The sequence below is a fragment of the Cyphomyrmex costatus genome, unplaced genomic scaffold (genome assembly GCF_001594065.2).
Source record: "Cyphomyrmex costatus isolate MS0001 unplaced genomic scaffold, Ccosl1.0 scaffold29, whole genome shotgun sequence".
In the NCBI taxonomy this organism is placed as follows: Eukaryota; Metazoa; Arthropoda; class Insecta; order Hymenoptera; family Formicidae; genus Cyphomyrmex; species Cyphomyrmex costatus.
Window position 1 is genome coordinate 861,384 of NW_017277017.1, and position 72,089 is coordinate 933,472.

At 33.2% G+C, this 72,089-nt stretch overlaps 3 protein-coding genes across 3 annotated transcripts in view; 1 reads left to right on the forward strand and 2 right to left on the reverse strand.

The window, feature by feature from the left end:
- Window positions 1–3,439: 3,439 nt before the first annotated feature.
- LOC108775232 (probable G-protein coupled receptor B0563.6) lies at window positions 3,440–34,974 on the reverse strand. Its single transcript, XM_018541537.1, has 5 exons — window positions 34,758–34,974; window positions 7,783–7,932; window positions 5,894–6,144; window positions 4,597–4,884; window positions 3,440–3,691 (listed from the first exon to the last, which is right to left on the reverse strand). Exons 1-5 carry the CDS (start codon window positions 34,972–34,974, stop codon window positions 3,440–3,442), a joined length of 1,158 nt encoding a protein of 385 aa, XP_018397039.1.
- Window positions 34,975–60,212: 25,238 nt separating this feature from the next.
- Window positions 60,213–62,182, reverse strand: LOC108775242 (odorant receptor Or2). The gene is made up of 4 exons (XM_018541548.1): window positions 61,652–62,182; window positions 61,088–61,189; window positions 60,863–61,015; window positions 60,213–60,275 (listed from the first exon to the last, which is right to left on the reverse strand). The coding sequence occupies exons 1-4, from the start codon at window positions 62,180–62,182 to the stop codon at window positions 60,213–60,215; spliced, it is 849 nt and encodes a 282-aa protein (XP_018397050.1).
- An 8,736-nt stretch (window positions 62,183–70,918) lies between these two features.
- Window positions 70,919–72,089, forward strand: part of LOC108775260 (uncharacterized) — a 38,286-nt gene continuing 37,115 nt past the window's right edge. Inside the window, exons 1-2 of the mRNA XM_018541570.1 lie at window positions 70,919–71,123; window positions 71,919–72,066. Of these exons, the coding sequence (XP_018397072.1) occupies window position 71,123; window positions 71,919–72,066 (149 nt within the window). The 5' untranslated portion in view covers window positions 70,919–71,122. The remainder of the gene's footprint in view (window positions 71,124–71,918; window positions 72,067–72,089) is intronic.

Here is a 72,089-nt window from a genome sequence, read left to right on the forward strand (position 1 = left end):
TATAGTCGAAACGAACCCCTGGTGCACCACTGGTCTAAATTATTTCCAAATAGCGGTCCACCAATGAACCCACCCTGACATATTTATAGTAGTCGAAACGAACCCCTGGTGCACCACTGGTCTAAATTATTTCCAAATAGCGGTCCACCAATGATGGAGGAGTTTTTGTTACCGCCCTTCACTTAACTCTGGCGAAAATCCCGCTCTTTCCTGTTCTCCCGTTTCATTTAGTTCCGCTTGCGTCGGGAACGGTTTTCCTCGCAAAGGAAAGGAAACCATCCGCCGGAGATTCTCCCCGTCGCGCTTCCGCCTCCTGTCGCGCTTAATCAGTGCTCTATATTGCAGGAACGCTCGTGTTATATTCTCACACGCGAGGAGGGCACCATCGATCCGCGCGGTAAATATCAAAATTTCACGGACTGACGCATGACGCAAAAATCGATCGAAAGGAGAACTAATGGATGCGGCCTGTTTGCACGAGTTCTTTTCGCAAGGCTAGGTACACCGAGCGCTCGTCATGCACTCATCATCTAGTTCGACAGCGAGCTGCTGCTGTCGCATTCGACGTGATGAGCGTTGGTTGAAGCACATCTCATAGATATTTTTATTGGTTATCGAAAAAGAAAACGGTAAATTACTGGAAGAAAATAATAATTCAAGAAACTCGGAGAAAAACTCCTAGAATCTAGAAATTATGTGAAACATAATTTCCTCAGAGAATAAAGTAATTTGCTAGAAATGATTATTTAAATCGCCGATTGTTAAATGCTCGAATATTGTTTTAATATTTCTGTCATTTTTTGATCTCGGAAAAATTGTTTCTATATTGATTCAGTAACTGTAAACATTTCTATAAAATTTATATTATTTTTCAGCCAAATCTAAATGATATTGATGCACAGTTCTCTAGTTTCTCTCACAATTTATCGGAGTAAAATATTAGCCCAATATGTCCCCATGCGTGCCAATCTTTAACCAATATGTCTCACCAGTGAATTGTGCTCCTCATCCGGAAACGGAAAGTTTACTGAAATATATAAAAATTTACAGCTACATGTACTGTTTAATTTCTTTGGAGTTTGATTGTAAAAAATAAAAATTAATCGACTAGTATCGATAAAAATATAACTCAAATTTTAATTTGAAGAATGAGATTTTGCATTTTAAAGAATGAGATTTATTCTAAAAATTTTAAAAGTTTAGCAAATTCGTTTTTTCTGTGTATTTGACATAAATTGACTGAGAGACAATAAAAATCTCATACAAATATTCACAATTAATTAATTAACATAATTGTTATAAGATTGAAGACGGTAAAAATATTAAACAATATTTATTAGATCTTTGCATCAATATATATCGACTAATCACTAATCCATTAATCTTTTCTGGGTGGATAGATAAAAACAGAGGATTTAAAAACAAGTACGGCTCAAGGTATCCCCATCACATGTTTCTGAATTTTCAAATAAATTACGTACACACTCTACAAGTTTTACATTTCGTTTGCATAATAAGGATGGGGAGGACGCAGGGATTCTGAAAACAGAATAGACGTTTCTCTGAATTTATTTCTTCGCTCACACGCGCGCTTCACCAAAATTACTGAACGAGACGCGTCGCGTCCACCGAGAAGGGAGGTACACATCGCGAAATATTTCTCGTTGGGATTTACGTATGCAAATAAAGCGAAATAATATCACCATCGAACTACGAACGCGGACGGACCCGTTACGACGAATTTAATTATCGATTTTCCGGAGAAATGAGAATAATCTCTCTGGAGTGCAGCATCTATTTTCGAAAGGCGATGCAATCAGGAGGTTGCGGTTTATTTCGGAGAGAGTTCGATGGAATATTATTATCGTAGCCGGCAGCGGTCCTTTCGTTAGATCCGAAAGGCGAGACCAGTAGTTCGTATCGCTCGTTCGCTCGCGCATCACGATACGCTCTTTTCGCTCTTTCAATACGCGGAACCTCCTTGAAATTCAATTCCCGTCTCGCGGAACGAGGAATGGGAAGCGTTATCGAGCGCTATACATAAATTGCTTAGGTCTAATCGAACGTAGCTTATCGACATCGAAGATACATCGCGGTGTGTAAAAGATTAATGCCGATAACGCGGCGAAGACGAGACGTAATTCTCACTGGCGCTCGACGGCGCTTAATTATACAGCACTCACACGGAAATAAATTACGATGATTCATCGAAGCGGCGATAAAATATTTCTCGACGTTACTCGTTATTTTAAATGTCCGTAGGAGCTGCGGTATGCCTTTCGTGCGTCTCCCGTCTTCCGTTTCTGGTGATCCCGAAGTCTCTCACTTGACGCGGTCTCTTCCACCTCGATTTCGCCCCGGTTATTCCTGTGATTTCTCGCGGGAAAAATTCCCTTGTACAATCAGGTACTTGACACATTTCGGATTTTTCCTTTTTATCTGTCCTCTCTTTTTCAGTCTCGCCTCTCTCGTCCGAGCGTTCTCGTTTAATTTTTAACGACCGATCACTCGTGACTCCGGTGCACAAGTCTTATTGTCGCATTTTCGCTCGAATTCTGATAAATTCTTCGCGTTACACGGACGCAATGCGGCGTACGTGGCTCTCACTTCTCTTCCGCTCTCTCTTTCTCTTTCTCTCTCGCTCTCTTTGCTCTCTCCTTCGCATAAACTTAGTCGGCGACGTTAGAAACTTTTCCAGCTTGTACTTTGGAGCACGAAACAGTCCTGTGGGACACTCGGCGCGATACATAAAATTCCTCGTCCTTTTATACTCTCGTCGTTATTTCATGAAATCGAGTATTTCGACATTCACGTATGCGATCACCGCGCGAGCGTATCGTTCGACGGAGGGAGAGATAATCGGATATCGGCTATTTAATCAAGTTGGTCGATTTGATTCCTAGAGTGGTCAAACGTTGAAATTTTGCAGCAGCAGAACCATGCGCACGATAGACACGCCCGGCTTTAAGCGCTAGTATGCAGGAATGTTTCGTAAATACGGCCGTGCCTCTGCAACTATTTCAGAGTTCACCGGTATACAGAGAATATGCATAGTTGGAATACTTCCTCGTAAATCGACTTGTAAGAATGAAAAGATTCGTAGGAAACGCCCAGCAGAAGATAAATGTCTTTTCGCCGACGCGGACGTTTTATCGGTCGAAGAAACGATAAACGGCTGTTTAATCGCCCCGTGAGAAACTTTCATTAATTACTATTATCACCATCATACCTATACACGTAAACGAGACTGTCCCACGTAATTGTGCACGAACGTGTTCGAATATCGGACTATTTAACAGAGTTTTTTTTACTCTTACAATAAAACCCAACGTTTACAGTTGCATGGTGCGTCAATCCTGCGCTAGATTCGAATTCTTTTTGTTCCATCGCGCTTGGCGACCGAGCGGTTGACGCCAGAATCGATGGCAAAAAATCCGTGTTAAACGCTGGCACGAGCCAGATGTCCGGGGGTCGCGACTGTGGTAGTTGGCGGGGTTGTCGTCGTAGTCGTCGGTCTCGGTATCGGGGAACGTTTCATGGGCAAGCTCCTACTGCCTTGTTCGTTCTTGACCCACGGCCACTGCAGAGTACGAATTAGAGTGTTTCGGAAGTCTTCCGAAAAGAGGCAATAAATGTAAAATGTGATCGAGTAATTGATCACTTCCAGCAGATTGGCTAGTGCACGGAACACCTGCAACCGAATACGGTGAATTAATGGATGGATTCATAATTGATGAAATCGTCTATTAGACGCGAGAATGTATTTAAAATCGATTACTGAGAAAGAGCATAGGCGGGGAAAAGTAAATCCTGATCGAACATTTTTATATATAGCAATAAAATAATGAGAATAAAAATTAGATTGGTAGAAGAGTGGAGTTGTTTTCGTATAAAATTAATTTTTAATTTGGAATTCAATTCTATTGTATGTATTATTAATTTACATTAAATTGTAAGCAAAAATGAATATGTGTTTTGTCGATAATTGCACTGAAAAATAAATTTTGATTAACATTTTATTCCTCAACAAATAATAAACGTTTCATATAGGAATTTTCACGCTAACAGAGAAATATGATTTTCAACAAATTCTATCTCTTCAATTTTGAAAAATTCCATTTTGAGGATTTCTTGTATAATAACGCAAATTCGTTAATAGCTACAAAAATGTTTTAATTAATTTTTTACAATATATATAAATAAATGTAATAACACAAAGCTCCTTTTATTATTTATATAAATTTATTGGCAATGAAAAATGACACTGATTTACAAGATTTCTGTTTCTCAACACCTAGCTGAATGAGAATTTAATGAGATATTGAGAAATTTTTGTATTTTTATATTTTGTAAAGAGTAAAAGATAAAAGTTGTGAACTATTTAAGTTTGTAGAACTCTTTAGAAATAAAGTCCTCTTTTAAATCCATAATTGATGGAATCTTTTAACTTATTGCTTTTTAGAGCAGTTAATAATATATAATATTAATCACCATTCAGTTGAGAAACAGAAACTTGTAAAAATTGTAAATCAGTATTAAATCATTTGGAATTGTGAGGTTATATGCAATGAAAATATTTGGAATGAATCTCCTTACCTGGTAAGCATAATTGTTGAGATTGCTCTCACTGAGCGTAACGTTTAAGATAACCATCGGACTGACGCAGACTAAAAAAAGGATACTAGTGCTACCTAAGAGCAGCATGAGCCTTCGTTCTTCGGCGAAAGTTCTAGGGTCCTCGTCGCTGCTGACAGTTCTCGATAGGGTCATTCTTCGGCGTCGCTCGCAGGATCTTCTGTACACTATCATTATTCTTAGATTGAAACCGGCGAGAAAGATCGTTGGCGCCACTTTATAAACAACTTCTAGCACCACCTTATACACCTGAAACACATATTTGCGTCATACGAAGAGAGAAGAGTTTCCAAAATTTAAAGTTGACACAATGTAGACCATTTTAATTTCGCACGTACAAACAGAATCTAACTAAATACCATACACTAAATATTCTAGGAATTCTGACTTTAATTTTAAAGATTAGATCTCTTTTTTGACGTTAGATATTTCTATGAATTTAGACTACTAAAAGGATATTTTATATATGTGTATATAATTAGCATTATAATGATATTATAAGTAATTAATTCTATAGAATACTATCGATATGTAAATTTTGTATACCTATAAGTGAGTGAGATTATTCAATATACAAAGCTATGCCTTCAAAATGATCATTAAGAGGCTCAATTTGCCACGTTAAAGGCTGGGACAAGTAAAGACAAGATATTTATAATTTGTCTATTATATATTAGTTTAGATCTCCTTGTCAATAGTATAATAGAGAATGTAATAAATGATTTTAATTTTTATAAGTAGTTGTGTCGAAGGTTTTGTTACTATTTTGTGTTATTATATTATATATTTTATTTAAGTATTATAAGGGAACATGCACACACAATTGGATTACAAACTCCGTATAATTTTTAAATTGAATTTAATAGTGTGCTCATTCAGTTCCTTTTTCTTTTCAGTTAATAATTATGTTATTTGTATTTATTATATATACACATTTAAAAAAATCTTTTATAATCTAGATTACAAATATTTTTATAATCTTTTGTTATTACTTTACATAAATATTTTTTCATAAAAAATATAAATGTATGAAGTATAACTTGTGTTACGTTAATTATGAATGCTTTATCTCTTTGTACGTATAATTTACGTATCAATGGAGCAATACTGTGTCACTCTTAAGAGCATTCTAGAATTAAGGAACAAATAGACGAATTGACAACGTTACATTTAGTTATTGTCGGCTTTAAAATACCATTTCAAAGTTGTTGCTAGAAATAAAAAGCAACTTTACCAGCAAGAAAAAGACATGAGTTACCTGATAGTACCACGAGTTGAGAAACGTCTGATTGTCTCTCCTCTGGTAGATTAGAGGACCGTCGGGTCCAAGCAGGCAAGTCGTAATTTCACCTCGAAATACACTCGGCAGATAAACGAGAAATGTAGCCAGAGGGATGAGTACCACTGTTAGGTGAGGTGGTCCGCAGAGTGGCTGCGTGTGTTGCCCGGGATGACAGACGCTTACGTAACGCTCCACTGTCAATGCCAGAAGCATCATTACTCCAACCCCTATGCATACAATTAACCCCTATATCTCTCGAATATAATGCTATGTCGAGTCGGCCTTAAAAGCCCTCTCCGTCACGTAGGCACCTGTGCGTTTCTACACGCAATATACACGTTAATCGAAAAATTTTTGCAACACGTTTCGTCGCCTCTGCAGATGGTTTAACGTTCTTTTCTCCTCGCGTTCCATTTTCTCTAATTCTCTTTCTTTGAACCACGCCAGAGCAAACTTTTAATCGCCATAATCGTTGTAACTTACAAGAGCTGCAAGATACGGAAAAGCAAAAGTTTTCCGTCGCGAGCGAGAAGTTCTGCAACGAGCGATCTTCTATTTCTTTCGGTGCGCGGTGTGGAGAACAGATAACGTAGATAAATTTATTCCTTCTATCCGTTATGAGGATCATATCAGTCGTTTTCGCAAGAATGACATTAACGTGAGATGGAAAATGCAAAAGGAAGAGAGATAGATGAACATATAGAGCGTTTGTTAATGTTCTAGAACAAGTCCTCTAAAAACATACATATAATAGAGTAATAGTAAAAAAATAAAATAAAATAACCGATGATAAGTAAGGAAAATAAATACGAGGAAAGAAATAGTACTATATATAAATTAAATTAAATTATAATAAATTAAATTAAATTAAATTAAAATTTGTGGAGATATATATAAATGAAAAGATACAGCATGCGAGCAAGGAGAAGCAGAACTCGCTAAAGTTCGAAACTAACAAGGGAACACAATCACGTCCCCTTCCGATTTAAATGAACTTTTAGTTCTATGGACAAAAAAAAGATATTTTTTTATATTTGCTGGGTTAAAGGGATAAAAACTTCTTTTGAAAAAATACCGATTTTTTTCAGAGTGAATATCGCCGAAACTATATAGAAACTACAAGTGTATAAAGAGAAATAGAGAGAAAAAAATGTTCCACAATGAAAATTGAATGGCTTCAAGAGTACTATAATAAATCTTTTTTTAATAATTTGTTTTTTATTTTAAACAAATAATAATTAAAATAGTTTTATTATAATTATAAAGTACTCATAAAATCATTCAATTTTCATTCTGGAAATGTTTTTTCTATATGTATTATAGTTTTAATGATATTCACTCTGACAGAAAAAATCGATTTTTTAAAAGGAAGGTTTTCATCTCTTTAACATGCGACTCAGCAGATATAAAAAGATACATATTTCTTATTTTTGCTCATAGGACAACGTGCTAAAAGCTCGTTTAAATCGCAAGGGACCGTTGATTATGTTCTCTTATAAAAGAGATAGATAAATATCGCTATTTTTTAAAGCGCTCTAGAAATAGCATTCTTTTAAGAGCTAAAATTAAATACAATGGAAAACTTATTACAATAAATAGAAACCGAATTAATAGTAAAAGTAATAAACAATTATATAAAATAAAGAAAAAACACGGGTATTGCAAAAAAATAAAATATAAAAATTTAAACGCATAACGGAGTAAATGTGGGTAATACGCAAGTGTAAGTGTAAGTACGAGAGAGACAGAGGGGGAGAGAAGAAAGGAAAGGAAAGGGAGAGAAAGAACAAGGTGATAATTTGTAGGCGAAATTTTTGCAGTACGTTTCGCGGAATTCTCGTCAAGTCGATAACAATTTATCGTACCTAAACAGCCATTCCCAAGAAAGAGCTCGAGGTGAGCATGATAGAAGGCCTGGACCCAGCTACTCCATCCCCCGGTCTCCTTGTGGATGAGCACCCTCAGCGCGAAAGGGATGCAGAAAAGAATCGCGAGAAGCGCCGCCGCGGAGTAACCTGTAACAAAAAGAGGAGCAAAGCTCGTGGTTAAGGAGAATAGTCGGACGGGGAAAAATAAGAACGAGAGAGCCCCGAGACTGAGAGTTAACTTGATTTCATAAACCCGGAACAGCGGGCGAACGTTGCGTCACGATTCACTTAATCATTCTCACAACTTTCCTAGAATATTCTGTCACCGCGGTGAAATTTTTCATTCCGCCTCCACGGGGCCGTCGCGTAGAACGACGAAAATAGGATTAAATCACTCTTCAGGATCTATTACGGGATCCCTGTGTTCTTAGCCGTTTCCACCGTTTTATACTCGTCGCGCATTTCATACCTACCAGTTCTCGATCGTTACACTGATGCGTTTCTAGACGCACTAAAATGTTAACGTTCCCATGGTAATTCTCCTTTCTTTTAGCCAAGTGTCACTTCTAAATTTGCATATACTTCGTTCAATCGTTGGTCGACGGTCAGTAGTTCTTTTTTTTTTTTTTGCGTGTTTCAATTTCAAATTAAAACTTCATCGAAACCCGCAAATTTAGACAATCGAAACGTGGATACGCGTTTTTTTGCCAATTTCCATTGATTTCCTGTTTTCATACGGTCTCATCGGTCGTGTAGCTCGTTGCTCCTCGTCTCTTGTTACGGGCTTTTACCGTCCATTGAAACCAATTAACGCCCGTATTTACCGTTTCGTTTCACGGAATTTCCTGATGCAATTAGATGTCGACGCTTTTTTTACTTTGTGGATAGAAATTACTTACTTACTTCGGGATAAATGCGACGAAAAGAAACTTTTTCGAGCACACTGATAAAGATTTCTTTGCTCAAAACAATTATTCTTACTTTATATCAAATTGACAAAATTCTTTGTAAATTATTTAGCATTAATATATTTATTGATAGTTATATAACTATTTATGAATAAAAGATGCGCATTCAGATTTGATGTGGGAACGTCCAATTATTGTGATTAATCATAGTCATATTCACAGCGACCGGTGCTTATATTAAAAAAAAACATTGGTGTGAATTTAACACCATGTGTATATAATTCTCACTGCGTTAGTCTTAATATTAACATCAATATGATATAGATTTAACACCATAGGTTTTAAATTTACATCTATTGGCGATAAATATTAACATCAACATATTGAAAGTTATATAAACTGGTGTTAATTCATACTAATATTTTGTAATGCAGCCAATTTTTTCATTGGATGAGCTTTGTGAGTTGGCTTGTGGTCAATCGCATTATGGTCAAACGACTCCCACCCTTTGATACAGCTCGGTAATCGGTTCTGGATTACCTTCAACCAATGTACGACGAATGAACTTCAGTAGGTTAACGAGGTTTTTCAGCTCCTGTACCGACCAAGAGCTTTCAACCGCCGATAAGCTCGATGAGTTTGCTGGTAACGCAAGCTTCTTCGGTCGATGATAACCGAGTGTTGGGTGGGAAGTTCAACTATCCACCAGCAGACTCTGTTACCAACCGACCTAGATTGCGCGTTCTGCCGCCACTTCGTACAGCTTTCTCTAAGTGCCTGTGGAACGGCAGTCACTTTAATTGCGAAGGAAAAGTTCTCCCTCGGTTCTTTCTTTCCCTAAAGTTTATTAAAGCGCGCGGTATGTACACGCTCGTTGAAGTATGAAAGTCGCGAGAATCGTCCAGAAATTGGTTAATGCCGCGCGAATGAAAGTCGACTTTTCCGTCCGGCTACGCGACGCGTCATGGAAGCTCGTAAAACTTTTACGTTGGAGCCGTCACATTAAGACGAAATTACGTCTTTCCATTTAAATTACGATTTCTCGTCTTTCGTCCGTCAGTAACAGTCAAGAGAGAACCAACTAAGTTTCTCGATTGGGTCTCTCGATTTCCTCGCGAAACGGTGAATGAGAGTGTATAAGGGTTTAGCACTTCGATCTACTCCCCTCGCGCTTTTATCGTTTTCTTGAAATTACTCTTTTGATGCGTGCTTACGTGCACAAGTTGCACGACATCGCAAGCATTTTGACAAAACAAAAACGGAGTAAGATTATGCAATCAGATAACGTTAGAATATTGTTTGTTCGTGTAATATTAATATTGGTTTATTGAGAAACTAAATTTGTCGAAAGTGATATATATATATATACATATATATAAATTGCTGTATTTTATCGTGATTAAAATTAAAGTAACAGAATTCTGAAGTCAAGAAATTATGCAATAATAATTGCCTAGCAGTTTATATGTACTGGATCTTTCACATGCATGAGGCTTTCTTTCTTCATCGCGTTAATGTAATAATGCGATGTAATCTAGTGTAAAATAAGCCATCCTAATAAGCCTTAACACCATCGTTATTTTTCTTTTGTTACGTGCGAAGAATAGAGTTACGAAATTGAACTTGTGCAAAAACTGGTATATAAGTTGCATTATTCTCTCTTAGTTAAAATTGAAGTAACAGAAACACTTTTCAAATTGCGAGACATGACGCAATAATTATTGTCTCGTAGTTTATATATCTACTCTTTTACGTGATTTTTTACTATAATTCTATATTTTATAATTACAATAACTATAAAATAATTTATTTAACTTTATGTACATTAATTGTATATAGTTGCTACCATTATGTCGTTTTCTCTAAGTGTATGCGAAGATTCGTTGATCCATCGAGACGTCCGTTTTGACGAGTAACTGGGAATCTCGTAAGACGAGAAGAACGGTATCAAAGCGGCTGTCGCGCGTCAATTACCGGAAATTACCTCGGCTTATCCGCGTTTTCCACTTTTCTAGAAGACGACCGGGCGGACGTCAGTGGGTGTCGGTGCTTGTTAACGCACGCAGACACCGCGACTGGAATTAATGTGTCAGTGACCCGCTTTTGGGTCACGATTCGTTTACCAAACCCTATCACGTTGATTGGCCGATTCCCCAGTGTTTTCTTGTTCGCCCTCATCCATCGGTTCACTAACAAGGAAAAGACACGAGAGAAGTGACAAACCTATAAAACCCCGATTGTTAAAGAGCTGACTGACAGAAATAAATCTTACAGGACGTACAGATATTGTATTTAGTGTGGACATCTCTTGAATGTTACATCGAGGAACTTTTACGAGGTACGCTGATCTTTTTTTGCCCCTTCAACAGCTGTTTGATTTGTGATATAATAAACTCTCTTTCCTTTTTCTTTACATTTGATGGAAGTACCAACAACGGATTATAGTGACATCTTTTACGAGTATTGTGAGTGCCATCATAAAGATCATTTAATGTGATAATAACAGCTGTAATCGATTATTCAAGAAATCACAGTATTTAAACTTCACAAACAATACACGATTAATTCATTCGATTATAGGCTTTCTTATTATCATAGATTATAGATCTTTGATTGGAGGCTCTAAGTTTTGACAATATTTTAAGTTATGTTATGAAGTTAAGCCATTTGATGATTGTGTGTGACAGAATAATATTTACTTCACTGATTTATGAAAAGAATTTTTTAAATTATGTTTTTTGAGCCGTGTAACTCTTGAAGTAAGGGAGCAATATTACGTTCAAGTTACGTGCTGAAATTCTCACAACTGATAAATACTATGGCACTCTAAGATGCTGAATCATTGTCACGCCTGAAGTTAATATCTTGCCTCCACCCTGCGTTCTGAGCAAGTGGATGTGTATGTCAACAAATACAGGAATAGTGAAGAAAAATGTCTCGATGTCTCACCGGGTGACATTGTCGCCCGGCATCCCACGGCGACATTTTACAAATCGCGTCTTCCCGGCATGTTTAATTTATCGAAATCCTGAGGGAGAAGCCAGCTGTAGCGTCCATTTGTCAACATCCCCGCGTAACTACGCTGCGCCGTCGCGCACCTGAACGGTTACTTTAACTCTATATAAAAGCGGCTGTTTTCGCGCAGATCGTTAAATGCGTCGTTTATCATGTCACGAGAGGTACACACGCGTTTGAATGATTCGCGGCCGACCGAGACGGGCAAATTTCAAAAATAGGAAATGGTCTACCTATTGGTATTGGTGCCTGTCGATGTCATCATCGAGCGTTATCTATGGAATGCCAATGTGTCCTACATTCAAAATGATATAAGAAAAAAAAAAACATTTTCTAAGACAAACGACAACGACATGACATGTATCCAGATGTTATTCCCGAATGAAAGCTAAGGCGATAGAAGAGATCTACATCGAATTGATCGAAGCCTAAACACAATTGCTTAATGTAAAGTAAAATTTAACAGTGTATGAGATTTAACTTTTTGGAGCTGATGCCAAAATTTTTAAAAGTTACTGTTGGGTTTGTAATACTCGTTTGATGTTAATTTTAAAATAATTTTAAAGAACTAAAATAATATAATTCATATAATAAAGAATAAATAATATATAAGTATACTATACGTAAGAATAATTCGAATTTGCAGACGTATAACAGAAAAAAATGAATTGATTGATATTTTTTGACAGAAACATTTATAATTGAAGTACTCTCATAATAAATTCATAATATCAAGTTATACCTAATTATGATACGTTAATATGAACATTGTTTACTTTTAAACTAACGACAGAAATAGATTGATTTACATTTTGACACATAGGAAGTTAAAACAAAATGTTATTTAACTCGAGGGATTGAGTTACCATTGCTCCTTTGATATCTAAGTTTCTTCCAATAGAGCCACCGTCAACTTCGGAAGGTTAATGTAGAGATATTTAGTTTCACCGCGTTAAAATTATATACTATATCTATAGATATTTGATCCGAGAAAGCGAGGCGGAAGTCAAATGTTGAATTTAGTACAGCATTTTTTCCTACAGTTCGCGATACGTCTCGTCATACTCACAGCGCTCCTGCGCCGGTATTCACACCACCTGTTGAAAAACGCACGTAATACGAAGTTTCCATTACTTCTGCAGACGCCTGATGCGTTCTATGTCTTATTCGTACCTCCGTCGAGTACAGCCGCTGCATTCATTCTCAAGTTAATAAACTGCTCTAGGTAGATATCTTTGAACAACAGTTATTAGACGCTCCGGGATCTCTGCTAATCTTATCTCGGAATTAATATTTCGTTACAGTACGTTATATATAATACGTTGTAATAACTGTGATTTGTTGTAGACAGAGTCGAACTAATGATAATGACAGATAAGATTGATAAGTTGAACGTTAAAAGAATCTGTAGTATCAATACGTAAAATACTATTATTTTAATAGATCGAGTAGATAGTAGAAATGTGTAAATAAAGGTTTCCTGACGTTGAATCGAATCGAATTTAATTTTTGTTTGAATCCAATTTGAATTAAATTAAATCGAATCGGATCATTAAAGCATAACTTTTAATTAATCATCGTTAAATTGAATTTAAATTTGTAATAAAAAAGTTTCTCTATATAAGAAATATAGTAATGATTATATGATATAAAATAATTTTATTTTATTTTTGAATGTACATGTAATTAAATATATAATAGATTGATAAAATATATTTACTCACAATTTGACAGTAAGGCCACGATAGAAAAATTATAAAAATATAATTACACATCGTTATGAATTGTAGTTTTGTACGCGTGACTTGAATTAATTGGTGGACTCACCAAAAGTCAACTGAACAGTAACTATGTAAATAGAAATCGAAGCTGGTTTTGAAATTCACAACTGTATAATTGAATTTAAATTAAATAATTTATACCTCTCTTACACACAAATTGATTAGTTTTAATAAAATAATACAATTATGTAATGTAAAAGGACAAGTAAGAGTCAGATAAATACACAGGCAACGCTTTATTACATATATTCACATAAATAAATGTACTGAGAGACAATAATAAAGTTATAAAATTTACTATAGCAAATCGACAAAAATTTACATGCATTACGTGTTCCGGCTGTATGATTCAGCCCTCTTCAGATGTACAACTAAAATTATATACAAAAATGTATCTTATTACATTAAAAACACAACGCGATATAAAGATAAGAATCGCTATGTTGTAGAAAAATTGCGATGGACATTCTGGACAGAATAAAACCGACATTGTTCACTAAACAATTGATTGATCGATTGAAATTGTGTTTCACCATGTTCAAAATGTTCAAAACATGTCAATGATGAATTGATCGTCAAAGAGTCACATCTTGCAACGCAATCGAAGTCAAGAGAATAAAAAGTGGTCACATAATTGCACGATGTTAAAAAATTAAAATTTAAGAAACTCGATTACCATTACGCGCGCGACGGACGACACAATATTGATAAAATAACAATATGAATAAAATATCTTTTATTTCAACAACATATAACTATTTTTATTATTCTATAATTTTACTTACTATTAGGAAGTAAATATGATTGTCAATATATATTATTTATGTTTAAACTTCTTAAATTTAGAATTTTCGAATAGTTCAAATTCGAATAATGAAGATTTAGATTCAAATTGAATCGAATCTTAATTTTTACTTTGATTTGTACCCGAATAATTTTCACATCTTTAATATAATAGATACAAAGACCTGTTGAAACGAGAAAGGGATCAACGTTGAAACCGGGACAGTGAACAGTCCTTGGGAATTCATAACGACTGGAAATGGTAGCGGGGGAAACGAGGATGAGTACTGTAATATTGCACACCCGGTAATAAACCATTTCACGGTAATATCGTACAGCAAGGACAACGGAAAAGAGCCGTCAGAACACATTACCGATGTTCGCGTCGAAATTTCTCAAGTTTCCATCTTTTTAATCGCTATTTATGCGTCAGACAATATAGACAAAGTTAAAGGATTAAAGAACGCACGTTTGTTTAAGATTCTTTTTTTACATGCAGATAAATCGTATACATCTCGCGCAACAAACGAATCGCTATTTCGCGATGCAAAGATTCGCTTGGGGACGACAGAAACCGCATCCTGCACGAAACACAAATCAATCAGCGAATTGATCTGGATCGAAAGGTTGACTGTTTGGAGCAGTGATGCGCAACCTTTGTAAACTTCCGAAACTGACCAAACCCTGTAGCACAGTTACTGACATTACAGATCTGATGCCAAAATAATCTGTAACACAATTACTGACATTTCACATTTTTATTTAATTATAAGCCGGCAAGCCGCAAAGAATTCAAATACATGCGAGCCGCAAGTTGCGCATCACTGATTTGGAGATTCCAACTCATCGATCTCGGAAGTTGCAAGTGACGGCACGCGAAAAGGTCGAACGCGTCGATACCTATATATACATACGTTGATACACGACTCTCGCATCGTATCGAACGTATGTACATACATAAGTGTATGTCGGACACGCGACACGGGAAGATTTAATTTGCGCGTGTCCTCGACACGCATCTCCAAAGAAATGACGTTCGAATATTGCCGCATATATCGCATTCGATGTTCCAACTATCCGAAGAAATTGTCCTTAGACAGACACGCGTGGGATTACAATAACTCTCTTTTCTTTCTTATCGCACGTCTGCAGAAATGACATTTCTGCCATGCAGCGATTCGTATCCGTTCGATTAAGGCGTATCGGAGAATCGAGAAGACAATAGAAAGCTTCAAGATAGATTTTCCCATAAAAATAGAGACAAAAAGAAATTTTGAGTAAAAGCATTCGGTAGAAATCAGTTTTGTATACTTTACCCTAAAAGTTTTTAACTCTACACACTATGTAATTTTTTCCAAGTATTTGATACCATATTGTTATTCTAGAATTCAGTTCTGCATTCATCCAAAAGATTTCTGTGTAAATACGCTGTTAAAAAAAGAATTTATTTCCGTTACATGTAAACATTTTAATATTATATTAAACTTCTTAATGATGAATATCAAGAGAAGTTAATTCTATATTTTTTTTCATGATTTTGATAAAAAGAAGCAATTATTTTACCATAAAATAATTGAATTTTTACTCGATTTTTACTCTAAAGTAAAAAAAAAGGTTTTTTTATGTCTAAGTTGGAATAATGCACACATAAAATTGCGAGAAGGTAATTTTCTTCTTATCTTTCCGTCGTTGACGTCGTGCACAAAGCTACATGATCGATTTGCCCCCTGACGATGAGAGAGAAAAGATCGTCGTTAACGAGTTCGCGCGTTCGTGCGAGCACTCATAGGATTTGAGCCGCGCTACTCGCTAGTCGATGGCTGGAGAGAAGTTTTAACTAGTCATTCGGCGTAACGAGGGGTTATCTAAGGAGACGAGCCGCTCGCTTCTCGGTTCGTTCGATGCTCGGGAATTAATGACCGTCCTCCGTGCGTTTGCATACAAAGTGCATTCTCCACGCGGCCGGCCCTCGTTATCCTTTTTACTGCGCGACGGCCCCGGGGAACTCTTCACGAATGCGAGGCCTTCCGCCGGGAATAGACTCCAGTGCGAAAGGAATTAAATCGTTATCCATATCCGGGATTCCGGGACGCCGCCGCTGACGCCGACGACGACGACGACGATGACGACACTCGCCACGTTTACAAGCGCTCAATTTACTCTGTTATTGGCGGTACACAGGTTTACAAACTTCGCACCGAGGTGGGATTCGTTTTATTGCGTGTTGCTACACAGAGGCGAAGTTTGATGAAATATCATGTAGCATCGTTTGTCCCTTATTACTCATAAGGCGGGACATGGCGCGAATAATGGTGCGACTGGACGATATAACGTTATAAGCTTGCGCTAGATGATGGATTTAACTTCGTGCCGACACTTTGTCTTTATCTCCAGCACTTCCGTTTACTAGGAAGTAAAAGTGTCCTACGGAGTTTAAAATTTTAGAATTTTTTTATCCGGATTTCTTTTAGCACACCGTTCATACATATTATATACTAGGTGGTCCACTTAAATCGAACACACATCTTGAATATTTCGTTTATTTTTGACAATACGAAAAAATGTTCCAAATAAAAATGGAACGGTGTCGAGGGGGACACGTTTTAGTCACGTTGTTTTTTTTCTAAGTGGAGGCGCTAAAAAGATATGAAGGTCACCTCCACTTTTTTAAATAGAATTATGTAATTTTTTTAGATAACATGATTTTTCTAATTATTTTGCATATAAAAGTATTAAGGTAGAGATGCCAAAAACCAATAGTTTACGAGATATTTTACACTTTATTTTGGGACATATTGACACAAAATGTTAAATAACTCGTAAAATGTTGACTTTTTGATTATCATACCTTCATACTTTTGTGAACATAATAATGAGATAAATCAAATGGTGTAAAGAAAACACATAGTTGCTTTAAAAAAAATATGTATGCAAAATAGATAATTTTTCAAATACGTATATCATGTTATGTGTCCTAATTGGAAAATTTTGTGTCAAAAACACATCTTACATGTCTCAAATAATGAACTCAAATTTTTGTGTTAATTTAACACAAAATATATATGTTAAAAAGCAACACAAATGTTATGTAAAAAAATTAAAATAAAAAATGTAACACTAACACAGTTTGTAAGCAAACTGAAAATATTTTTTTAGTAAACTTAACATTTCTGATACGTCAAAAGTAACATATATTTTTTCCATTTACCTATAGAATTTATGTTTTGTATAAAATTCATTATTTTTATGTTATTTACATATTCTATGTCAAGTTGATATTCAAATTACTTAGCGCCAAAGTAACATAATTTACGAATAAATGAACAAATGTACTAATTTTTCCTTGACTGTAGCGTCATAATTATAATAATTTTTTTCATGAAGAAAAATATGTAAGAAAATATAGAAATAAAACGATCCTGAACGTTCAAGAAAAGAGTTGTATCTCATAAAGTTATATATGGCACCGAAAATAAACCAGGGGTGGTCTTATCAAAATAAATTGATCTCGCTGAAGATATGCCTACGCTGAAGATATGCCACATGGACGTAACAAAAATATCGATCGGAATGATAGCAGCAGGGAGCTCATAGTCCGCGGCTAAATTGTTTTCTTCACGATGGTAAACATACGTAACTTTAGTTACGAGTCGTTTTAGTCGTCCGATATCTACTTTGACGAGTTCCGGTGCTCTCGGACGATCTTGCTTGTATGTGTGCGAGTGCCCGGGTATGCCACAAACTCCGATTGACTGGCGTCGACGTCGTCGCGCGTCGTCGCGAAACAGGCGTGGACGAGAAAAGCGGGAGTTTCATGGAGCAAAAAGGAGCGCAGCGGTAAGACGTGACAGCCGCGATTGAACGCTTCGCTATGTCGGACGTCAGAAAAGTTGGGCGAACGTCGGGATAGCACGACGAAACTTTGCCGGAAGATTAACCGTTGTTCTAAATCGCGTCTGGCAATCGGACACCAGCACCCCGCGAAATATATCCGCCGCGAAATCCGGCCCTCCTATGGTCGTTATATCAAAAAATTAAGACGTCGAGACGGATGTATCCATCAACAAAGACGGATCTTGTCCTACGACAACGTGGCACAAATTTTTTCGCCTGGAAAAATTGATTGTATATCTTCCTCACGCGAGGAAGATATACAATCAATTTGCGAAAAGATAATTGCAACTGTCATAATTAAATTAGAACTTATAATTATTTTTGGTGCTAATTACGTACATTTTTTGTATATAATTATACACATGATAATAATAATTATTTATATAATATTTAACATTACAGTAATTATAAAAATAAAGCTCGTAACTACAATTATTTTATTACTTATAGTCTCAAATATCAAATACTTTTATCTCATATCATAGCGTTTTTTAAATAAAACACCTCTTATAATTATATAAAAGTATATCAACTCAGGCCGAATTAAAAAGTACATTAATATAATTTTGTGTTGAAATATTTAAACTACTTGAAATTTAAGATCGTATCTTTTTACCGTAATTGTTGTACATGAAACCTAATAATAACAATTAGTAGTTTTGAATTTTATTCATGAATTATCTGATTAATTTCTGAGCTGTAAACGATTGGAAATCAATTGGATTAAAAAATTTGTTTTACTATCGAAGCGAAAAAGCAGAGTGCTTTCTCTCGTCACTTTAATCTTCTCCTTTTCAAATCTTTCGAAGTAATTCCACCAGTAATTTCCCTCCCGCGATCCGCGTAATGAGAGTGCAAATTCGCGAGCTCTCGCAGCGCGGTCTCTGTTAGTAAATAAACGTTGGCGACCCTTGATGTGCAGCACGCGCGGAAATAAGAAGACTCACACGTGCAACCTGGCGCAGTGGTTTCGCCGTGTACGTGAAAATGTATGGCATGCGGCTTAGAATGACGCGCCGTGGAACGTTAAGTGAAGCTATAATGGTCTCCCGGCGCAGTCTGCAGCTCGATTATCACATGCAGGCAATACATCGGAATTGTAAAGACCGGAATCGTCCTGAATAGAGTACTCCGTATTCTCACTGCACATTTAACGTTAAATATGGACGTATCTGAATTTGTTTGCTTGGCGCGACTAACACTGATACTTGACCAAGAGTTAATCGAGCGTCTAACGATAAATCGGTATAGCGGTGAAATCTCTGAAATGAGAATCTCTGAATGAAAATCTCTGTTACGGCAAACATTTTCTACATGTTATATTCATGTCAAATTGTATCCACAATTTGAGTTATTTAATTATAATCCTATAGATTATCACTGCTATACTATTAAATTGTATCGTTAATTTAATTAAAATAATAGAGTTAAACAAGGATTTAAAATTCAAGGAATGTATTCATTTGATCCAAATTTAATTTATTATTTATAAATTAAATTTATTTGACTCAAATTTAATTTTTTATTTACTAATAAGAAAACGTATGGAAGTGTCTTCTTTCGATTTTCAACAATATGTTGTTTCTTAGATAAAAATAAGGGACATGCATTTTTTTATAAGGGTGTAATCGTACATTTTTATCTTTGCGAAAGAATGATAAAATAATCATTTTTTTTGCCGATGCATCTCTTTGAACTCTCGATAGCATATCCAGCGTTTGCCGATGTTTAAATCACGAGGTCTTGCGATGGAGCTGACAAATGCTCGTTTGAAAATGTTCGTTTGTCCCTCGTAATCTCAAGTTGTCTTACCTTAATGCCAACCTTAAGATCGGGGCCACTGAATCTCCTTAGTTGCCGGCTGAAACGCAATGTCGCAGCCATGCAAATGCACGGCTTAAAGCAAACGATGCTGCAGCTGTTTAACCGCTTCGGGAAATGCTCCATCGTACCCGCGAGAGCAAGAGTACGTATTTTCTTTTAAAAGTGAAGCGACTTCAAATAAATCGCCCCTGCAGTAACAGCAATTTCATCGTACGAGCGCAGAGAGATACCCAGCATTGGAACGGATTATCACTGCAAAAGTGGAGGAGAGAATAGGGAAGAAGTCAGAGATTCGTGAGAATTTTTCCAACTTGGTCTTTTATTGTCATCGCTGGATAATATAAGAATATGTTTGTGTAGAGGATTTTTCCTAGCCTGATCGTTTCTATAAAGATTGACCCGAAGAAGTCGGGTCAATCTTTAGATATGTGTGCATTTTGTGCACTCACACAGTGAGAAGCATGCAAGACATTTCATAAAACCGTATTCATGTCTTTGATTTTCCTTCGAGATAAAGGTGAAGCCAACGCGCGTTTTTATAAAGAAAAAAAAAAGGAAGAAGAAATTCGATCCAACGTTCCGCGCGAAAACTTCCGTATCGATATTAGGTTCTCCCGCCGCGCGAAGAAAAAGCGACCGCGACAGCGGCGCGAAGTAAATGAATTGTTAATTATTATCTTACAGGTAATGCCGGGTTGGGTATGAATATTTATGGGGCCGGGGTAGTCCGCAATTTCTTAATATATCGCCAGGCGCGTATACTGAATCCTTAAATCTACGTTGACACGTTCCCGCCGCGGGAAGCATGAATTTATGAATTTCGGATCGATTATCATTATCATTTCGCGGATACGGAAACGCGGTGGTTGACATAATTCCGTGAGTAAGACGATACATATTCAGTAAAAAGGTTCTACTTCCGATCAATTCTTGTTAGAGAGTACGTATATTTGTATAATTTCTTCTTAAACAAGACGGATGGGTAAAGAACGTTCTCTCTTCGATCTTAATACGATTGCACCTTCGACTGTATATATACGTGACGTAAATAAAGTTTTGTAAATGTTATGAGGAAATCATATACATAATGTTTTGAATTAAAATAAAGATTCACCATTTATATTATCCAAAATGTGAATTTAACATACCTAATGCAAACTTAACACCTACGCGACATTTATACAATTCTCTTAGTATTAACCAACATGGTGTGGATTTAAAATCCCCGGTGTTTTATATCAACATTATAATGGTGCAGATTTAAAACTCACGATGTTAAATCCACACTATGTTGGTGTTAATTTAGAGCCAACACAGTGAGAATTATGTATGTACCTATATAGACGCCACATTAAGTTCAAACCGCTATTTTTTAGTAGTGTGCATTCAGTTTCAATTTGACGCACACAGTTGATGTCATGTGAATTTAAATCATCTTTAGTATATATATAAAAGTGATAAATTTACATATATATTTCTAATATTTAGAGCTACCCTTTTAAATACTTTTTAACGTACATTATTAATTCTTGAGATGATAAGCGCAGTATCAGATATGAAGCTGGCATTAGTAACCCATGTGTATATAACGATTGAAAGATTGCACTTTCGAGAGAAGATTCGAGAGAAGATGTTACTCTGAATCGAAGAGTGCAAGATAAGAAGTACCCGTCTATAGATTTCACGTCGCGTCGGTCAAACTGACTATCCTGCCCGCGAGCGGGCATCGTCAAATGACACGCGGATTTCTACGAGAGTGAATCGATCTCATCCATTCTGCGTTATTCAACATCGAGCTACCTGTCCTACGTGATTACTGGCAACTCCTCTTCTCCCCGAATATGCCGGACATGGCCTTCGTCGCATATAAATTGCAAAATCTACTGCGATCTGGGATTCCGAGGAGCAGCTAAGATTTACTTTTTCAATCGTTTTTCAGTGCCGCTCGATTCCAAATGTATTATCCGTTAGTGAATCCGATGAACTATTGACGGAAAGAGGATATTAACAGCAATTTAATTGAAAATAATTTTGCATATAATTCAATAATAATATTAACAAAACAAGTTTTAACATTTTATTAAAACAACAACGTGATGTATTTGTTTCATTAATATTTTGACTAAACGAATTTTTGTAACTGGTCACCGTGCAGCATATTCTTATTTTTTATATATATATAATTTTATATAGATGTTTTTACATTAAAATATATTTTTCAATAAAATACCTTTTTCAATAAAAATATGCTTTCAAATAAAAGTTTTCTAAACCTTGCAAAGTTGACCTCTCCAGAATCTAGTTCTCAGAATATCGTAAAATCAATGCAAAGTGTTCTGTATGGTTCAAATACAGATGGCAATATGTATAGGAAATGTGTATTAACCCTCCGTCTATGATCATATTTCTCCTTTTTCTGTAATCTGCGTCCTTTTTATCCAGTCCAAGTTTTCTTATTATATTCTAAGATTAAAAAAAAATTTATTTTTTTACTTTTCAACTTCTTTGTTACATTACTAAATAGTTTCTTAACTGAAACGTTAACACTTTATATTTAGATTACGGCGGATTAAATTAACATTAAAATTGATATGCATTGAACTCACATAGGTGTGTATCCAATTATTAGATATATATAGCAGTCAACATTGTTATCGAATTAAGAAGATTATTTTCAAATAAGTTACCATTAACTAACGTTGTTAATACATAATTTTGTTCGTCTATGCAAATATATATTTTTACAATTTTATATATTCTTTATTGATATTTGATATACATATCTCATAGTCTGATTGTGTGCAGTATAGTTTTTAGATTTTTTAAATAAATATGTAGTTCGAAATATTTTTATCTTTTTTTTTTACATTTTTAAGATATATTATACAGAAGAAGAAAATTTTGTGCATTAACAAGTTAAAGAAAATGACGAAGTTATTTCTGACCCAAAAAAGTTTGCAATTTTTCTGACGAAAGTACGAGAATCTTCTCTGTGATTGAATTATAGGTACTCACACAGAGATGAATCCGCACTAAAATGCCGAGAGCTTTCTACGTGACAAATACTCCGCATTCATTGCAATTCCTTAACTCGATTTATCATCCTCTCGTCCAACTGTACTGCGGTGGAAAAGTACATCCCAGCGTTGCTGATATTATCTTATCAGACCGATCATTACGGTATATATATATATGGAGAGAACTACGAAATGAGATACCAGAATTACAATCTTAATCTAGTTTTTGCGCAGTTAAATGTCGATATTACGAAAATGAACAAGTCATTCATTTTAATGAGACAATAACAAATTACGAAGTAATTTCACGGCCACCTTTCAATTTGTAAACACGCGTTGAGCAAAGCTTAATTCGCGATAAAACGATTTCGGCTCGATTTCTTCGCGTTTACTTAGATTTGTGATTGCACGTATATCTTATTCGGAAATTGATTGTTTCGATGTAGCGACCACTTGGAGCAATTTTACAGTATCGATTTCGGCATCGAGTGCTATTTCGCACAGCCATAGCTCTCTGTTATTTAACGTGGCGGTTAATACTATCCGGGCGAAGCGGATGACAATGCTCACGTGCGATCGTTAATATTCATAAAGCCCGAAGTAACCCGCGCACCGTTATTCGGATCTGTAACACTGCCGACCTAGTGTGGATTTAATAGATTTTCCCTGTGGTACCGGCTGCTGTGAGAAATCCCTAATAGGCAACGATCTTGTGTCACCACCAACAGTTTCCGGAAGTCGGAAGAATTGTTCAAATAATCAGAACGATTTCCCTGTAATATTGATATCCCCGAAATATTTTTCCATATTCACAGCTGAGACAGATAGGCTCGATAAGCCTTATTTGCTCCCTTTGTTTTCTTCTGGTTTATCTGGCTTTATAAATATTTATTGAGTCTCCCGAGATAACGTTCCGGTGCTTCGTAAGATATCTTCTCAGATGAAATATCCCGATGCGGAGATTTATTCATAATTATCACGTATGTCTCTGCCTAATCATTTCGCTGTAATTGCACAAACAAAGAATTTCTTAGATAAATGTGAGTGCACAACTAATAGGGAATAAATGCTTTTACGGTCAAACTCGATTTTATGATAATTCGATGTAAATTTATTATATTATCTATGTAGTTATTTAATTCGTTTTTAAGAAAAATAAGTAGATCTCGATAAAAGCTTCATCTCTATTCTTTATAAGAAGCTTTGCAGTGAACAAGTATAAACTCAAAATTATTTCGAGGCCGAGTGTCAACACGTCATCGAATGATTTATTCGAAATTTAGAAAGGCGTCGAAATACACAGGTATGTCTCGTGATATAACGACACGAAGAAACAAAGAAATCTCTTTAGAAGAACATTAAGGATTTCAGAAGCATCGTTCGTCGACTGAGTTAATCGTCCGCCGAAGAGACATTACGTCTGCTTCCGACGTCGACGTAGTACCGCCAACCTCTCTGTATAGGTACTTGACGGATGTCATGCCTCTTTATTTCATTTGTCTTTTCTTTCAAGACACGCGCAATCTCTCTATTAAATCATCATCGCTTACATAAAAGTTAAAAGCAATAAACCTCCTTGACGCGCACAGCGACAAGAATCCAAATTCAAGTGTTCCTCTCTCTCTCTCTCTCTCTCTCTCTCTCTCTCTTTCTCTTTCCCCTAACTAATCACGTTGTCTACGTAACAAAGTTTTCATATAGTTTCGCGTAACGGAGTGTCAAAAATACAATAAATCTGTACGCACGCGCGTGTGCGCGCAGGTGTTACACGTTAAAGGGATTACTTTGAGGCGGATACATGTTCTCTCCGCTTCTGATAATTCCTTTGATCAGCGCTTGTTGCGGCAACCTGATTGTCTTCTCGGCGAGATAATCAAACTTGGATGGTCCCTTTTATCTCGCCTTCCCTCGTTGTATCCCGATACGTCGATCGTATAGGACTATCGGACAAATTACAAAGGATTTTTTCGGGAAGGAACAGAACCTATTCTTTTCCTTTGACAAAAAAATCATAGCTCGCGATTTTTTTTTCCACTCGTTCCACATATAACGTTACAAATCGGTAATGCAAAGCTTTTCAGACGATGTCGCTTCATTATTCGCGTAGCGTGTCTAGGACACTCGCTTTATACTTTCGCTTTTTTTTTATATTTTTAATATAAATATAAATATATGTAATGTAAAAATTACACAAGTTTGTAATTTATATATTCGCATTATCACAAGAAGTAATTTCTTAAAATTTAAATGACAAATGCAATTGTCAAATATGTCATAAGATATATTTTGACACTTTTCTAACATTATTCTCAGACTCCTAGATTTAGAAAAAAACAGCCCCTTGACACGATTGATCTTGAAATAATTTCGCGTACCGTGAGATTGAACTCCATCTGGTCGTATAGGCAAATGCTTCAGTCGCGTCAATAATAGGTGTGGAAACGAACAACAGAAGAAGCGAAAGATATCAGCGTTGGCGGTCACTTGCTCGCCGTATGTAAACGAAGTGGAAACAAAGTAGGTCATGACGAAACTTGAAGGAAATGGTTACGGCGTATCGATAAAAGATCATGGCGCGATAAAACTACTTGAGAGCCGACGGCAGCCATAGCTCGCCATTATTTAGGCGTCTTTCGGCAACGTGATTTAACGACGTCGTTCCGTGCGATCGGTGAATGTTTTCTCTGCCGTTATTCAAGCGGAACAAAAAGTCATGATGCAAATCAAAATGGCTCCAAAATGAAATTTATTAATTTTTCAGATTTATTTATTTTAATCAGGATAAGTAATGCGTTATTTGTAACCCTGTTATCATTATTTTGCAACGATAACAGTAACGTCATTACATTTTTATAATAACAAATTTCGTTTTTTTATGCAACATATGCAGAATGTTGTTTATTTTAACTGTCCCAGGCCCCCGCTTAAAAAATACATAAAATAAAAAAATGTTTAATGAAAGAGGAGCGGTTACACAATTTAAATTTTGAAAAGATTATATATTAAATATATACTATTATTAGGTATACCTATTAAAAATACAAACATTAATATAAAAAATTATAAAAGATTCAGATATCAGATGAGTTTTTATCATAAAGAACAGCTTGTTATATTGTAGAAATTATAGCTTAGAATTTTATATAATATTGATCATTAAATATTTTTAAATCTAATATGTTATTTTAACATTACAAAAAAGTAATGAAAGAGAGAAAGAAGTGACAAACGTTTTTAAACAATGGCAACAATAAAGCATTACTTTTAAAAATTAGTAACAAGTAACGAGATTTAAAAAAAAAAACGCGAACATAAGGCGTTATTTATATAAAATAATAATCTTCATTTGAATACTAATATTTTAACGTCACTATATGTATTTTAATGTCATTATTATACAATCCTGATATTGTGATCTGTTGTTCTGCTTGGGTACAAGGATGACACTATGCATAGAGCGAACTTTTACTTCTCTCTGATATTATACAATATGAATCGCAATGGTGACGCGGATAAAGAAATATCCCCCGACATATTTTTTGCGATTTTCCGAGACACGCTTCGAATCTCGTCTCCATGCATCCGCGAATTCTTCCGTCGCGAGCGATGCCTCGCGATTCGCGAGACTTCCGGACGCAATGGCACGTACCCTCGGCCGTCACAGCCCCCTTATCTTGTCCGCCAGCATCCTCGTCCTCGGCGACGTGCATACGTCGCGCATATCGATGCGCCCGCTTCACGCGACGAGCACGTCTCGTTCGCTCGCTCGCTTATTTACATACGCGTCGATGCTGATGCACGTGTTACGGTACGCGATGCTGCAGTGTAGAGCGTAAAGACTCTCGCCTTTCTTTCCCCTTCTTCGGATATGCCAGGTGACGGCCGCCGGTGTGCTTCACGCTCTGATATTTGACGCCGCCAGAATTTTGATGCCTCCACCTCGGCCGCATACAGGGATACGGACACTAGTACACCACACGCGCGTTCACTTATCTAACGGAATTGGCGCCGACTTATCCGGAATTCTAACGATGACAGTGCAACATGTATGCGCATACGGATGATACGAAAGCCATCGTGCTTCATTTCGGTAGAATAGCAAAGGTCGTTCCCTGCTCGATTTTCTGTCATAGCGTTGATATCCTATTCTCTGACGAATTTCTGGAATTTCCGGAAATTTCGTATCCGATAGGCAATCAGCGTGTTTGATAGGCTTACAGAATGTATAGAATATAAACACGAAACTAAAAAAATGTTAAAGATCATAATAATGAAATTATTAAAAATTGTTAGAGAGAGAGAGAGAGAAAGAGAACAATTTCGTTTTAAATCATTAGATAATAAAAAGTTGCAGCTATTAATAGAAGCATATTAATAACAATTGATTGCATATTGGCATTAATAATAAATGGAGAGATGAATTAACAGATATCATATTAGTGTAGAATTAGTCCAATGATTGCACTGATTGATATTTCTATCGATAAAACATTTTTTCCATCAACAAAATGTTTTGTAAAATGTATCAATAAATAATTAACTAAAAAAAAGTAATATAAAATAAATATAAATTATTGAGAGATGCCATTATTGGTGAGATTATTATATAACATTTAAAACATTTCCTTGCTTTTAATAAGACTATTAGTATTATTATTATTACTATTAGCAATAATTTGACACTTTTGGTCCAACTATTTTTATCGACAAAATATTTTCTGTCATAATGCAGATCATTCAGTAAAATATCTCATCAGAAAATAATTAGCGCGCAAAAAAAAATGTAAAATAATGTACGTAAAATGATGTATAAAATAAAAATTATTGAGCGACGTTATTATTTTAGTGTTGAAATGTTACACGATAATCAATGATTTGATATTTTTGGTTCGAATATATTCATCGATAAAATATTTTCACTGTATACAGGGCATTCTGTAAAATACACTTAAGCTTTATGTTCTTCTTGCAACAGCGTAAGGTGCACGATGAAAGGCGAATCGGATCTCACGAGAGACGCGTCTCTTTGCGTGTCTCCTTTGTGCGTAGGCGGATATCCTTGCTCGGTAGCAAGATCAAGGGTAGTAGTGGACCAGTCGAGAAACTCGAATTACACTAGCGAGGGAACGAGATACTTTTAGGATTTTATTCCGCTATTCCTACAGGAAGACGGATTGTATGCCACATATAGAACGTCCCTTCTCATCAGATTTTCCTCGATGAGTTTAATCACACTGGTTAATATTTTATGTTTCCTTCACAGTGATATTTATTTTTTCTTAATAAAACTGTTTAATAGAATTGCACGATCATATTTCAGAAAAACTCTATAAGTAAAAGTCTAATTATTGGAGAGAATTAAAAACACACACTCACGTTCTAGTTTTTATATATACAATCATAATACTAAAAATAATTAAGAATATATTAAAAATATTTCTAATACATATATTTTAATTTTGACAAAAATTGACTTACAGGGTTTCTAAAATGACCAATATAATTTTCCTCGATCATTTCTATAATTATTTAATCGACATGATTAGCTCGGATCGTTATATAATAAAATATACACTTACGAAAGTCTTACGTTTATATCAAGTAAAATGTAATGAATATTTACTATCTAACTCTAAGCAATTGTAATAAACGAAGTTATTTATTCCGCGCTACGAACCAGTCATAATTTGCAGCAACTGTTACTATATTTATGGAACTCTTGAATAAGATTTCATTAGTTTCGTTATTCACGAATATTGTTAAATCATTATTAATATCTTGATGAGCTTAATGACGAAAGCAGGTGAGAATTTTCACAGAAGAGTTACATGTCGGCACATTCACTCGAGATACTAAGTTTCTTGATAGATACCAGGATCAAGAACGGTTGAGCCCGGTGTCGCAGAAACTCGAAGCAAGGCGATTAAAGTGCAATATATATATATTAGCTATAGGGAATCGAGAGAGGGAAAGAGGAGAAGGAGAGAAAGCTCAAAGAAGCTTCGACCATGAACAAGTGTCGTTGCACTGCCACGTCCTCCTTCTCTGTCCCTCTCTCTTTTCTCTCTCTTTCTATTTCGTCGATCTCTTCTAATCCTCTAAACCCTTCTAAGGTTGCGTTCTCAACACACACAAGAGAACCAAGTGAATCGGAAATTTCACGCGATCGTTTGCACCCAGACACCTTTTAATACCGGAATATCTTCACTGGATAGTGATATCGAATCAACATGCTATAAGCGACTCGTCGATACTTTATGACACGCTGAGAGAAAAAAACGATTGCAATAATTATAATTTAATTATAATTTATAATCAGTGTGTGTTGCGATGCGCCGTAGACTCGTAGTTTTGTCAATTATCTTTATCTTTTTTCTTATTCTTTCTGTCTGATGTAATACTTAAGGTTATCAGCCGTTTTCCTTTAAGAATATATGTATCCTTTTTGAGGTCATATTCTGATCTTTAATAAAAATTTTATATTTATAATATACTATATTATTATATATTAATAAAAATTGTCAAAAATTATGTTTTAGAAATTTTATTAAATACCCATATGTAATTTGTAATACACAAAAAAATTACACTTCGTCTTTCCATTCTCAGATCATCTTTTTTTAAAAAGTGTACATATTGTACTCTTGTTTTGTAATTTAGATATAATAAACTTATAGATGTATAAAATAACACATGCTCGATCTTTTGTTATCCAATGCATCCAAATGCGCGCTGAAAGGTTTGAATTTACCGGGGCAGTCTTGTAGAAAAAAAATTAGCTCCAGACTAGACTAAACGAAATTGAGTACTTGCAAGACAATGCTTCTACAACGAGTGTGCTCCGATAGCGTAAACCACTTTAGAGTCGATTTTGCACTTTTGTGGCACAATTCTGTGGAGTACAGAGCTGCAGGCTATATTCCGCGGCTTTGCAGCTGTGGCTACGGAGTTAAGCGAAAGGAAGAAGCCTCATATATACGTAGGGATGTGTTACGACCGCGGCGGGGTCTATAATCCTTAAGGAACCCGACCAGGGCGATAAAGACATGGCTTTTAGGAACGTGCAACCTCACCGGGGGACGAGAGCCGTGAATCCTAGTTCCATTCAGTTCCAACGCAGTACGATGCGCAACTCAACGAAAATGCCAAAATCGAATTGTCGAGTAATTTCCTCTCCTAATGCACTGGCCACGTTACCTCGGAAACGGGCACGGATGTTAAAGGCGTCGCAAAAACTGCCGAATCCTCTGTCTCGGAGACGGAAGCTACGGAGGACAACTCGCCGCGCGCCGTAGCGAGCATGAAAGCGAGGCTAGACCAGACTGTCAAAAACCTCGTTGTTGTTGTTGTTGTTTTTCTTCCAAAAGCGACTACTCTCTATATGTGTGATATATCTTCACCATTCTTTGAATTGAAGAATGAATTAATAGTTTTTCAGGAGCGACATATTTTGTACGAAATTGTTTGTTTGAATCTTGATAGTAAAGTAGAAACTTACGATATGTGTGTATAAAAATAAACTGTTTATTTTGAAAATATAGAATTTTTATAAAAACATAGAATAATATAAAAACAATGTATTTTAAAATGTGAATTCTAAGATAAATGAATAAAATATGTTAATTTTATATATTATAAATACTAATTTTATTGAAGAAATATGCATACAAATTATGTCAGTATTTGTATAATATCGTATAATTTTTTTATATATGTTTATATTATTTCTTGACAAATTCATCTTATGCTAAATTAACATAAAAATTTGAATGTATACGCGAAATGTGTTAAATTTAACATAAATTTTTAATTGATATATCTATATCGAAGTAATGCACTTTCAATTTACGTAGCTTTATTTATTTCTAATGAATTTTTTTTCTCTTACAAGGAACTAATTCACCGCGATATCGATTGCCACGGCAACAGGTCAATGTCAATTATATGTACCATCCTCTTCCTCGAAGTGTCTATAAATACACGTGACAATAAAAGGACTGTTATATAAATAAGGACAAAACGCGGTTAATGGTTGAAATCGTGGGGGTTCGGCACTAATAATGGCGCGACGCTAAAGAAATAAACCCGGACATTCTTGGCGATACGTATGTACCTATAGTGAATCGAAATCTCGGTTAGAGGCTCAGGAAACAAGTCGTCGATTACTTTATAGCATCGTGCCAAAACACCGCCGCCGGCGCCGATTCGTTTGGCAGTGCTGTTGCGCTATGTTGCCACAAGAAATCTTCGATTTTAAGATTTTTATCGGCTATAATCACAACACATCTCGATTCACTATAGGTACATATGTATCGCCAAGAATGTCCGGGTTTATTTCTTTAGCGTCGCGCCATTATTAGTGCCGAACCCCCACGATTTCAACCATTAACCGCGTTTTGTCCTTATTTATATAACAACATTTGAGATCGCACGAAAAGCCTTCTTCATAGTCAATTCGAATCGTTCATGCGTCTAATCATCGCTCAAAGTTCCTTTTTTATTTTTGATGTAAGACGAGGTTCACACGGACTTAATATTTACTTGTTACAATATATCACCTATGGCAAATTTATTCTTACTCGTAGAATAAATTCTCACTCGTAGAATGATTTACTCGGTTAAGAATGATTTTATTAAATATTTGAATTAAATATTGATAATTAATATAAATTCCATTTTTAAGATATTAAAAGTAACAATTTATTAATAGAATACATTTTTATTTAAAAAGGAAATTATTAACTTTTTTATTTTTATCTATTTCAAACATAAAATCTAATTTATACAAAAATGTTAACAGTGTTATTTATATTATATCCAAAACTATTAAATACATAACATATTAAATGTAATACAGTAAAAATAAAATCTAAACAACATATAGGTATTATATATTTTGTCTATCTATTTACTTACTTTTTATTTACTTTTATTTATTCAATTTTTGCATGATATATATTTTGTATCAATATATTTCCAAATGCCATATATTTTAGTAACAGACGCGCATTTCTCAACTGTCATTCTCCTAGAGCTCAATGTCGAAATCAACTTGGTAGTCAAAGTGTTAACTAGTCACGAGCTGAAAACGCTTTCCGACGTGCCCAACGCACGCATTTCCGAAACGGATACACGTTACCCGATCGCGCTGTTGTCCCGCAAAACTATAGCGATGAATATTGATGAGCAGTCTACAGTGAAATGGTCGAATCGGCGGGCGTAACGATTGGAAGGTTAATTGAGAGTAATGCTCGTCTTTTTCCAGTCGGGGAAACAGACCGTTAATCTCCACAGAAAATTTGCGCGGCTGTAACGTCGAATTTTCGACTTTTCCGTGGTTTTGGAGGATATTCCCTAATGGCTTTCGGGACAAGGTGAGCGAATTGCTTTTTTTTTTACTAGTATCCTGTAAAGTGTTTTCTTTCAAAACAGAGAAGGAAGGAAACAAAGACAAGGTTGAAAGTCTTCGTTTAAAATTTTCTTTGACACTAAAAAAGTGTGCGCGATCGTTAGTGCCTGCGCACATAAATGATCGTTCAACTTATATTAGAAGAAAAGAAAATTACGTGCAATTTAAGTTATCAATACGTTCTTCGTACAAAAGTGTAGTTCTTCGTACAAAGCTTGTGCAAAAGTTTATCTCGATCTTTGTACAAAATAAAAAATATTTTAAAATTATGTTAAAATTGGTCATTATGTTGTAAAATTTTTTGGTGTTGAGTTTTTAACATACCCGAATATTAAGGGTCCAATTGTTTGATTATTTGTATTACACTATAATATTTAAATTTTGTAATGTTAAAATAATATAATGAATAAGTACACACAAAGAACATCAAAATAGTAGTTTCAAAATATAAATTCTAATCGTAAAAGATAAATAAATAAAAAATGAATGTGCCTGCTAATTTAACATATTATAAATTTTACTAAAGAGATATATTTCCACAATTTGTGTTCAAATTGTGTCAAAGTGTTACATTTTTTGTGTTTTATAATATATAAGTTATTTTCTAATATATTTGTTTTGTGTAACACAAGACCAAAATTTAAATGTATTGTTTGAGATACATGAAATGTGTTAAATTTAATACAAATTTTTCAACTGTGTATGTTAAACTAATCAATTAGATAAAAACAAATTATATTTAAAAACATAGTACTTGATCTTCACACAATAGAAATAATTTAGACCATGAAGAATTAATGTTTAGAGATATCTCTGTAATTTCTCGTTTGTTTTGCATCAAGTTTTTCGTTGAAAACAATCACCCAGATAACACATGTCTAAAAGACGTCATAAAAACATTTTAAAAACGTTTTTAGACACGTGACATCTTATCTGGATGACTGATAATAATTGTGGATAATTGATGTACATGACGTACGCGCTAACGACGTATTGAAGTATACGCGCTCTTGAGCGTCCGATAATGCACCTCACTGAAAATAATGCAATCGCTTTCTATGCCGATATTACGTAAACATGGAATAATTTTATTGGAAGGTATTACACTGCTAATGGTGCCGCTTTTTCCTTCCCGTGGTCTCTTATTTCAATGCGCCTAGCTCGCCTTTTTCCCTTGTTTAGAAAAATCTTTTCAACACAGAAGACTATTTCCAAATCTACTTTTTGTTACTACAAGCTCGTTTCCGTTTCACCGTTGAGAAAATGCTTGTTGTGACATAGGTAATTTTATTCTATCTCCAATCTCAAAAAGAACTATGCTTTTATGACAAATAAATACTGTAGCAATGTTAAAGAAAAAGTTTTTCATCAATTATTATGATTAATCATTCTATAGTAAGTACGACTTCATATTAACCCGAGTATATATTCACCCAGGAAATAATTATCTGGGATATTTTACACCTCAACAGCAAGAAAACGTGAATTGTTATAAAATAGATATTGTTTAATATAATATCTTTCTATTTTAATAATTATTCTTTGCGACGTGAAAACAGAAAAATTGAAATACATAAGTATAGCACTGATCGCCTTGGGAGAATTACGGGTCCAATGAGATGATCTCCCATAATGTCCATCCAATCGTAATATACATCTAGTTGATGTCAACTTTCTAATTTCCAGTAAAATTTTTCAGTATAAAGTGTGTATGGAAATTAAATCAAAATATTGAGAACGCGTTTTCTAAACACTGAGGTAAATCTTCACGTAGCATACAATACCTAGGAGTCAATAAGTCAATTATAAACATACAAAATTGTTTATATTTTGAAAACGATTGAGTTTTCGATCTATGTATTATACTTTAAAGTTTTTTTTATACTCAGTGTGGTGTAAATACTATTTATCATGTAGATGTATTAGATACCAAATGATTTTTTTAACACCATGTATATTTATTTGTTTTCTACTTACTTTTTTTTTCAAAGAAATTTTGTAAATAAGTCCACATTTATAATGTTTTTTAATATTAATAAATCGAAAAACAATTAATGATATATATTGTTAATAATAGTAATTTTTAACTAGGATATAAAAACACTCCAGGTTATCGTTTACATGAAAAAAATTTAGGTAACTACAATACTTTTGAATTATATAATATGTATTATAATTTAATAATATTTAATTGCTATACTTAATGGTTTAATAATTATGTTCATCAGAGTTTAATGACGTGATTATTGTCTGCAAGAAACCGACAACATTCTTGATCTGGAAATATTTACTGAAGCGTGAAACTATGTCTAGAAACGAATAACGATAGACAAATGCTCACCTCTCATGTAGACGTAAGCAGTGCCGCGCATATTTCTTCTCGTGAGGACAACAAGATTCAAGATATTTCCGATGATGCCAAGGCAACAAATGGTCGGCAATACAATACCGTAACTGACTCTTCTCAAAGTCGGTGTTCGAGGATCCTCCTGCTTGTCCAGATCTTCCGGTAGCAGGCAGATATTCTCAAACTTGCTTATGTTGAGCAGGTCCGTCATCTTGTCGTTCTCTTGCTCTCTTTTTCTCTCACTTCAACTCCTCTCACAATTCGCGATAAATTACTTCGTTCCATCGCGCACGCAGATCCATCTTCGAATTCGCTCGTTCAACTGCCGTATGTTCATCTCGCGGCACGCGTTTCCGACCGATCAGTAATTAACTAATAGAACAATCGCGTTTTTCTGAGATGTTCGAGTGAGACGGTGGCTGGCGACAACACGATCTGAACTTAGAAACGAGATTAGCAAAGTTCGGAATGATACGCGCAAACTTGGTAGCACTTTTTTGAACACCGTCCAAGTCAGACCGTTACGATTCAATGACACGAGTCGCAAGAGAACAAGTTTCACACGCCGGTCAAGAGCACACACATTCGTAAAAAATACACCTGTCATGCAACAGGTGCGACGAAAGTTTCATTTTACCATGAGAGCGTCGTGAGAATTTAGAAGTCTAAGCCGGCCCGAATAAGCGGCTTTACCACTTACGATATCCGCGGTTGCTTATTTCACCGAGGAATCCGAACGTGTTCTTCCTGACAATTTGTACGCCGCCATCGTCGTGCGGCAGCTGCGCCGTTCCACGCTATCCTGAAAACAAACAGGTCGTCCGTGTGTATTCCGCAAATCCGATACATTCTACCGCAGCGAGTATTTATTTCCTCGTGCTCCATTCGGGAGATTTTAATCGGAACCACACACGCGCGTGAGAGTTGAAAAACAGAAGAACGGTTTTATTCAAGTTTCTAAAAATTTAGAAACTTGATACAGATCTGAAAATAATTTTTTTAGAATCATCAAAATAATTATGCGGGACGCTTGTGGTTGTTAGGATATCAAAATGTTTTACCGCATTGCTGAAGTTTCGATATAATTACTTGATGGTACACAACAAAAATATTTTTAGATCTATATGTATTCAAAATTTTAAATATTTCAATAAAATTCTTTTCAAGAGAAGCTTGGAACTAACGTAATTAACAGTACTTGAATTACTGTGTATATTTAACAATAATTAATACGTACAAAAAATTCAAATTTTAATCAAATACGTCCCAATTTGGGATTCCTTTGCAGCTAGTACGTATTAAAATATGAAATGGTTCTTAAGTTCTGGTATTGAGCCTTGTATCTATTATCCAAGAGTCGAATGATTAAAACAATCAAAATCGTCATCTTAAATTGTTAAACTAATTCTGGATTAAATCCAAAGTTGATGTTAAAATCTGTAACATATGTTAGTTACTGATACTGGATCTGTAAGACCCATTTAATATACATACAATTAAAAACTCTAATTAATTTCAAAAAACTTAAATGACATAACTCATGTAAAAAAAAGAAAGAAAGAACTAAGTCTATCTTAATAAGAATAATCCAAATTTGCAGTTGTAATATAAAGAAAATTGAATTGTTTGATATTTTTGTATGTAGAATAGCAGTTGCTATAATAATTATTTTTACTTATCAGAATCTTTAGCATCCAAACAATTCCATTATATAGACCCATTGTCAGCTTCGGAGGGACACAATCGAGTGGGTTCGATAGACTTATTGTTAGTCAACTCTGGAAGGTGAGCTGAATTAAAGTTGTTTTATTTATATGTGTGTTAAAATTCTTTGGCGTTAACTGAAAATTGTTGATGTTATAAGTCTAATCATATAAATTCGTCTGAGAAGCTTGTCTATCTTATCACGTACTTTTCACGAATCTATGTTTCCGAATCGAAAGGTTGTATATAGAGGATCGTGGAATATGATTGAAAAGTAAAATCGAACGTTCCGTGTCGCGAAAAGAACACTAATGAAGCGAGCTTTGTGCGTTTTCGTGATTTTTCGTGGCTCTGCTTTTCGCGGAGAAATCCGGAGCGGAGCCGTTTCGTCTCGTCTCGTTTCGTCCCGTAGGAAGGAAATCGTTACTGGCAGTGCAACGTAGGGATTTAGATTCAGATAGGTCGACTCCTCTACTTCCGGATTTTGAGAGTTTGCAGTTGAAGAAACGCAGCTGAATTTCAGATCCCGAACGAAAATGGATAGCACCCCCTTGCACCCTCTCGTAGGTGGTAGCGTGAACCGGAATCACCCTATAGTCGGTTTATATTCAAGACGCTCGCCATTCCGCGTCGCCGCGAATTCCCTCCGTGACGAGATATTTTCCCTCCCTGCAGAAGGGAAGCGGCGAAGGAGGAACACTGTCGCGCCTGTCGTCCACAAAACGAATATAATCTTCGTGTCTCTCGTCTTCACGTGAATCCAGAGTTCCAAACGGAAGCGCGTTTTATGCAGTCCGTGCGCCTCTCTAATGCATCTCTTTCTGTTATATTTGTCGATCCGTCATTGGAACGAAATATCTAAGTGCACTTTACACGTTCACCGGTGCATTTTTGCAAAGTTTGCGATCAAGACCGAAGTTTGGGGATCGCGTTTCGCTTCGATGACGTCTCCTGGCGCGATTCCCGGGAACTTCATCCGCAAAAAGTATTCCCCAAGTTTTCGGGCGACGCGAATTACGACAGGAACCCCAAATCGATTTTCTACGTTGAGAAACAAAATATTCGCTTCAAATTTCTTATCGTACTGATTCGCCTGCATCTTTCTTCGTCGCAGTTTCTCTTTTGCTTCAATATTTGCATCGAGCTATTCGGAGCATTATAAAACATGTCATGACGAGATATTGATGTTGCTGCTATTGAACGCAGAATGGATGCAATTATGTGACGAGTATCGTTATCGCTGGCAGTCGATACTCGTATCGGAAAAGAAATGTTTTCTTTTCTAAGTGCCGAGGCAGAAGATAGCTGTTCGCAGCCTATTCCTTGCTTCTCTGTAGTAAGCCGTGCTGCCTGGTAGTACTCTCGAGGATTGTAAACGAAACTGTAAGGGAGTGCTTTTACCGTTATACCGTAAATTAGCCTGCTGAGGATCAGAAATTTAGGCTTCCATGAAGCAATTGGGATTAACGATGGCTTAACAATCTTCTCGCATTCTAAGACCGAATCATGAAACGGGCATCTCCATAGTTATTAAGTTGTTTTAGAATTTACAAATATTTGTTACTTATTACACATAGTACCTCTAAGTAAAATTCTATTCTAGGTATACTCGAATCTTTTAAGATTTAACTCGCTCGAATTTTGATATTCTTTCTCGACCTCAAATATTATATTTCATCATATCAACACTGAAATGTCACGTAATGTGTCAATATTAAACGCTCATTTTAACGTTATTTTATGACTAACAAGCATATTGCAATTATATGAAACCGACTTGATTCTTTTTGAAATACAATTATTAAACACAAAATCTAATTTATAATAATTGACAAAGTCACATTTTTATACGTATATATACAATATACGTTTGGAATTCAAAGTTTAAGAAAAAGCATTCCAACATTAACGTCTGCATTTGTAAGTAAATATTATTAATATAATAAGTAAAGGAAAAATTTCAACTTTTACGTGTATGGCTTTTTATATTCTTATTAACTATGTATATTTAGATTTTGAAAGATTTATTATTTCTTAAAATATCTCTATTATTTTAAATATTTTTATCATTTTTATGAAATTATATTTTTTCTGAATAAAAATTGAAGAATCGCGATTTTATATCAAGTTCACAAATATAATAAAATAATGTTACGGGTTTACAAACATAAGATATTTCAAAAGTATTTTAAAGAATAGTAAATTTTTGGGAAATCTAAATACACAATTATAAGTAATATGCATAAAAGTTTTGTTTAAAATTTTTTATATCTTTTCGCACAAGGAGAAGATAGAAGAAAACTCGTTTTACACGACGGTCTCCATATTCATCATGAACATCCGTCACGGAGAAGGAAACTGATTTACTAAAATTTATTAGAACTAGCGGTTCGTTGCTCGGCGCCTAGTGACCTAGAGAACAATGACCTGGATATTAAATGATATAATCAACTGCCTATCGTAATAAACTCAAGAATGACAGCTAAACAGAATCGCTCGCCGAGACGCGATTACTCGAGCTTTCACGTGTACCAAGGATCACCGGGGATTAATCCGCGATCCCGACTTCGGGATAATGACCTGTAAATCCGTGCGTTTTACGCTTTGCTTCGCAAACGTTCCGCAACGCAAATGGCGCGTTCACCTGGGAGATCGTAAGCTCGACAGTAAAGCAAATAGGGCGCGCGTGTACTACCTATCGTTTCGCGGATAGCTTATCGATCACTTAACCGAGAGATATGCTCTAGTCTTTCCGCACCGGCAAACCTTTCACAATGTCCTTCATTCTGCACAGCGATCATGCAATCGCAACTGAGACGATGATCACAACTTAATGGACTTTCCTCTTTGAGTATAAGCTGCAAAATCACGATCGGTAGACCATCAAATTGCGCCAGGGCTAAGGTTGATGGAACAGGGCTGAGAATAGATGAGATTGCTCGCAAAGTCTCCGAAACTTGCAGAGACGTGACGCAATTTTTAAGTTAATTATAACTATGTTAACCTGTGAGGTTGGCGTATTCTTTACGAAACAGGAATTATTTAAATATTATTAACATGCTACAAAAGTATTTTTTTAAATTGATGAATTTGCGAAGTCCATGTAAAAAATTGCTGAAATTTGACAATCGTAAAAAACGTCTCCTTTGATGTTCACCATCGTGAAAAACACGCGTTCTTTTTCTATTAACATAATACATAAAGAAATGTTTTAAATAGAACTTTTATGTGCTATAATTGTAAAAAATAATTTTATAAGAAAATTGATATGAGATATAATTTCACAAAATAATAATGAAAGTGGGAATATTTTGAAAAATAAATAGTAATTCTTTACGAAAAGTTCTTGATATTTTAATATAATATGGCAATAAAAATTAGATTAATTTTTTTTTTAAATAAAAGTATAATACTTATGTCTGTTTTATTATCTTAAAATTTACTATAAATCAAGCTGCATAAAAATAATTAGTTTAGATTTTTATAATACTTTGATATATTTTTAGTAGGACAAAAATGTACATGTGCCCTTTTAAGATGGAAAAGAGCGGCGTTTCCATAATCGAGTTGTTTGACAAGGAATCAAAAGTCAGTGATGGTAGAGAGAAAGAAAGAGAGAGTACTCTTTTGCGTGCTGATGAGGTTCAGCGATTCTGCTGCCTGACGAGGGTTTCGAGTTTCACCCCTGTAATCGCTTTCGCTCTCTATCCACGTTATTGCCAATCAAGTTGAAACGATCGTCTCGCCCATCAACTCACAAAGATCGATACTACTATCAATTATTGTCAACCGGAAGAAATCTGTCATTTTTATTTTCAATAAGTGAAACATTTTATATCCTAATCTTTATTTGCTTTTTACCACTGAAAAGAAAATGGTTGCAACAATTTATAGTATAGTGTAAGATGCTTTATTTTCAATATCTAGGTACAGGTACTCTGGAAAATATATAGCATAATAGAAATACTAAATAGAAGCAGGTACTTTTAAATAAAAGTACCTATATATATAAGATGCGTCTGAGGTTCCTGTATTTAAGTCTTTTATTTTTTTAGTACCTGCTTCTATTTATAGTATTTCTAATAGATATTATTTCTAATAAATATTAGCATAAAATTTCAGAATAAATAGACACTTATGATTTCATTCGCACATTATATTTAACAAAAATATCAAACATTCAAAGTTTTCATCGGACAAATTATTTTATCACGGCATTAAAATTTGTTGCCCTATACGTTATAAATGCATGTTCAGTAGACGTGGAGCTCAGTGTGAAAGTATAATTTCATACTTCATACTTTCATTTTTGTGATGCATACGAAAAAAAACTATTTTACTGAAAAATCTAAAATTTTGCTGGATATAAATTAAAAAATAATTTTGTTGGACTACCAAAATAATTCTGTTGGAAACTTAAACTGATTGCTAGAATATCAAAATTTTTCATAGCATTGTCATTTTTCAGTCTCTAACATAATTGTGCTCATGGTATAACAAAATTGTTTATAAATTTGTATCTAATAAAATTGTAGATCTTTTAGTCAAATTATTTTCCGTATATTATAATGTATTCCCACTTAAATTGCCATTTTTTTCTCTTACGAGAATTGACGTTTTCCGTTTTTGTTAAATTAATTTACTCGAGTTTACGGTCTCGTTAATGAAAATTATTCGTACGATCGTCGCGTCCGTAATTCTTGCATAAAAGTAGGTGTGCGGGATGATGAAAACTGACGTGTGGGTAGCGCGTGGAGTGCATTGAGTATAGTGGTCGATCGTTACGCTAAAACGTTGCAATTCGATCCGCGTTGCGTACACATGCGTCAGTTGTTGTCCGCGTGGCCAGCACGTGGATTGTAAAAATATCTCGGCGATAAATCACGAGCGGTCCGGTAAAACAACAGTCCTCGGGATCGAAGAGTTGGACATTAAAAATAAAGCTTGGTGCACATTTTTCTATGAGAAGGTAATTCAGTTAATCGCTGATTGCGAATGTTTTGTTCTTAATTCTTTGAACGTAACTTAACTTTATTAATATTGTGTAGCACTTTATATATAAGAAAGTTAAGCATGAGATAAGATGAAACTGTGATTGATATGACTTTGTACGGCGAACACGTGTAAATAACTTTGAACCCTCTTTTTCTATTTTCTTTTACTATAACTTTCTCTGTTCATCCCTTCTTTCTTTTTTTTCTTTTTCGATCTCAAGTGCCCTACGTTGCGAGACCAATAATTATCACCTAAACCAGCATTTTTCAACCTTTTCGCATTAAATAATGAGCTTTTCTCGAAATACATTATTAGAGTATACGCTTGAGTGTTCAGTATAGAGTTTCATCGGATATTGTTAACACGATTATACAGAAATAAAAAGTGTTTCAAAATTTTTACTTTTTATCTTATTATTTTAAAAATAATTTTATTATACTCTCTCCAATAATATCGTTTTTATTAAAATGAGAGTGTGTGTAAACGAAAAATAATTTTCATAATTTTTAAGACACATATTTACATATTTTTAATACTTGACTCGTTTTTTTTTACTCATTTGTAATCTTTTTTGCTTCATTTTATTTTTTCTAAAATATTTGCGACATACGCCAAGAGAAATGTTTTTGATATTTGCAACTGTAATTACATAGTGCCATAATTATGATTATCACTGCTGTAATGTTAGTAATAATTACATTGATGTTCCATCAAAAAAATATACAATTAACATTGAAAATAACTATAAGTTATCATAGTTATAGTAATTACTATCATTTTTGTAGTGATAATAAATATATATTTTTAGTCACTGCATGTCGATGCCAACTATAAATATAATTATTATAATTAACATAGCAATAATAACCACAATTACCATGTAGTTATAGTCACAAAAACTTTTCTCTTAGTGCGTTGTGGAATATCGATTGAGAGAAACCGTGACTTCTCAAATTTAATAAATCGAACGAGATACACATGTCAAATTACAATCGTAAAAGTCATCGAAATTTGCAAGAAAACCGCTTTTATCGTTTGGATGATCGTACTTGAGAAACTAGGAAAATATGAGAGCACGGAGATGTAGGATTCACCGAAGAATGTGTAGCGGTTAATATTTTGGCATAACAAACGACGGAAAAGTGTGGACGAAGGAAAGGAGGAAAGCTGGAGGAAAGCAACTGCGTTGTGGAATTGACACGTGGCGCAAAAGTCCCGTAGGAAACTTTGCAATTTCCTCGACCACGTGCACGAATGTGTTTCGCGACGGGGTAACAAACTCTCGCAAGTTTTGCACCGATGGGGCCTCTCTAGCTCCTTTTCTCTTGCCCCGTCACTCCACAACCTCCTCGACCCACGCAGCAGTTGCGACTTAAAAATACGTAGCGACAAAGAAGGAAACTCGGGCATACCAAGCATTATGCATTCGCCTTCCGCGGAGGACGTCGCCCAAGATCGTCCTTCCAAATCCATCGGAATGCATTGTAGTACACAATGCGAGGGGCACGGGGGAATGAACCAAGCCGATTTTACGCTTATAACGCGTCTTTGCGCCACTCGGTAGGTTAGCATAGGTTCTACACAGTTTGCAACACTCAGCTGCTGGCGAGCTTCTCCTTGGCGAAACTTTGCTCCATTTTTCTCTGCAAACTTCTTTCCACGTGCCTGCCTTTCCATGCCTTCTCGTGAAAGGTGCTTGATCTTAAATTCTTGGTGGGTCGAGGTGATTTCGATAAACGCTTTGATGGTACTTTTATTTTATTAAATGATACTTTACGAGTAATAAAAGTATATCAAACAGCAGTTTTCAAAAGCATAATGTTAAATTGCATTTAAATAATTATTTAAATTTAAAACGTTGCCATGGCGGTCAATCATACCGTGATTGATGTCCTGGTGATCACTCATAACATTATTGAAATTTGATAAAACGCTTGTAAAAAATTAATGACGTTTAATATAAAATTTTGAACGTAAATGGTTAGATAATAATACATGAAATACATAACTTAACGTACTACCATAAAAATATATTCTTATTTAGTCATATTATACAATATATTTTTACGATAATTGTTAAATAAATTAAATAAACATTAAGTAAATATAAATCATCAAAAGTGAATTAACTTTGTCATTACAAAAAGATTTTCAAAATTGTTACACAATTCAAGAAGAACAATTTTTTAAAAATTGTTAAAACGGTTACAACACAAAAAAGATAATTTTGTAAAAATGGTTGTAAAAGTGACAAAAAAGATTATGTTAAGAATATTTTGGCCGATATATTATTTAATTAGCTAATAAGTTTTTATCAAAATAGTTTTTTTTTCTTTTTTTAGGAAAATTTAATCTTTGAGTTGTACCACTTTTGAAATAAAAAAGCAATATGCTTATGGAAATAAAATTATATCAGCTTACACGATAACACACGTAAAACTCATTAAGTAGACGTGTTAATTAAAAACCATGTATGTCTCTATCATAATAAAATGTGTATGTGTTTGTATGTATGCTCACTATATTCAAGTCACGCAGTTTGTTACAAATTTGTGCCACCGTCCGTTCAACTCTTATTTTCTAACACTGTTATTATTTTTATACACTCGCTTGAAGCAACGTGAAACTTATAGTAGGAAACCGAAGTTTATCGTGAGAAACTTGACAAAGCCTGCTTGTAACAAAGCTGTCCACGCCGATAGCATGTTCTCTCTCGCGCTGCTTCTTTCAGTAGAACAATTAGACAGGTGTCGCAGATAATTGAAAACTAAAAGCTGGTCTCCTACGCGATATGAATAAACCGCGACATCGCGTATTACAAAAATAGAGATTTATCTTCCGTAAGTTGAAGCACAAGATACTGGAGTGTCTCAAGGAAAGTAGATTTATCACGAAAGAGCTACACGGCGTGTAAAACGTGCAGATGAGATTTAATTTATTCTCGTGTATACCGAAGTGTCGCCGTTAATTTCGATTATTTATTACTTTCCTTCTAGATGCTTGATTTTCGCAAACTAACGCTGAAACCTATTTTATATATCGTTCCCTTATATTTCAAAAATAATACATCTCAAAAAACTAAGTTTCCAGAAAAAGAAAAAATCCATTTTGACAAAAAATGATTAATTAATGAAATATAATATCGGAAAAAGATATATTCTTAACATGCTCTTTTTTGTCATTTTTATTTCACAATCTTTAAGAAATCTTTTTGGAGTTGTAGCACTTAAGTACATCAATAAAAATCAAGTAAAAATTTTTACAATTTTTTGTATATGTTTAAAATCTCATCAATGTAATCCAAGTGATTTTCGAAATTTTTAGAAAAAACGAAATTTTTCCTCCAACTTTGATACACACCCTGTATCTTTAAAACTAAACCGTTACGGATATATAGTTATGAAAATTTTGCATCTTGAATTTGTGTGAGAAATTATCTTAAAATCTTTTAGAATATTTAACATTCATTTTATTATATAAAACTTTCTATTAAGTTTTTTAATCATATATTAGATATTTTAAATATTTTTTATTCTAAAAATTTTACATATTATAAACTTTCTCTCTTTCTTTCGCTCGTTGGAAAAACGAATTATCTAAATCGTTATTTCCTTTAAACGGCCTGCTCTCTGAGGAGGTAATTAAACTTTACCACCGGTAGCGAAATTAGGTCGACGCGGCCGGAATATGGGAAAAATATTTTAGCAGGTGCTTATCGAGCTATCGATAGCGTAATTAAAACCGATGTCAACGCATAAAGCGTCGTCGCTCAAGCTCGTTTACTCAGTAAATGGAAATAGGTTTACGCGAGGTCTCTCGTAATCTCACCATCATTGTTACATAATAATCGCCTTGCACGCACAGAGGCAGAGTATCGTCAAGAGGCTTGACCAGGTTAAATCGGGAATAACGATCCTTCCTCCCTTTTTTTTTACTCCAGTACTTTCATGACTTTCCACCGTTCGTCGATAGCGATTGTGATGAGAAAGATCGCGGTTATCCATATAATAAATCGTTACATTTGTCATGGGAATTCGAGAGAAGGGGAGGAGGTCACCCCGAAATATATAACGGGCTCGAGTTTTCATGATGGTGTGTCTTACTTAAAAAATTTGGTGACCTTATCGAACATGTAATAATTCTACTTTCTCGAGATCATAATAACAGAAAAGTTTTTGGTATTTGTGACTGTAATTGCGTGGTAAAATGTTACGATTATAGGAACTCCATTTTTTATTACTGCTATAATTATATTATTATATATTATTCTCCATATATTAAAAAGAATATATGGTTGTCTGCGAAAACGATTATAATTTTGTAGTCATTTTTTAGGACACCATACACAGAAAAAACAATTTTGTTGGATTAAAGTATAATTATATGAGAAACTAAAGAAATATTATAATAATTATATATATAATACTATAATAATTATAATACTATAATAACTATAATTATAATAAGAAACTATAATAATTAATTAATATAATAATTATATAACAAACAATGCTATACAAAATTTTTATATTTTAACAATCAGTTTGAACGTTTTATACATATACAATAAAAGAAAAAATTTTTAATATTTGTAACTATAACTATTAACGTTAAATATTATTATAACTATAATATTATAATAAATGTAATCATAAAAATAGTGTTCCTAATTATTAATTATAGTCACAAATAACTTGACTTTCAATACCAAAAACTTTACTCTTATAATCAACGTAGAGAGGAAGAGAAAAACGGGGATGGATCTGACACATGGAAATAGACACTGTATCACATGTAATAAACTTTACACCATAATGCCACCCGTTGGCTGAAGAGAGTAAAGAAAAGGTCACCGATAGTAACCGGGATAACAAGATCCTCCTTTTATATCAAACGCATCGTAAAATCTCTTTTCTTCTTTCTCTCTTCTTTCTTTCAGCGGAACAATGACATCGACATGTACGACCTTTCGTCGATGATCAAATAATGATATTCTTTCTTCCTGTCTCGCCATTTCGCGCAGAATCTTTGTCGCTTTGTCAAGGGTTGCTTTCAAACTTGCGAGTAATGTAATGCGTACAAAAGTATCAGATGTAAACCACGTCTTTCCTATACTCGGCTGTGCAGAATCGATCGGCTCTACATTCGTACATATATTCTCTATTTAATACTGCTGTAATAAGGTAAATCTTTAAATTTCAAAATTTTTTTAAATATGTACTTGTTACTTTAGTACACTGGTTGTAAGAGAAAAATATTTGATATTTGTGACTTTGCGTGGTAAAATTATTATGGTCAGATGCTCGATTTTTTTTGTTATTATTGGTGTAATATGTTAGCAATAATAATTATATTTATAATTCTATACAAATTTATATAGTTGGCACCAAAAATAACCATAAATTACAGTCAAATTATGGTATTTTTTTCTTCAGTATATATTATGCCAATAATAAAAAAAAAGAGAAAGAGAAAGAAGAGACAGAATTAAATTTATGTATTCCTTATATATAATATAATATCTATTTAAAACTCTTGCTGAATATTATGTTAAGATTCTTGAAACGTTTCCTTGTCTATCTGATAACGAGTATTAGCTATTTGACTTGAATTCTCGTGGAGATTGCACGACTCTCGGCACTCTCTGTAGATTTGCACGCAATCGTTACATCGTAATTAACGAAGACGTCATCGCACTCGCCGAGACGGATTCGCGAGAAGCGTGCAGCTGCGTCGCGCCGTCGCATGCGATTCGCGACAAATTGCGACCTACTCGAGGTTCGTCGACCGGAAAGTTGAAGCTAATTAACGAGAGCACTTGTCCTCCGCTTATATCGATAATGCGCCAGTTAGAGACTAGAGGATGATTACGCGTCACGACAAACGGCGGCCACGAGGCGACACGGAAGCTGTTAAGACGTCGTGACTATCGCTGCATTCAAGGCAGAGATGCGAACACGCCGATTAAAAGGGGAGGTTTCAGATCTTCACGCTGAAATTGTCCGAGGGCATGAACATCGCGTCTTAATCCGATAAAACCGCAATCGGAATTTTCTGCTTTTCATTGCATTCTCAGAAACAGTTCTAAAATATAAGATTTCATCTGGTGAAAACAACTAAGATATACGTGTCGTTAGTATCATTGTAGATAATAATTTAATATTTATATTGGTAAACAAGTAAAAAATATTTTGTTTCACGGAAATTGATTTAAATTATATTATTGTATATTAAGAAGAATACACCTTTCTTGTTACATTTACCATAGTGAGATTCAAATACATTTTTTTATAGTAATATGCAAATTTAGCAAAAAAATATTTTAGAATTTTTTATAATCAATCCTTGTTAAAATTTTTATGCTAAATTGTTGACATATCTGAATATTTTAATTTAACATTATGTAATTATGTTATTTGAATGTTTAGTGTTAAATTGATATTCAACATTTTATGATGTTGAAATAACGCAATTTATGAATAAATGAGTAAAATATATTTTAGAAAAGTTATGCATCCCCCAAAAATGGATTTTGGTGGCTCGGGATAAGAGACTTGTAGTGTCTATTATTAATTTTTTAAACTAACTTTTAAATTAACTATAGTAGTTTTTTGAACATGGCCGGAGACACTACCGCGTCTCCTGATAATATAAAAATAATGAGTTTTAGAATGTAAATTGTAAGATAAATAAAAAACATATACTTGTTAATAAAATATGTATTAATGTTATTATAATTTTATTAAAAAATATGTTTCCACAATTTCTAAATTTCTGAAGTGTTTCAAAATGTAACATTTCTTTATAATGATGTTTGTGTTGTATTTTAATATATTTTCTTGTGTTAAATTAAAACAAACACTTTGATGAACCTTTTAAGATACGTGAAATATGTTAAATTCCAACTTTAATTTTTTTCTATGTTGAATTAAACTCGACATAACATATTGTGGTAATCTATCATAATTATTTAAGTATATGAATTTGTATGTGATTGTAATCGGCAAAAATTTAACATAAATCTTCAATTATTAAATCGTATAGTTTTAAAATACTGAAGCAAAAAATCTTCTTTGTCTGTCTCTCTCTCTCTCTCTCTCTCTCTCTCTCTTTCTATTTAAAAAAATAAATTTTTTTAAATTAGGAATAAATCAAGATATATACTTAAAAACTAAAATGTAAGTGATTCAATTAAGCATTGTTAAAAAATTCTCAAAATCATGTTTGTGAAATAATAATTATAATACCATAAACAATTTAATTTTTTGTAATTACGATTAACGCTAACTAAGAGGAGGTCATGCTTTCCATTCGACGCCACCCTTAAATCGTTAACGAGCAAAGTCTGGAAGACGCAACGCCGTCATGTAATTCGATCAAGTCTGTAAAAAAGAAAAGGGGAGGGGGATGATATAATGAAGAAATTTGTATTTCTTAGTCATTATCGACTGGTTACCGCGAAAATTCGCGATCCGAAGTGGCTTTCGCACGGCGAAATATAGCAGACACTATCCTGGATGTGTTGCGGCCAGCGACAGAAAATAATTCGCCTCGAAAATGAGAATGTTACTCGCTCGAGAGTAGAGAACAGAAGCGGTGAAGAGGGAACGCTGAGATACGGTCGGCGCCGCAAATCCCGGGGAAAAACTTGCGCCGGCCCCGGACAAAACTCGCAAACAGCCGCGAACGCGATTACAACTTCCTCGTCGCGAAACTAATTGCGCTGCAGGGTGAGAGGAACAAAGTTGACCCTTTGTTTTGCATGCTAAGAGCATTTGAACGAACGAATCGTTCCCGCCGGCGGCGCTGAGGACGCTCGTTTTCGTTTAGCACCGACATACCTAGCGTCACTCGGAGGAGAGGAGCAAAGAGAGGGAGAAAAGCGAAAATCTCTCCTTGTCAGGACCGAGGAATCGAACAACCAGTTTTAACTATCGAACAAACCACTGTTTGCTGCTGGCGAATTTCAATGCGAACAAATAGCGCGCCGTTTACGAAATAAGGGTAGCGACGACGGCGACGGCGACGACAATGATGTCTCGGGAATTTCCATCTCGGTCGACCAGATTTTATCAGCGTCACATTATGCCGGTTGGGAGAGAGGGGGGGGGGAGAGGCATGAAAACAAATCTTTAATTTCCCGCAACTTTCCGTGCATATTTAAGAAACGTCGAATAACGGAAACAAGGCGCTCTCTCCCGACTGAGGGCGTTATTTTAGTCGTAATACAACTTCATTTCTCTTCGCGTCTCGGAACGAAGTTGCGAACTTACGGAAGTGGGAGGAATCCAAAGAGCAGAATTTTTTTTCCAAAGAGCCGATGTCTATTCAACAGACGTACTTATATTTCACAAGGATTCTTTTTTTTTCTTCCGTTATTCTTTCTCGTACAGCCACAAAGTTTCATTTTTCCCAAAAGGAGGAAGCGCTCCGAAGTGTTTTCTCTCTTTACACAGACATACGGGTATTGAAATAACGTGCTTGGGATGGTTATTACTGCGGTTGCCACCTTCCTGCTGGAGATCCCACTATCTTACTGGAGATCGATTGCCTGTCAAAATTGTATATGGGAAAAAAATGAAAGCCTTGATGACTTTCTTTTTTTAGAGAACGCACTTTAAGATACAATTTTGATAGGCAATCAATCTCCGACAAGATAGTGGGATCTCACACCATGGTTATTACTTGTACGGAGATAACATTAATTTTAGCAGTTTATATTTACAAAGTTAAATTGATACGATCGCCGTGCGCGACACTCTTTGCCACCAGTAAATTTATAACAAATACACATCACTGAGTCAATGTGTCAATCGGTTTGAAGACGGTAAAGTAAAGCCTCCACAAGCGAACCGTCGCACGTATTTAATGAGATGAGAGTCGGAAAGAGAGCGAAAAAGAGAAAGGTTGGCGAGAAAGAGAGAGAGAGAAAGGGGGGAGGAGACGAAGAAAAAGAGAACGAAACAGATACAGAAGAGACTGCATGCAGAAGCTAAATCGTCATGTGGCCGTGTTAATTAAATAAATTTATTAACTTATTTATTATGGGTTTGTTTATAATTAGAGGCTCATCAATGGTATCATGCTTCCGACAGTGGGGTGGGGTTGAAAATTGTCGATGGCTGGCATCAAGCGCATCAGAGCGGTGAAATTTATTACCCGTCTACAATCCTGATTATAGCGATACCACCTTGCAATAATTAAACTGACATAAACTGACTCTAAAAGCCGCTATCAGAAAAATGCTATGGCATTGGACGGGCCTGAATCATTAAGGTACATCGCTGCGTTAATAGAAAAGTGACAAGTAAAAAATGTGCACTTGTGAGATAATGAAAGAAAATTAAAGCTTATTTTGTTTTTTTTTACAATTGGTTTTAAAGCGTATTCATGGATTACAATGTGATCAAAATTTTTTTAATAATTCCGAATAAGAAAACTTCTCTTTCGACGTTAATTTGTACACAAATTGTCAAAAGAAATTAAGATTAATAAAATTTTACAAAGCACAGTGAAGTTTCTTCTTCTTGCCTGTAGAAGCATTTTTTTATAATAACGAGTAATGCGTATTTAATAACACGCTATACGAATAACAATAACTACTATTTTCCTTGGTTTTGTCTCAAGTAATTGCAGCGAGAGAAACTCGCCCGCTGGGCGGTCACATTTTTCGCAATATTTGCTCCTCATATCCCACGGAAGTTTCGACCGCAAGATTATCCGAAGAAAGAGAGCGCGTGACTCGAAAACGAGTGGATTGCTGAACAAAAAGTGTCACGTGGAATTGAGAACTTACGCAAAATGTGTAGAAAGAAGTCAGAAGCTAGTACTTTTCTTATATAAATTATATTTCCTAGAATTGTCATTAATATCCTTGGGATCTGGAGATAAAGAATATACTTCTTTCATCACAGAATCAAGGATGACCAAAAAATTCAACCACACGAAACTTTGTGTTCATTAAACTGTTAGTAACATATACTTATATCTTATTAAATACCAAAAATAATAAATTAAGAAAATAATATTGTATTTTCAGATAAAGTGGATTTTGGTGTTTTAATATTTCAATGTAATTCTGCAAACCGCGTACTGAAATCTTTTTATTTAGTCTTAAAATGTAATCATAAATTAGAGTAAAAATATCTTATATTAAATTGACAAGCAATTTCAATAAATATTAATGATAATAAAAATGATAATCAACATTGGCCATTTTTAGCTTGACAAACTTTAAGGCACGTCGAGAACGCATCAACAATAGTCGCGTATCTTTCCATACGATAGATAAACAAATTCAACCAGCCACTAGTATAGTTTTCAGTTCACGAATCATAATGAAAAACTCTTAATGCAATCTTTTTGGTATGTAATAAGACGTAACTAATACTTTTCAAAATTTTATTTTCTCAAATATACATTATATATCCAAATAGCAAGCTGACACCATTTGTTATTATTTTGTTATTGCAGTGATATCCTTAATATCGATTTGACATCAAAATGACGATAAATAACATCAGCTTGCTATCGTGTAATAATTTGATAAATGTACAAAATTTTGTAGCTCGAAAATTTTGTGACTCGTTTTGTAATCTTGTAGAATTTAAAATATAACATGGTAAGAAAATAAATAAGTTATAAAATTTGTGTATATTCACACTATTCTAATTAAAACGTTCAAATATAAATTTTTTTAAATTCTACTGAAAAATTGCTAATTTTAAAATGTGCCGCGTCCAATGATTGCAAAAGTAAAGCCTTAGCTCAAGAGGGATCACACAACTGTCTACGAAAAGCCTGAAATCCCTGTGGAATAATGATTGACGATTCGCTGGAGGGAGAATTCGATCATGACCATTCTGCCATCACGATGAGGCATTCAAGACCCCTCATCTCAACCGATCGATTCTCAGAACATCTCGAGATCTAAATCTTCGGATTATCGTTCATCGAAAAGACACTCGAACTCAACTGATCGATATTGAGTCGCCGCGAATGAATGTGTGAGCTGCTTTTTCGCGCGATAGTATAGTTCGGCGTCGATTTTATTCCCAGTTTGAGATTCTACGCTACAGTTTCGTTATTCTTTCCTGATCCTGTCCTTCTGCACGAGAGTATCAATCTGAAATTTTTTCCGCTCGGCGTTTCACCTGCTCGTAAATTTATCGTAGAATACGTCATTTTCCAGCAAAAGACATTTGCTATTCATCGGACATTTGTGCCGAATGTAAAACCGAAAGGGTGGATACAACTTTTTTTTCGATCATTCGAGGATTATTTTATTTCTAGATTTTCTTATATATTTTTCTTCATGGAAATCGAAAATCATCATAATAATAATTTTCAATTCAAGGAAAAATTGGTGTATTAAAATAAAGAATAAAAAATATAATTCTTATTTACATCGTTACAAAATCGCTTTCAATTAAATTATTTTAAAACTAATTTAGAATTATTAAGAGTATTCAGAATTGTTGATCCAAAATAATATAATTACATTAATTACATAATATTAAATTAACACTCAGGTATATGTGTATTAAAAATTCAACGCGTATAAAAGTTTTTTAATAAAAATCAATTTTAACACAAGTGTATAAAATATGTATCAAAAACAAACAAGATGTCAATATGAGCCAATACAAGTTCTTAGTGTGCACTTTTTATACAATTTATTAGAAATAAATAATAAAACGTTTTATTATTATTATTTATTTCTTAGTTTTATTATTTATTTTTAATAAATTGTACGAAAAGTGCACACTAAGAACTTGTGTTGGCTCATATTGGCATCTCGTTTGTTTTTGTGATTTATTCAACTTTTTAATCGGTTCTTCTGGATAGAGTTATCATAAAAAACTCACTTCATTCAACGAGTCTGTAAGAAATATTTCCGACTTTGAGATTGTAACCAGGAAAATCGAGGAATTCTAATTTTCATTTTACTACAAGAATACGGTCGTCCTTGGCGCGGGGAAATTTTAGTAAATTTAGTTTTTAATTAGCTCCACAAGGTCGGCACGCTTCGGGAATTTCTTATTAGATCTACTTAGAGAGCTCCGAGTAATTATCCTCAATGGTGGCTAAAACGTAATTATGTGTGCTTTCACGACGACGAATGTTTTTTGTGCTAGTAAAAGGCGTCTGGGGAATCCCGACTTTGTAAGAGAAGACAATTTTGCGCACCAGTTGCGCAATGTTAACAACAGTTGTCGCTACTCATTGATAAGATATATGATATGTTATTTATAGAATTAGAATTATATAAATAATTTTGATAAGTTAAATATGAAAATTTTAGAAAAGGGAGAAACGCAATCTTAACTCTGCAAAAGTAGAAGACTTTAATGATCGACAGAAATTATAATTTTGTTTAAAATATAAATTCTATTGTTAAAAAAATCAATTGACTTAAAAACTTCTTTCTTAAAACCTTTTGTAATACACTTTTCAAAGTTTACAAGAAATTAAAGATTTTTTGTCTTAATTAAAATTAAAAATAAAAAACCGAATATTCCGTTTCTCATTCTATTATACCTATATATTTAATCTAATTGTTAATATTTGGACAAGAAAGAAAGAAATAGACAAAAGTAATAAATTGAAATGATAAGATAGATGAATAAAATGATGGAAATTTACTCAATGCAAAATGAAAGCTACTACAGCTTATAAAGTAACATAATTTTTGGTAGCCACACACTGACATTTTTGTTGCATTGCAATCTTTTCATAAATATTGTTAATATATCACGTTGAACGAAGATATTAAAACCTCTCATCAAGCATCTAATCAACCCTTATTGCTTCCTTGCCTTTTTTCTTCAATATGCACACGATGTTATAATTTAAATCTTTAAAAAGCCAATTAATATTAAAATAATGTTAAAAATTTTTTATATCTTTGTTTCTCTCTGTTTCTTAATTCTCCTTACTTCCTTCTTTTTCTTTCTCGACCATAAATATTGTCAGTAACGTCTGTCAGAGATCGAAATGTAGTACATGATGCAATCGTGTATATACGTACTGATAGCGGAATTCATTCACATCACGTCGCACCCCGCACCAACATTTTTAATTTAAGTTTGACGCAAGAATCAAATAGAGAGAAAAAGAATTTTTTCCGTCCGCCATGCGAGTCGTGGCCGGATTCTGAATAAGCAGTAAACGCGGAGTCCGGCACGGTGGTAACAAGAGAATAGACGAGAACCGACCCTCGTAAGATTGTCTGATGCATAAGTTGCAGCGTGACGCTACGATTAAATCGTCTCGCTGCCCGCGATAGTAATAATTACGCTCTTGGCGAGGCACGTTTTTGCGATAAAAAAGGGACGTTAACTCCGACTTTATTAGCTTAGCGTTCGTCCTCGCTATTATGCTGCTATTGTATGTACATACGTACACATGCGCGAAAGTATAGACCACCATGTGTGAGTCGTGCTTTCCGCAAGATCGAAAAGAATGCAGAACATTGTGACAATAACTGCAAGCAATGCTCAAATGAAGCCGGGTATGGGGATATTGGCTTACCACAGTCAAGCGTGCATGCTCTTACATAAGTCTATACATTCGTTCGCATTAACCCTCTGAAACTGATGATGGGTCTATTGAACTTATTCAATTATAAATTTCTTTATAAAAAATATCAGTCATATCCTATTATCGCGCCACGCCATGTCAGCTGCGATGAGAGTTGATCAATTATTATGTTTGGTAATATCTAAATATTTAGATTTTTTTATATTAATTTTGTATTAATATCTAAACATTTAAATTTTTTTATATTAATTGAACTTTTAATTAAAAAATATTTCATTCAACATTATGATAACTGTTAACAGACTTTTTGTGTACTGAAAATAAATTTAATAATAATAATGAAGCTTAGATGATACTAAATGAAATAGTTTAACGTTTAGTTAATGTAATAAAAAAATTTATTTAACGATTTTTATTAAACAGTTTAAAAAATTTGTTAAATAATTTTTATTAAACGGTTTATCCATAATTTGTAAGTTGTTAGCAAAAGTGGCAATAATTAAAAATTACATTCAAACCGATGTATTTAATAGTCAATTTTTCTTTATTATGTTTAAGACTCATATACAGTCTCGAAATATCATAAATCAATCGTAGACCAGTATTTACAGGTGAATCTTATATTCAAGACCATTTTAAGTACAATCTTAAGATGTCATAAACCAATCAGAGAGCCGTATTAGCATCTTAAAACATTACTTAAAACGATCTTAAAATAAGAACAGACTATGAATACCGCTTATAAAATTGTATTAGCATCTTAAGGCATTACTTAAGATGGCCTTAAAATACGAACGAACTACGAATACTGGTTTCAGAAAAAAAACATAATGATAGCAATTATATTACAGCTATATACAAGTTTCATACAATAAAGATATATAAATACTTCGAAAGAAGAACGCGCCAATAACCGAATCTAATTTTACGTTTAATCATTAATGCAATGTACGTTTCTCTTTTAATCACCGCTATACATTTTTACACGCAAATCTCCTTTACGATAAATATTCGCACTGACGCAGAATGCACCGGCGCGAATATTCGGACGCGTGCGACCTGCTGCGTTGAAAGCCGCGTTACATTTTAATTTACGTCATATATACTCGCTCGTCTGCTACATGATACAATCGTGGGATGCGGAAGTAATCCTTTAAATATTTTATATTAGCTAAAACATTAATTTCAAGCCGGCGCGACCGTTCATAACGCACGCGAGAGCTAATTAAATTCCGCGCCGTGCCTGAATATTTTCAACGGGGTTTATTTTATTTGTTAAAACTGTGATGAAACACAGGGTGTTTTACTGCCGAATTAATCTGTTTAAAATAGAAGCGAAATGACTGTCTTTGATAATGGAATTGTTCCTGCGGCAATATTTACGAGGCAGAAGACAAATAATCGTTCCATATACAACTTATTCAAAACAAAGGCTAGTGAGAAAGTAGATAATCATATTATATTATAATAATCGCGTAATTTCTCAAGATTTATCTTTAATTATCCTAGTTAAGAAATGAGAAAAAAATATGCATTAATAAACTAACGTTAGTTCCTTCTAGCGGCTCCTTAATTAATGTAATCGATTGTGTGCTTATTATTTTCATTCATCAATAAATATATGAAATGCTCAATATGCATATATCCTCTGCGGCAAATTGTATCGTTTTGCGCGCCCATTGTGTACGCTGATGATCAAAAACACATGCCGAATTCTAGCTGTCTCGATTTGACGAATCAGAATGGCCCAAACAATAATGATACAATAATTACCTCGCGATACATGTCGGTTGCATTGTAGCATCTCTCGCGATTGAATCGCACGCGCAATTTGCGGAAAGCGGGGAGGGGAACGATTTCTCGCGTACTCTCAGTCGCTTTTCTTTCCTGGAGCCCTTTTCCTTTTATTTCCTCCTGCGATTGCGGGATAGACGACAAGTTTGTCGCTTCCCCGAGATACTCGTCGAACGCACAAGAACTCCTTCGAGCGCGTCACGGCGCCAACTGGAGCATTTTCGCGAGTTCATGAGTCGGCGACGGCTACGACTAGCCGACGCATGCGTCGCACTCCTGCTCCAAAGGTTCGCAAGAAATACGGGCATGAAAGAAAAGAAAGAAAAAAGCAAGGATAACACTTCTGGTAATATTAGGGTTCTCGTGGAAATGTTTCACGATGTCGTCGAGCACAGAAGTGTTCCGGAGGACCGTAGGGTCGGATAAACGCCGTATGAAGGTAAAATACATGTTCTCCCTCGCCGAGATGCAAAAACGCAAGGGTTGCTAAATCGGTGCGAATTTATCTCAATGGTGACAAACGACTGACGGTGAGGTGAAATTAACAATGAAATTAACATGACGGTACCAACAGGTAATGAGATGACGTTAATCTCACGAGGCAAACCGCGAGTTCTATAAATATACTAAACCTTAATCTAATCGCATTGTTCGCACTTGCTCGTCCGCGACGAGAGTTCTTTATCTCATATTCATACGCTCGGTGCCACCGCCTGGCCTGGGAAGCACTCGGGAGTGTCTCATATCACGGAGTGCACATGGTGGATAAACTTACGAAATAGTATGTGAGACTATAATTAAATCTCTCCTAAACATAGTTTGTTATGCAAAACGTATTGTGACATCATAGTTGATGTCGATCCATGCGATTGTATCCTAAGTGATTAATTTGTAGCTTAAATACACAATAAAAATACTTTGTGTTTGTGTTAAAACTAATAATTGTTAAAATTTTTGTGTTAAATTTTTGCTATATCCGGGTGTTAGAGAAAAAAATTAAAGGTCGTCTCTATCTTTTTTAAACACTCCGCATTTTATGCTACGCATAAAAGTAGGAAAGTAATAGCAAATTTGATTGGACGCTCTAAAGTGCGCACTGGCATTAAAGGCGTTATACATTGATTTAATTTGAATGTAAAAGTGAAATATAAATATTTTGAATCATAAAATATGTACTTTTGCTCAACACAATAGTGTGTCGAAAATTTTATAGTTTAATAAATAAATAAGGTAAAGGACTCTTAGTATAAAACATAAAGTAATAGACTAAAAAGACAAATTAAGAGTCATAACATTAAAATTTTAATCGCGTAGAGTCAAAAAATGAAAGAGAAACAATAAATTTATTTTTTGACTCTCTACGCGATTAAAATTTTAATGTTATGACTCTTAATTTGTCTTTTTAGTCTATTACTTTATGTTTTTTTTTTTATAGTTTAACCTATTTCATAATTAAACACACGTTAGGGGCTACGCAGAATAAAAGGAACAGAGAACAGAGAATAAGAATTTCAACTTATCAGAAATCATATACTGTGAAATAAACAATGTGTATTCCATAGTACATGATTTGGTTGAAATTCTTATTCTCTGTTCTCTGTTCCCTGTTCCTTTTATTCTGCGCAGTCCCTTAATCTTTTTACGTTAATCTGTAGATGACGGCTTTAATGTGTACTACATTCTGATTGTGAGTACATCTAATTGAATTGCTACAAGATAGCGAAAATTGAATATCATATGTGAGATATTTTATTTTTATTGTTTCGAAATAAGATATATAGAAATTTCGTAAATTAAGCTCTATATAATATGTATTTCCAACTTCTCAAACATTTTTCTCCCTCACTCAAAATAAATATAAATAATTTATCTCTTAAATTAATACGTCAAAATTATGTAACTCATTTTGCTTAAAAATCTCGAAACTTTATCGATCTGTGTTCGCACGCAAGACGTTCTTGGATAATATTTTAAGCGTTGTACGAACTTTAAAATCGAGTAGATGCCCTTACAATACTTTAATCGTGCAACACACGGAAATAACTTTTACAATGAGAAATGAGAGGAGAGGGACGAAATAATGTTCTGGGTTACCTGGCTAGACGCCATTACCTACAGTGCGAAGGATTTAGATTTATGACTCGTAACCACCTTTGCTCAACGACGCAGACTATGAAGAAGAAGACGTCGTCCTGAATCGACACGGTAAATTGCGTATGGCGACTTCCACGAGCGGATCCTTCGATGATCCACCGTCAAACTTTCCGCGTTCCAAATCGTGTTTCTACAAAAGGGTCAGCTACCTCTGATAGCTTGATCAACTAATCCCAGATTTCTAACTCAGAATATTAGGTAACTAATTCCAGCCGTTTTGCATCCCTTTCTAAATCATGGTTCTAACTATGACGTAAATGGAGAAAGTTGGAAATAAGATGATGAAGAGGAGAGGAGATAGTGGCACGTTTATATTTCTGGCATCCTTAGATAATTTATTTGTAAACTGTCGAGATATTCATGACTTACAACTCATATTGTTTCTTTAAAGTTTCCTATCATTTTATCTGATGCAAAATTTAACAGAAATTTAAAAATTATTTGAAAAATGTGCTATTAAAGGAAAATGTTGATTCTTGAAATATAAATTTATATATTTATATAGATTATTATTTTCTATTTTTTGTATTTTACAAATTTTAAATTTACTCGAACTTAAAAAACATATAAACTCTTAATCATATATAGAAACAAGTTAAGAAAAATTTGGTAGGGATAATAAATGATAATATAATTAAAATTTTAAAAATAAATGTTAGGTATTTTAACTTACACGTGTCATATTTAGAAATTTATTAAAATTATCATTTATTTCAGAAGTTGTGATAGATGTAGTAAGTATCCCATATGTGTGTTTCGCATGAAAAGATTTTCGAGCTCGTCGAGTGTGACGCGTATGGCTACTTTAGCCAAAATGGGGTGAATTGTGTGCACTTGATCTACGAGAAATAGGATTTAAGAATCCATGTGCCTCGGTATGGGGTCAATGATATTGACATACCCTTATGTAAGTTTCCTTTTACATCGTACTATGTTAGTGTGACTCCAAAATCTTATTAAACGCATGAAGAATTAAGCATTTCTCAACTTTTTATGAGTTTACTTGATAAATTCTATAAATTATCTCGCATATTTATTTGTAAAAATTAATTAACTTGAGAAAAGTGAAGGTGAAATGAATAACCAATGAAGTCATAATATTGCTATTGTTTAAAAATACATTGATTAAACATTAATAATATAATAACAATATAAGTGTTAACAGATTACATTAATTACATCTTCTTAATTATATTTTCTTAATAACGTAATTGTTTTACGAATTTACTATCATTAACAAAACACACGTAACGTCCATCTCTATCCGTCTTTATCACCGATAGATTGCAATAGGAAGAAATAGGACATTGTTGCATTCATAAACTATTAATGAAAAAAAAAAACAATTAGAATTAGTTTAATATACAGAAAATGTGTAATTATATGTACATAAATACATATTAGCTAATGTAAAGCTTTTTCTAAATTAAAAAAAATCAACAAGAATTTGAAGAATTAACTTTATAAAATAATCTTTAAATTGACGTTACTCTAGAACAAAAGTATTAATTTTTTTTTTTTAAATAAGTATTAAATTAAAATTTTTTTGTTTTTTTTTATTTTCTTTCAATCTTCCATTTTCGTAGAAATGGAATACATATATAAATATTATTTTTAAGTCTATATAGTGTAGTAACACTCGTAATGTTATAAAACAAGGTTTCGTTAATATAAAGACCTATCTATAATGAGCAATAATAAAAATAATATGTGATTTATTATCTGAACATATAATAAAAAAAAAACCTAACGTACTATTAAAAAATTTAATTAATTAGGTCTTTATATATATAAATAAAAAATTCTTTGTATTATTTTTGAAACAGTGGCAGTGAATAAAGCCGAAAGTGACTTGAAAGTCATCAGCTTTTGCTCAGATAAACTCGGCCAATTATAATTTAAATACTTACATTGGTGAAAATAGTGATATTGACTGGAGAGTAAATTGCGTTTATAGTCATTGGCTTCTGCATCATAATCAGAATAATATTTGTTCTTACGTGATGATTAAGACTAGAATCAAGCCATTCGCCAAAATATATTCCATTACGAAAGTCTTCACTCTAAAAATACATATTCAAATTGATTAATTTTGAGTTACAATAATTGATTTATATAAGATTATTAAAACTTACGGCATTTGTGAGAACAGTGCCATACCATGCATATGTAAACGTTTGCACAAATTTTACTACTGCGTATACCAGAAACATAGATGCGCCTTTAAAATCCGAAAACTGTTGCAAATGTTTAACGATTAATATTACAATAGCAAATATCTGTGTAATGCGATTATCAGTGCAAATATCATTGTTCAATAGAGTAAAAAAACTTGCAAGTGCAGCATAGTCTTCGTTTCAACACTTTTAGAAATGGTGCTAAAATTATTAAAAAGCATTTTATTTTACTTTAACTATAAGATTTGTGAGAAGACTATGACGTTTCTTTATCAAATATTTTCCAAAATAAGTTCTTTAATATAAAAAAAATTGAAATTTTATTTTGAAACGTCTAATTTTATTCTGATGTTACATAACAAGCATAATATAATGACACTATTTGTAAAATTGTATATGTATATAATATTTATTATCTTACGACCAATTACGACCTTGTATAGCGCATAATGGATTATATATATATTACAAAATTAATTAGATTAAATATTAAACGATTTTTATATTAATATATTCACATACTGGCATCGCGTCGTACATTAACCCACAAAGAAGTACGGCGTTGGTGACAATATGCCAAAAGACGATGGGTCCATAGACATGTTGTAGCGTATCACGGCATCGCAGTAACCTTTGATGTTTCACCACACACATCCTCAGCAGATCCAAGAACTTCTCGGTAGGTAGAGGATTCGTGAGCCTGAAGTTCATGGCGCGCATTGTCGAGGTAAACTGATAGACATAGAAGCCAAAGAAGCTGTCAACGCTGCACCCCATAAGGCCGCTGAGTCCTGTTAGAGTTGTCTCAAAGAGTAGATGTAGATGATACAAAAAGTTGTCAGGAACGGTCCAGAAATGTCCGTATCCCTTACTGATTGGTAGAGTGTAGTTTGTAGTTAAATGAAAATGGCGAAGACCGCGGATTATGAGAAGATATGAGGGCGCAAAATACAATAAGAGCAATGTAGTTGCAAGAGCAAAATATCCATACGTCAGGATGTACATCGAATGTAGAGACGAAAATATTATTGTCCGGATTTTATCATTCCGCATAAGTTCTTCCTCGAAAAGATCATTCAGTATTCGATGATAATTTATCAGAGAGTCGCGATTTATCGTGAAGGTTACTACCTTAAAGAAGACAAGAAGAAATGTATTTTGTTTTCTTTAGCGTAAAACAGAGAAAGTACATACAGATTGATGTAACATGTTTATAATACTACGATTTTAAATTTATTAAATTGTCATAAAACGAATGTTCATTTGTATGGTTTTACTGTAAACAAAATGTCTATTAATCTTTTTTATACTGAAGATGATCTAAAAACAGAGTCAAACGTTTAATTTATTTGTATTTTATTAATATATATATTTTATATATTTAATGAATATCTCGTATCGTGGTACATATTGACTTATTTTGAGTTTCTGACTTAAAAAATATTAAAGTTTTCAAAAAATCAATAATTTACAAAATATTTTACACTTTATTCCGGCACTTTAATATAAACTATAAAATATATATTATACATTATATAATCAATTCATTTTTTGATAACTTTATCTTAATGCTTTTTTGCAGAATTAAACAAATCATACATTATATTATACTTTAAAAAAATCATATAATTTTATTTAAAAAATGGCAATGCCATTGAAAAATTGATTTTTTCCTCAAAATTCGATTTTTTAATTATTTGTTCCCCTGATGATTCTTCACACAATTTTTTGAGATAAAGCTTCACACTATAGTCATATGAAATTTTCTTAAAGTGCGTGAGCAATTCCTTAAAATCTTTTAGCGTACTTAGTACCCTATATGTATATATATATAATATATGTGTTACAACACATATCTATTATTATGTAATAAAATGCACGTTTTTTCTATATTCTGTACCTTGAGGATAGCGCTAAGTCCAGTTATTGCGAAACCAATGTTTTTCATCATATTTCCCAAATTATGTCTATGGATATAGCTCGTATGAAAGGTTACTGTTGTGATCATGATCAACGTCAAGAGCACACAAATTGAGTAACAGTGCATAGATTTATCGGATTTTGTGGGCATGTACCAACAGCCACAGATGGTGAGCAGAATTCGAGTGAAACGTTGGTACGTGCGGTAGGCTTGCAGCCGTTTATCAATCATCTTCATACCTGCATCGAATATATGATATAATTCAAAAAGATGTTGAAAAGGCTTCTAAACTGGAACAATTCAGTTTTCTAAATGCCAGAGAAATTTTAATTTTTAAAATTTTTAGATAAAATTGAAATTTTCTTAATAATAGAAGATATCTTTGATTTTATATATTCCCATCAGTAATGTACTTTCTTTACAAACATTAAATTTTCTTTTAACTTTAATGATATGATAACAATATAATAATAATTACAATTAAATAATTTTTTAAATATAATCGTTAATTGGTTCAATATTGTTAATGTTTTTAACGTATTATATTATACATAACAGCTACCAAAACTTTTAAAAAATTAATGGTTAATTTTATGGCCGATTTAAAATGTCAAGAAAGTTTAGTTAAAATAAAATTCAGGTTTGTGTGTGTGTGTGTGTGTGCGCTATCGACAATCCATAAGCATATAAGAAAAATTGCACTTCAAAGAAAATAGCAAAACGTATTGCAAGATCGTGTGGGTTGCACTGCAAATTGCATCAGAATAGCATTATTTTTTTTCCATTTAATTTATTGGAAGTAAACAGATTTATGATTCTCTTTTCTTATACATATACGCAATAAAAAATTACTATGTTAGGGCGCCAGTGGAACACCTTTTTAATTATGAACAACAAATGTAGATATGTTTCTACCACATAGAAATTATTTGTCAGACAAAATGTTTTCAAAAAAACTTATATTTTAAAAAAATAACGAGATTTATATATATACATAAAAATATAAATATATAATTTTAATATCCTAAAATTATATCCTAAATAATTGCACTTAATAGTTAATACTTAAAAGTAATATTATCTTAAAATTATGTGAACTTATAATTTTACACCTTATTTAGATAAATTAAAATAAAATTATTTTTATGTTATCTAAGATAATTTTACGTGTAATTTATACTATTCATATTTATATTATTTGTATATTTCCTTTTAAATTTTATTGAATAAAGCAGCTTATTGAACATATGGTATATATACAGAATTGATTACTGCTATTCTATAATTTTTCATAATATTTTTGCTAACTTACAAAAGATTAACGATTCTCTTTATTTGAGAAATGAGAAATATGTAGACTCCATATCATCGATTGAACAAAGACGTTGTTAGCAATAACATCAGTATTGATGCTTGCAAGGGAGTAGCAGGTATGTATTACATGAATTTTGTAAAGTTTAATATATTAAAATATAGATTTTGACATTATAAAAATAATATATACCATTCATGTACATATCAATGAGAAAAAGGATTGACATTATACCCTTAGGAAAATTTACCTTAAAAATAACCTTTAAAAACTTAAAACTTATAGTAAGAAACGGAAAAGAAGACCTGAGAAATATAAAAAATACATATTTGGACACTTTAAATTTTTGTTTAAAGTAATCTTTAAAAACCTTTTAAATACTTAAAAACATATTTAAAACTTACTTAAGAATAACTATATATAATAAAAAAGAAATTAAAAAGAATTTAAAAATTGTAAAGAACTATAAAATCATAAATTTATTTAAATGTCAAAGCAAGGCTTTTATTTATAAGAAAATCTGCCATAAAAAAATTATATCATAAAAACATGAATAAAAAATTTTGTTGAAAAAATTGTTACGTCCAGGTCTCAAGATTCTTTATTTCTGAGGAAATTTCTAAGGGGAGGAAGAGGCTTTTAAAGAACATAACGGAACCCATTCTCGTAGCTTATTGCTTTCTCAGACGATAATCTTACATATCCGAAGTGCTGTCTCCGCAAAATTGAATATTTATGTAACGGCTCCGTTTAAAATCGAAAGAATAATATCGACGACTATGAGTTGTCAATTTTTATTACGTGATCTATTTTGACGCTAAAAATGAGCATCCAATATATGTTAGCAATGAAAAGGCATGTTAAGCTCTCACCACACACGACGCGCGCGTGCCTATCGCCCAGCAAATGCCCCTTTTTGAACTCCCCTGTCCATGGCTAAGATATTCGGGGAGAAGATTTGTGGTCTCACGATTCGTGCACGTGCGTCCGTTAATGATTTCTCTTAAAATGACATTTATGAGATAACGAGTCCTTTTACTTTAGGTTTTTATAAAAGTAACAGCTGGATTTATCTGTTATTTATTGTCGGTATTTCGACAGTTCCAGATTCTTCTAAAAGAAAAAAATCGTAGGAGTCCTCCGGATGTAACAAAATAACGTTGCTTCTTAAGCTTATCGTACATGAAATGCATAATAGAGCATGAGCATAACATAAAACTGTTGGATCAATAAGCATCCAGCATAAAGTTGCCACATTAATTAACATAAGATGCTCATTGGTTCAGCAGTCTGTTATGTTTATGCACTGTTATGCATTTCATGTGTTTTGGGCTTTATTCTGTTCTATATGGATATTACTTACGAGAAAATGCAGCATCATTGCGTTCATCTAGTGGTAGTATCGCGTAAGTGTAACAATCATTACTAAAAAAAATAATGAAAACGGTAACGACATTACAATAAGTAACGCGATATTTCTCAGCCCTGCATACTATTATGTTAATATATTATATTGTATGTATATATATATATACTTTTCTGACCTTGTTCTTTTTGCATAATGAAAGGTTTTTTCTAGATTGTACCTTGCATAGCGTCAAATCCAATTAGTAATTGCTTCTCGTTATAATCCCCAATTTAAACGATTAAAGATATAGCTTATATACAAGCTTATCATGAGTACAAGATATCGTCAAGAACACACAAACTGATCAGTAGTACATGAATTTGCCATGTTTTGTAGACATGTACCAACAACCACAATTGGTAAGCAAAATTCAAAGGATGCGCTGATATATCTACGTGTGGTATGCATGCTTGCAACCTTTTATCAACTATTGTGATACCCCTACACACATCAAATATATTCAAAGAAATATATTCGACAAATATTGAACTTTATTGTATATCAAAGAAATTTAAATTTTTCTTAATTTAAAATTTGTAATGCAAAGGAATTAGAATTTCTTTAAATAGAAGAAAATACCTCTGATTTTCTATCTTTCCTATGGTTGGTAAAAATTATGTTTAAAACATGCTTAATCGATATTTTTATAATAACATATTTTAAATATGTTTTTTTCATAATACTGTATAAATCATATATGAAATATTAAAAATAAATTAAAAAAAATTAAGAATAATGTGCTTTAAGCATCTGTAAAAAAATATTAGAGGAGGATAAGTTAAATTATCGGATTTTGGCCTAAACGATAGATTTAGCCTTTCTTATGTTTTCTTCAATTTTTAAGTGTTAAAATCTTTCTTAAGTATGCTTTTCGTATTTTTTGATATGCTGAGTTATTTGCAAACGTTAATTTTAAGCTAAAGTTATGGAAAAATGTATTGAAAATTATAATCAAATTTTGACGAAATTGTGCTACTTTTGGTGCGATTTTCAATATGTCTCCATTAGATCAGTGATTTGAAATAAACATTTGCAAATGATTCAGCACATCAAAAAATATTTTTAAAAAACATTAAAAAAGTTCCATTATTTAAGCCAAAATCCAGAAATTGTACCCATTCTCCTTTCAAAGACTGTTACACTTTATATATGTAAAAACTGAAAGAAACGTCTATATTGTATTAAAATTTTTAGTCGCAACATTTGCGAGTTTTAAGGATAAATTTTTCTGTTAAAAGACTTTGAATTGAGAAATATTCTTTAGAAATATCTATCAACGATACGTCTCTGATATAACAATTTTATGACTAATGACAACCAAGTCAGAAAAAGAAACTTTATCTTCTACCTTACCAAGTCAATTCCTAACTGTTCTTAAAAAATTGCATCTTATATTGGCATTACTTTGAACTATTATTTTATTATCTGTTATTTGTCTTATACGTATCTTCTATCAAGGTTTTGAAAAATTAATAACTTCTAGTCTATATCATTTGATAGAGTTTAGTTGAAACGGATAATAATTCAGGTTTGTTATGACTATAGACAAACTACAGGCATATAAGAAAGATTGCACTTCAAAGAGAATAGTAAAACGTACCACGAAACTGCATCAGTACTGTAAGTCATATCAAGATTAGCATTATTTTTTCTTATTTAACTGATTAAAGGAAAATAGATTTACGATTCTCTTTTCTACGAAATAAAACAGTCTCTATATTATCGATCGTTATATCGTTGATATACCGTTGTTAGTTATGTGCACACAAACGGAGAAGTATTGATACTTAGAGCTTTGATAACGTGAAGATGTAAGCAGTTTGGATAAAAGAAGATCCCGTTCAGTTACTTATTTTCCACGCGTATCTTACTTGTACGTATATTTTTTACATTTTTATTAAATCAATTAAAAATCTTAATATAAACATACACATCATCAGAATTGATTGTTGCTATTTTCGACAAATTTCTATAAATTTATTTGTTAAGTTACAAAGGCAGACAGATTTACGATTCTCTTTTACTAATGAGACAGAGAAGGCTTTGGACGATTGAAACATTATCGGTGTACTGTTAGCTACATGTTGATGCTTAATAGCTCGAGAAAAGCTTTAATAGGGCCTGTGGAGGATATAAGCAGACGTCTGAGTATAAGAGAGGGTCCCATTCAATTACCTGCGCTCAATACTTTTCTCTCTAATACTTCTACGATATTGACATATTTTTCTCTCTTTTACGTTTTTGTATATCACTGTATGACTCAAAAACTTAATTAAATATGTGAAGAATTAAGTATTGCTGAACTTTATTCGCTAAACTCATTGTTATCTCGCACAACAATTGTGATGCGAAAAAATAAATGTAAAATGCAATAATCAGTAAAGTTATATATTATTAAATATAAAATAAATATTAATTATATAATAATAAAATAAATGTCAATATATTGCATTAAATATTGCACTGATTTTCTTAATGACGTAATGATTTTACGAATTTACCAATTTTACAAAATACACTAACAACTATCTATTATATGATCACCGAAATATTCTAACAGGAATAAGACATTGTCATATTTACGATTGATAAATTCCTGTTAGAAAATACAAAACAATTATATAGTGTGTAGTAATATGTCAATGACACGTAAATCGTATGTGTGAAGTCTTACTAAATGGATAAATAGACAATTTTAGGATTCCATTAACAGTAAATAGAATTTAGCATGAACTTGCATCACATCTATCTTTCGACATCATGATTTTATTACTAGTACATTTTATCCACTAGTAGCTACGTAGTTCCTAAATAAAAAATAGATATATTGACATTAATTAATGTACGAGTCAAGGCTTCTGTCTGATTCGACATTCTCACCAGAAAAAAACTTAAAAAGAGCGATTTTACGTAGGATCGTTTAATAAATATATTATATAAATATATTATATAAATAAATATATTATAATAAATTATCGATGTTTTTATAGTTGACGTAATTATACTTTATCAAATAATATATTACAATGTATGAAATAATGTATATTATTTATAATAAAGGTAATATATATTACCTTTATTATACTCTTTTATCACGATATTGAAAATTGAAAGTACTGTTAAAAAACAAATCTATGCAATCTTTTTCTTAACGACAGCATCGTGAGTTTATGTATGAGACGTGCCACGTCTGTTTCGTTTATAAATTTAAAATTATTTTATTATCATATATTATTTTTTAATTTTTATTTAAGTACTATGCAATTTTAGTATCTAATTTAATGTTTAATTAATTTTATTTTAATAATATTTTGTTATTTAAAGATTAAATTTAAAATTTAATTACTTTTATTTATACATTAATTATTTTAATGACTAATAATATATTTTTATTAATTTTATTTTTATCCTTATAACTTTTTATTTGAACGTATTATCTTTTTGTTAAAATCATTATTTTAATCATACAAGAAGAAGGAAATCAATAACGGTCAAAGCCACTAATGATATATATTCAATATCATCAGATCGCTCTCGGTCGGTATAATAGATTTCTAATATCGCTCCTCTCTCGTGCAAAAAAATCAATAGATCTGTTTTCTTCAGTCAAATTAGTATCTAGTATATATTTTTGGAACTTAAAATGAAATAGGTATATATTTGATATCTAACAAAAAAGAAAATTTTAATGTACTAAGTGCAGGTGTATAAAAAAACAATCTCTTTATATATTGCCTTGTTTCTAACGCTATAATAGATAACTTTAATAAATCAGAAACGCTTTTATCCAGAAAAATAATATTTTTTTTACAGAAGACCATTTTTAATCCTTAACATTTATTTTTAAACATTAAAATGCACAATACTTAGAAAATATTGTAATTTATAATAAAGTCGACTTAAAACAAAAACCAATTTAACTTAAAAACGAATTAAAATTTTATATAAGTTATAGTAATATAATTTAATAATTATAGTAACATGTATAATGTAATGTTTATAATAGGGGAAATAAAAAAATATATAACTTTCTACAACTTTTAATGTGAGTCTCATTTTGAAGAGTAAAATCTCATTCTTACAAATTGAAAATTGAGCCACTTCTTTTCAAGTTAGCTCAATTTTCACTCTTTAGAGAGATATTTCATTTCCAAAAATTTAAAAAGTATGTAAGTATACAAACAAACATTATTTCAGAATTGATAAACTGTGCGATATTTAATGATGTATATACAATTTATAAAATATATTTATCAATAATTATCTATTTGCTAAAAACTTTATAATAAAAAATCTGTCGTATTATTTATGAAGTCTATTTCGAATTTATCCGCATGACATAGACATATAGTAAAAGATCTAACTATTAACAAACTGATTTTAAATACTATTTTGAATATATATTATATTATAAGTATTTGTATTGAATTTTACTTAAATTTTGAAAGTTTACTTGTTATTATAATATTTCACAATTATAATATAATTTATATACTCAAAAAAGTATTTAAAATCAGATTGCTAGTAGCTGGGACACTGTCAGTAATTGGATCTTTCATCCTACTTTGCAAACAGTAGAAAATCGTAACTTCGTGCGATCGTAGTTTCTTCATTATTTTTATTTATTATATTCCTCATTGTATTTATTTTAAATGTTTTATTTTAAATATTATAAATTTGTATATTTAAATCTTTAGACAATATTTTGTTAAAGCAAAATTGAAAATTAATTAAGTTTTTAATTACATGCATTTTATAACTGTAAGAAATTTATTTTATAAAAATGTTTCTTCAATCGCTTGAAATTTGAAAGTTATATACGTATTCTCGCTTAGGATACAATCCAATCTTAAATTTATTTAAAAGAATTAAAGTTGAGCTTTTACAAATTTACATTTTTTCAGGAAATTTTGCGTAAAAACATATAAATAATAAATCATATTGAACGTTACGGCGATATTCACACGTAAATGGATAAAACGTTTTTGTTCCTCAGCTTAGAAACGAAGTTCGCAAGCGTATGGTGCGTCATCGTCGATGCGCTCTCGGGGTTGCGGACGCGCGCGCCGAAGAGAAACCAGGGCTCACAACGGGGAGTCCCCGAAGGGGAGAGACTGACCCGCCACCGCGTGTCAGCGTCGCGGCGTCAGTATGCGGTCGCGCATTCCACGCGGGAACACCTGTTTGCTCCGTCGGATCGCGTGCTACACGATCGCGTTCAGTTTGCGGAGAAAAAAAAGGGAGCGATAAAGGGAGGGCGAGAAAAAGAGAAGCGGATACGCAGGAAAGGGTCTAGTATCTTCGATCTCGAAGGGAGAAAAAAAAGAGAGAGCACTTAACACACAATCGCCAAGTAAATAATAATAGTAAACGGAAGCATTTGTTTTAGAAAGGCCAACGTGTATAACACAAAAATGATTTTTAAATAAACTTATGTTTGTGTTTATTTATTAAGTTCATAAATGGTTGATATTTGAGCGATTCAGAAATATCAAATAAAGTATACAATAAAATGTTAATTGCGTTTGTATAATTACGTTGACATATATATTTTCTATATTTTACCGAGAAATGTAGCAGTTAACATTGTCCTTTCTGAAACAATTCGCAAATATTCCGTTTCTTTTTTCAAATGCATATACATATTGACTGAAGTGGTTTCATGTATTTGTATTTGTAATAAAATTTCGATAAATTTCGAATAATTTGTTTAACAAATTTATATGTTAGTTATAGTTATATTATTAATTAGTTCTATTGTTCAAAATAATAATCTGGTATATATTACGATAATAATTGATAAATTGCATTTTTTTTGAATCTCTGTAAAATTCTTGACATAATAAAACATAATAATATTTATAATTTTAATACATAGGAGTATAGTATAATAAAAATTGAGCAAAGTATTTTATTAAAAGTACAAATATAATATTGAATGTTGTCTTATTATTATATCTTTCTATAAAAAATTAAGAAATGTTTAGGTATATGTTCAAATATATTTTATTACTAAATAATCACATATGTATAAGATTATAAATATATATATATATAATTATATTATATATATTATAATATATATAATTATAAATATAATCTATGTATCCAAGTTCTTCTACTGAGAAATTAAGTTTTTTGGCTTAAGTGCTTTCTCTCTGGGGCCAGAGATACAGAGTAGGAAAAGGAGGAGAGGTACAGGGAGAAGGGGGTGATAAAGAGAAAGAAAAACAAAGAAAGGACGAAGTCCGCGAGGCTTCCACCACGTGTCCCTCATTCTTCTCGATTGTACACGCGTAAGAACAATTTTCTCTATTAA

Coding starts and splice junctions, on each gene's coding strand:
- LOC108775232 (XM_018541537.1), bottom strand. CDS start 34,974: ATGACGGACCTGCTCAACATAAGCAAGTTTGAGAATATCTGCCTGCTA. Junction 4,885..5,893: donor TCAACTCGTGGTACTATCAG/GTAACTCATGTC, acceptor TATGTGTTTCAG/GTGTATAAGGTGGTGCTAGA. Junction 3,692..4,596: donor TCAACAATTATGCTTACCAG/GTAAGGAGATTC, acceptor ATTCGGTTGCAG/GTGTTCCGTGCACTAGCCAA.
- LOC108775242 (XM_018541548.1), bottom strand. CDS start 62,182: ATGCGGAATGATAAAATCCGGACAATAATATTTTCGTCTCTACATTCG. Junction 61,016..61,087: donor GCACTGTTCTCACAAATGCC/GTAAGTTTTAAT, acceptor ATGTATTTTTAG/AGTGAAGACTTTCGTAATGG. Junction 60,276..60,862: donor ATATCACTATTTTCACCAAT/GTAAGTATTTAA, acceptor TTTCATTAATAG/TTTATGAATGCAACAATGTC.